Source organism: Oryza sativa, chromosome 4 (genome assembly GCF_034140825.1).
Source record: "Oryza sativa Japonica Group chromosome 4, ASM3414082v1".
NCBI lineage: Eukaryota > Viridiplantae > Streptophyta > Magnoliopsida > Poales > Poaceae > Oryza > Oryza sativa.
Window position 1 is genome coordinate 7,656,873 of NC_089038.1, and position 60,884 is coordinate 7,717,756.

A 60,884-nucleotide genomic window follows, 5' to 3' on the forward strand; every position below is an offset into this window, starting at 1 on the left:
ACTAGTCGAAATGATTAGTAATAATCCCTACCACGAAGTTGGATAGCATATTTTATTTTATTATATACAGACATTGACGGTTAGATATTATGATTTAAGGACCATCAACACCTCGCGCGCATCGGCCTCCGTCTTTCCAGCCACGCCATCGCCTTCCTCACTTTGCACCCAGCTTCTTCTTTGATCTGCACCGCCGTCGCGCCCCGACTTCTTCCCTAGGCCGCATCGCCGCCGCTCCCATTCTGTGTCCTAGCTCATTCCCCAGGCTGCGCCCCCTTGGCCGCCGCCACCCCCACTCCACGCCCCAGCCCCTTCCCCACAGCACCACAACCACCGCCGTCATCATCGTCTCCTCATCCTCCCACTCAGCGCATCCATCTCAGTCTCCAAGCCACACCGATGACGCTGTTTCCTTCTCGTGCTCCTCTGTGACCCGATGATTCCACCATCATGGATGTTTTATTTATTAATATATGACATTATATTTTAGCTATTTCAAATTATGTATTTGTTGTATACAGTGACGAAAGGATGAACAAGAAATTCAAAATAGTTGAGGGCATTATAGATATTAGCATTTCAAACCCAATAATTTGTCCCTCCAATAATACAAAGAAACAAACAACTCATACTGATACTCTGTCAGCTTATAATAATCTGGCTCAATAATTTAGATTACAATAATCTTAAGCTGAAATAAATTATAACTAGTCATCCTGGTCGCGCACAGGGTTTGGTTGGAGAGACTCGTAAATGTCTAGTGCCTTGTTCTTCCGGGGCAGGATGCCCTTCAATGAGGGCCAGTTTCTAGGAACAATCTCCTTAGGTCCTCCAATGATATAGTGGTTGGTTTCCCCAGGGGTCAAGTGAAACAAAAGATAGTCGTTTTCCTTGAAAAGGTAAACGTCTTTCGACACATGCGAGGCAAGGGCAGCTCCAATATCTGTTGCAAACAAGTAGCAGTCGCGGAAGCACTTGAACACATCCACAATGGGTCGTATCTCAATGAGGATTGGCCTGGAATAGTTGATGAGAGCAAACTCTGCGCCTTTGAACAGGTAGGCTTCCCCGGTCACAGTGGATTCAAATGCAGCGTCTATCCCCTTCTCAAAGCTGGTCCCTTTGAAGAAGGGAAACATTTGGCTAATGGTTTTAGGACCTTGTATAATCCGATCCCTAGTTGTCCGCGGTGCAAAGTTTATCCTTGCGCAAAGATTTGCAGAGAAGATCATGGCTTCACTTCGAGCACAGAGAAAACCATGGTTGTCATGGCACGCAAAAGCGGCATCTATCCCGTGCTCCGCGAAAGCAGTGCCCACAAGGGATTGTAGAGTATTGCCTATGTACCTTAGGCCGCTGATTATTTTGTCATCTCTCGTTGCAGGGCCGTAGTTCATGACAACATTCTCTTCCCTGATGAAAATATAGGCCTTGTTCTTCCGTGTAGAGCGAAATGCTGAGTCGATGTAATTGTCAACATCAGTGACTCCCTCTGTATAATACTCATTCACCTCATCATCTGCATCGTCCGGTGACAACTGCCGCTCTGGGACGTCCTGAATTACTAGTTTCTTCCTCTGATTGTTTTCATCCATGTAATGGCACACTGGGCTCTGGATTCTGAGCCTCCTCGATGGATGCGATTGAGGATTGAAATTCCTGTTTCTGTACAGAATGGTATTCACCCGTCTCCGTCTTGTATATTTTCTGCAGCAGGAGATGTATGCTTACTTGTTACAAATGACAGCCGGTAAGATATCCTCAAGAAAACAGGTTCAGGCAATATGATTGCATATGGAGCATCAGAGCAAAATTGGATTGGTATAATGACCGGTTGCTGTTTTTGGAGATTCTATTTCCTAGTATGACGAAGACAAGAACCACATACAACTTTGTAAGAAGTTGGGATAAACAACGGCTATGCAAATTCTCGACAACTATACATAGATGGCCTGGGTGTTTTATCTCCGTCTTTAGGCTGGTAGTCTAAGTATTTTTTTTTTGTTTCAACGTGATTTTGTAATTCGCAGTCACTTGACCTGCAATCTTTGTAATAACTAGGAAGATAACCCGCACACCTGCGCGGGCATTCTTCATTGTTGAAATATAATATTATAATTTGCTTTAATGTTGTTGCTTAATAAATGAATGCTTAGTTGTTGTCATTCTTCATAACAATTCACTAAAACCATTCATATTAATTCATACTATCATTTTAACGCGCGCCACATAAGATGTATATGTAAGCAAAATCTATTATATACTAAAAGTCCATTGATCTTTCTAAAAACGCTCTCAAACCACCACATGGCCTCCTACACATGGCCTCCTACAAACGCTCCTAAGTCGTCATGTGTCATTTTATAATCTCACTGTTGATTTTCTTTTAAATTGGTAGACCCATTAATTTTAATCGTTAGATCTCCATTAAAAAAATAAATCTGGTATCTCCACTTTTTTTTTCGAGAAAAATTGCCGTATTTGCTTTAACTAATAGATAGAAAAAAAATAGGAGAATACCATAACAGGACAAGAGGTGAGGATCGGGCAGGATACATACATTCTATTTTTTTTTTGCTGGTGGCATATGTTCTTTTTCTTTTCTTTTGGCGTACATACGTAGTAGTATTTTTTCGCCTTTTTTTGGGCAAACAGTACTTTTCCTTTACACATTCGGCAAACAATACTATTATTAAAAATCTCATGCTGCTGATCTCTATCCGAGAAAAAAAAACATAACGTGCTTATGTCGTACGGGAGTTTAGGATAAAGTGTGAATAGATATAAAATCACATGTTACTGATTGAAGTGAAAATCGACGGTTAGATATTTTTTCTCATAATTTTTAATATTTCTTTAATTTTAGAGATATGACATGTGGTGACCTGCGAGCATTTATACGAGAGCTACGTGGTGGCTTAAGAGTGTTCGTTGGAAGTTCAACGGACTTATATATATACTAAAAGCCTTCCTATAAAAGCTCTCAGGTCGCCACATGGCCTCCTATAAACTCTTTGATCGTCACATAGTATTTTATAATCACACCGTCAATTTTATTTTAAATTGGTGGACCCATTAGTTTTATCCATTAGATCTCCATCTCAAAGAAAATAAATCTGGTATCCCCACCTCTAACACCTTACGTACATGAGGTAAAAAAAATGCAGTACGTACTCCTTCCACCTCCAAATCTCCCCTCCTCTCCTATTTTCTAGCTAACTTATCCTATTTTCTAATTAACACTCAATACATCAATAAATAAAATAATTCAGACATCTAAATGATCATGACTCTCAAGTTATAATTTTATTCTTCTCAGTTTTGTCAATTGATGTGTTACTTATAATTAAATATAAAATTCAAAATCCATATTGCTCATATTTCGTTATCTAAAAATTAGATCATGCAACCATTCTAACTACAAATGTCTAGGCCTAATGGTATGCCCATAAACGCTTCTAAGTTGATCGCCCCGTAACACTCTAATAAATTAAAAAGAATCTATAAGTGTGACAAATGAAAACAGAACATCTAACCATCAGTTTCCACTTAAATCAATGTATCCACTATCTTATATGGTTAGATCTATCTTTAAAAGAAAATTCCAAAACTCTCTCCCTCCCATTTGTCCGGTTCCTCTCTTCCTACCATGCATTAATTCTCTGTTCTTTTTACCTCCATAGCAACTAAATCCAAAATTATCTTTATGGGAGAAAAAACACCCACAAATGGACTCCGCCTAACAAGTCTAGACAGCTTTTCCTCTATCATGTGCTTCTCTTCTCTTTCTCCTTAAGCTAGCACTTATAGAAACAACATAAAATTAGACATTAAAATAATCATAAATTTTTAAATCTTATATTCAATTTATGATATTTCTAAACTATTGTAATTTTCAATTAAATCAATAATTTAATACATTGTGGACAACATCCATCCACCTGGAAGCCTCCAATAAATAAAATAAAATACTAAAATTTCTCATTAAAAATTAAAATATCCCACTTATGTTTATAATAAACGGTCAACCCATTATTTATACCACGCTAGATATCTAATGACCTTCTTCCAACTCCTTCCGTTTCAGATTACAAGTTATTTTAAATTTTGTTTATGTCAAATTACTTGAATTAGATTATGAAAAACATAGTAACATTTTCAACACAAAACAATTATATTATAAAAAAACATATTCAATTTTGAATTCAATAAAAATAATTTGGTGATGTAAATATTCATATATTAAGAAATGTTTAAGGCATCTCTTAAATGTTTTGATATTTGCAATTTGGTATTGAAATATAAGTGGGTTACGGCCATACAACTTGGCATGGGATAAAGGTATCCCTTAATTGTTTCCAATCTATTGTCTATAACAAATAGATCCTAGACGGGGTACACGTTATGACATGAAAAAAAATAATGGAAGACAAAAAAATAATGGAAATCTAGAAAAAAAATAACATGATAAAAATAATGGAAGACTGAACTTTTTTTTTCTAAATTAAACATTTTTTTTGAATTTGAAACCCATTCTAAATAGCAATGTTCAAATATTTTAGGAGTATTGATAAAATGAAAACAAGTAAAATTTTAAATAAAATATAATAGAAAATTTGACTTTTTCGGAATTATGTTGCAAACAAAATCTAACAAAATTTCAATTCAAGGTATTCAACCCTAAACTACAACTTGAGAGCGATAAAAGTCTAAATTTTCTAATATATTTTATGATTTAGAAAAACTTTTCCGCTACACCATAGTTTCATACTGCAATACTATATACGTAGAATTAAATCAATATTTCAACATATTCAGCTCATTTAATTAGATGATGTAGTCGTATTAGCCATATTTTTAATACAAAATATCTTCAATTAATATATCCTAAAATTCATAAAAAAATATATAGTATACAAAAGAAAAATTGTTACTCATAGTTTAGAAGTTTAGAAAGTGCAACAATAAGATATGCTAAGTATTAAAAAAAGAAATGCATTATGTAGAAGTGATATATAGTTTCATATATATATTTTCTTATATATAATTTATATATCGGCGAATGATTACTAGCATTTAGAGAAACACCACACAAATTATTGAAAAATTAAACATGTTTAAATAGAGTTCCTAATCAAATTTCTAACACAGTTAAAGAAGATGCCCGCGCATATGCGCGGGCTACCTTCCTAGTTAATCAAAATAGTCTCATGCAAGCACATGATGCAATGACTAAGAAATTAAGGACCAATTAAAACTTATATGCTGTTGCCTTTATTTTAAGAATTCTCTATTATTTTTTTCATTTTCATCCTCTAATTAAAAGTCCTTTTATGGACTTTCGGTGTATTTATATAATATATATGTAAGTAAATAAATAGTCCACATAACTGTGTGGCTAGCAACGTGCAAGCTATAGTATATAGGGATTTTTTTTTCTGTTTTTCATCTTCTTACTTATTTTCTTAGAAAGTGAATTTAATTTGTAATAATGCTGCAACTATATAATGTAATTACTATGTGTAGATGACTTATAACTGCTGAAGTGTCATAGACTGGAGTTTAGTTTTGTTGATTAAATTAGTCATGTTTTGTTGAGTGAAGTCTAACAAAAGAGAGTATATTTCTATCTTATGAATTATAATATATTGGTTTAGTATGGTTTGTATTCCTTAATTAACCAAACATAGAAACAAATCAACTATCACGAGAATTTGATAGACATACTCATATTTTGGTTTGCATAGTTTTGTCGTTTGATCATCCAAATTACATCATATCCTCCTTCTCAGGGGAGGACTCACCCCTCTGCTTATAATCAAAATCAATCAATCAATCATTCATTCACTCACTCTCTCTATCTCACGCACACAACATAAATCATGCTGCCACTACCAAATACAGTACCTCCGCTTATGGATCCCATTGTCAACTACCAAAATACACACCCCTATAGTAACCCAGTACTATATATGTCATCTCCCCTATCCTTTCGTCCTCTTCGAACTTCTAATATTAAAGGTAATTTTAGTCCTATTGTTTTTTCCGTGATCGATGGTTTGATGGTGAGCACCCTTTAGCCACAATGTACAACGATGGTTCTGCTCCTGCTGCCAATGCCATAGGGTGCTTCACAAGGACGTCGCTAAGCAATAAATCGTCGTGGAGCTTTTGCATGGTGGGCAACTTTATCTTTCTCGGGCCACATGCATGTTGTTGGTTGCTAGCTTGCACTTCACTTAGTGCATTTTCAAGGTGTTGGTTTGTCCTTCTGCTCTATTAATATATAAGGCAAAAGTCTTTTGCCTTTCCTTCCAAAAAAAAAGTTGTTGGTTTGATTCTCAAGTGATTTATTTGAAAGTCGGAACCCTACAGAATGATAGCCTTAGATTATTTCCAAGAGTTAGAATATGATCGAAAATAGTAGTTCTTTTCTAAAATTTAAAGAAGGTCAACTGGTCTACTGGGGTTGAACTGTTAATTTGATCATAAAGAACACAATGGCACACGCTTTATTTTTTATACTGTATGTTTTATTTGGCTTGGAATATGCGCAAAGTGATATATGATGGCATAATCTTTATTGTCACTTTCTTTCAGTACATTTGATGGATATCTGTTTGGATGACATGCAAATGGTCCAAATACATCTAGTATTTTTTTCTCTACATCTTTTTAAGGCCATATCTTCTACAAGGTAAAATTATACATGTGTAAAATTTATCTTCATTTTTTGACATTGTAGATCTATTTTATTTATGAATGATAGTGAAGTGGTATAAGATGAAATAATATATAGTGTCACTTTTTTCCTATAATTTTTATATATATTTGAATGACATGCAGACCATCTCAATAAAACTTAAAAGAACGTGTGTCTTAAATTCTAATTGTGATTTTAATCATAAATAACACAATGGTGCAAACAGATAAAAAGACTTAAATGTTATGATTATTTAAAATTTATTTTAAAAAATATATAATTTAAGAGTTATAATTATTTAAAATTTATTGTTATAAATATTTCGGTAAAGAGAAATGGGAGAAAAATAAACGGAGAGGAGAGGTTCGTATGTGCGCGTGCATGACGGGATCCTCTCGCACGGGGCGTCTTCTTTCTATTCTTTTCTTAAAAAATATCAATCTAACCTAACGGATTTTATTATAAATTTGTTGTTACAAATATTTCGGTAAAGAAAAAAGGGAAAAAATAAATTGAAACGAGGTTTGTACGTGGGCGTGCATTCGTACGTGATCCTTATTGTGAATAGAATTGATTGAGCGAGAGAGATTGAGCGAGAGAGAATTGAACACAAGAAAATGAGCGGATAACTTTATTGATCAAAGCGGTACAATTTATAGATGGGGAAGGGGTGGCAACCGGAGATGCGATGGTTGGGAACCCTAAACCCCTAGGGAAGAGGCGCGGTTGCCTCCGGTTGCGATCCATCCTTTTATATGGATGAGATCACACTGTTATTTCATAACACCCCCCTTGATCGAATCCATCTTTGATCATTGCTCTTTCATTGTTCCAGATATCTGTAAAGATAATATTAGAAATAATTATAGTTATTATATTAAATACATCACGTAAAACTCCTCGAAAACCCAGTGGGAAAAATAAGGAGAGAACCGTGATATATTATTGACTATTCTTAGATCTCTATGAGTAAAGCTCATAGTATGATACAAAATAGTATACTGTCTACAGTTATCATTTAGTAAAAACCCTAGTGGGGAAAAACCAAGTGATAAGACATATAAGCTTATGTTGATATTACCTCATTAAAAACTTTGGATGAGAAAACCTAAAGGTTAAAACTCATACAAAGGAAAAAGAGTATAATATGACGAAAATAGGTTATTTTCCAGAGGAAGATACTCCCCCTGAATCCTGCAAATTTTTAAGTCGTCTCATACCAATTCCTTCGACACATTTAAAGAATGTGGAGTATGGCACAGATTTTGTGAATAAATCAGCAAGATTATCACATGACATAGTTTGCAAGATGTTTATCTCTCCATGTTGCTAAAGCTCATGAGGATAAAATAATTTAGGAGCAATATGCTTTGTGATATTGCTCTTAATATAACCAGTTTCCATCTGAACAACACAAGCGTCATTATCTTCATAGATAATGGTTGGTGATTCCAATTAACCAATACCACAAGATGTTAATATGTGGTTAACCATTCTGCGAAGCCATACACATTCACGTGATGCCTCATATAATGCAATTATTTCAGAATGATTTGTGGAAGTGGCTACCAGAGTCTGTTTAGAAGACTTCCATGAAATAGCAGTTCCACCTTGTAAAAATACGAATCATGTTTGTGATCTAGCATTGTGGGGATCAGATAGATAGCCAGCATCAATATACCCAATTAAAGTCGAATCCTGGTTCTTTTTAAAGAAAAGTCCAAGATCTTTTGTGCCATTAAGATATCGAAAGACATTCTTAACTCTAGTCCAGTGGCGTTTGGTAGGAGCAGTGCTGTATCTTGCAATAGATTTACCGAGAAAGAAATATCTGGCCTCGTACTATTTGCAAGATACATAAGTGCGCCAATAGCACTAAGATATGGAAAATCAGGTCCAAGCACATCCTCACCATCTTCCTTTGGTCTAAATAGATCCTTCTCCACGTCTAGAGATCGAACCACCATAGGGGTTTTGGAAGGATATGACTTGTCCATATTAAATTTCTCCAAAATTTTCTGGGTATATGCATTTTGGTGCACCAGGATTCCAAAAGGTAAATGCTCAAGTTGTAGACTTAAGCAAAATTTGGTTTGACCCAAATCCTTCATCTCAAATTCCATCTTTAAATGATGATGTTCTTCATTAATATCTTGTGTATTGCCAATGATGTTGAGATCATCGACATATACCCGAGATAATACAAAATCCTGTGGGGGACTTTTTGATAAAGACGGACGGGCAATCATCATTTTTAGTGTATCCCTTTAGTGAAAGGAATTCACTTAATCAGTTGTACCACATCCTTCCCGATTGTTTTAAGCCATAAAGTGACTTCTGCAACTTAACACAATACATGTTACGATTTACCTTCTGATTCGGGATGTCGATTCCGTCAGGAACCTTCATGTAAATATCAGAATCAAGTGACCCGTAAAGATATGCTGTCACTACATCCATCATCTGCATAAATAGACGATTTTGTATTCTCAATGATATTAAATATCGGAAAGTTATACCAGTCATAACTGGAGAGTAAGTTTCGTCGAAATCAACGCCAGGTTTTTGCGTAAAACCTTGTGCTACAAGCCTTGCTTTATATCTCACCACCTCGTTGTTTTCATTCTGTTTCCGGACGAAAACCCATTTGTATCCCACATGAAAGATACCACGAGGAGTAGGCATTACAGCCGAGAATACATCTCTTTTGTAAAGCGAGGCTAATTCTGCGTCAATTGTGTTCTTCCATTTGTTCCAGTCAGAGCGCTTTTGGCACTCTTTTATAGACCTAGGTTCTGGATCAACTTGGAGGAAATCAGCAATTTGTTCAGAAAAATTAGTGTCGACAATTGTAGCTCTTCTATCAAAAGATTCTCCAGTTTCAGAGTAGTTGATGGCAATTTCATCAACCCTTATAGACTTATCGTGATCTCCTGAAACAATGTGTCTATGTTCTTCCGAATTCCTAGTCTCGGCATTGTGCACCACCGAGCTAGGTTGCAGACTATCACGATCTGCTTGATATATAGTATCAATTTGGTGTGTACCAACTAAAGGTTGGTTTGCATTTACCGTCTTTCTTTGCTTATTAGCAATTGTTTCTCGCTGAGTAGCCATACTTCTTCCTCTCTTTTTAGTGAGTGGAAGTTGAGTGGTCTTATTTGGTACCTCAACTCTTTCTGGCGCATTCTGAGCGGGAATGAAAGATTTAGTCACACCTTTATAATTAGTAAATACATCTGGCAGGTTATTTGCTAGTCTTTGTAAATATATAATTTTCTGAACTTGAAGTTCAGTTTCAGTAGTACGTGGGTCTGAGGCTGGAATACCCTGGGCATCCCAATCAATTTCCTGGCATTCTTTCTGGTATTTGAAGTCTCCCCCTAATGCCGGGAAATGTTCCTCATCAAAGATAGAGTCAGCGAACCGGGTAGTAAATAGATCACCTGTTAAGGGTTCTAAGTACTTTATGATCGACGGAGATTTGAATCCCGCATAGATCCCTACTTTCCTGTGTGGGCCCATAGTGGAATGCTGTGGTGGTGAGATCGGTATGTATACAGCACAACCGAACTTACGCAAATGGGAAATACTTGGAGGATTTCCACATACTAACTGCATTGGGGAAGTTTCATGATATGCAGTTGGTCGTAGCTGGACAAGGTCAGCAGCGTGCAGAACTGCATGACCCCAACACGATGAAGGTAATTTGCAATTCATCAATAATGGTCGAGCAATCAGCTTAATTCTTTTGATCAATGATTCAGCCAAACCATTTTGTGTGTGGACATATGGAACAGAGTGCTGAACCTGAATTCCCAATGCCATACAATAATCATCAAAAGCATGAGATGTAAATTCGGCAGTGTTGTCCATACGGATTGATTGAATCCTATGTTCAGGGTAATTTGCCTTTAGCCTTATAATTTGAGACATTAGTTTGGCAAAGGCATGGTTTCGTGTCGATAGAAGACACACATGAGACCATCTAGTAGATGCGTCAATCAAAACCATAAAGTACCTGAATGGTCCAGATCTTGACACAATTGGGCTACATATATCCCCTTGAATGCGTTCAAGGAATTTAAGTGGTTCGGCTCTAATTTTGAGATAAGATGGTCTCAAAACCAGTTTCCCAGTAGCACATGCAGTGCATACGAAATCAGAGGAATTGAGAAATTTGTCAGTGATCAAATGATGACCAATAGAGTTGCCAATAATTTTTCTCATCATCCCGATACTGGGGTGCCCAAGTCGATCATGCCAAGTATGGAATGCATCAACATTTTGAAAAATTATTTTGTACGCAACATGTGCAATGGGCTTAATGTATGTATAGTACAATCCCGATGTAAGAGATGGAATTTTCTCGCAAATGCGTTTGCCATATCCGTTTTGTTTGGTTAAGAGAAGAAATTCTTCTCGATTATGCATGTGGGTTTCATTGTGAAACCCATTTTGACAGATATCTCTATAACTTAGTAGAGTACGGATTGAATCAGGATACAATAAAGCATCCTCGATTGTAATTTGTGTACCCATTTGGAGTGTAATAATTGATCGTCTTGAGCCAGCTATCATAGTGTTGCACCCAGCGATAGTCAAAACTTTGCCTTCTCTCTTTATGAGAGTTTGAAAGTATTTGATCTCCCAAAGTATAGAGTTTGTGGTACCACTGTCCACAAGACATAATTCCTCTCCAATCGGAGCGATATCCTTAGACATCTATAATGAAAGAAGAATTGTTTAGTGAAGAATTCTTTATCCACAATATATACATACATACAATAATGAAAACATCAAATACATAGTATGACGTTTACATAGGTTAATAGTACATACTCTAATGACTAGCAAGTCTTATAACCTTATAATATGAGGGAGTTTGTACTTATCTACTTATTACAACCTATTTTGTTTTTACAAACTATAGGATATCAATATAATGTCTCAAACACACTGAGATTAAAGTAGCTTTATCTCTAAGTGGGACGCACTGAGATTACAGTAAATCTCTAAGTGGGTCCGTTGAGCAGTATTCGATGAGCATGTCATCCATTGCAGAAAGTGCAGCGGTATCCTCTGGGAGAAGAACGAGGGTGTTCTCTGGTTCAATAGGAGCCTGGTGAGAACTTTCAACGTCAGGTCTTTCTTTTGTAAGATTGAAGTGAGCTTCAAATCATAGTTCCTCAGACTTTTTCTTCCTTTAGGGATTTCTGATACAGGAGAACAAGATGTTTTTGGGATGCAACAATCTTTAGCGACATGATAGTCAGATCCACACTTGTTGCAATGCTTGTTGCTATTGCCACTAGGTTGTGGTGCCTTACCCTTCCCTTTTCCTTTCTGTCGACCATTGGATTTGTGCCTTGTTGTTGCATTTGTGTTTTCTAGTCAGATTCTTAGGGTTATTCGAGGAATTTCCCTTGAATCCTTTTAGTGTGATACTGTTGATTCAATATCTTATCCTCTGGAAACATAGTTGATAGAGTTTTCTCTATCTTCTCTGCTTCCGTTGGCACTTTTCGCAAAACATCAACTTGGAGCAAATGTTATGAACAGCATAATTGTTTTCTGCCACAGTTTTAAAATCCTGTAGGCATAAATGAACCCACTTATAATTAGCCTCAGGCCAAATGAGTTCCTTTCGCTGATCATAACGCTCTTTTAGAGCTTTCCATAGGTTGAGAGGGCTCGTCTCCAACATGTACTCATGTTTGAGATCTTTATAGATGTAGAGCCTCAGAAGGAAAGGGCAATATATAGCTTTCTGTTCTCAACTGGTGGATCCCAATCATTGGGTTCCTCAATTGTATTTGAAATCCCGCAAGAAGAAAAAAATACTTTGATATCGGAAGCCCAAATTGGGTAGTTACTCCCATCAAGGGCGAGTTCATTGAACTCTATAGTTGCCATGTCCCTATAATCATGATTACCATTATTAATTTACAGAGGTAAATTAATAAAAAACATGATATTGCAGTTGTAATCTCAATGCGAAATGTAAGACTTCATATTTTGTAATGTTTCGAAAAGATGTAGGTAATAGACCTGACAATTTGATTTAGAATTCGAATTTAGGTGGCACAAAAGTGGATAATCTCCAAGTAATTAAACAGTGGAGTAGATCTCTTAATAGTGGGCAAGTTATACTTGCTGCCTAGAACATGGTCTCCAGGCAAAAATATTTTGGTGAATATACCGCAGCCAATGTTTAGGACTCCACTACCTTGTGCTCAACCAAATTTCAAATAATCTCATTTTTCAAAACATATTCTCGGAAAATAATACATGTGGGTAATCATCGTGAGATGTAGACCTCTATGAGATGGGCGAGATGCTCGCTGCCTAGGTTATGACCAGTGCGGCCAATTTGTATGACTCCATCGGGTAATCATCTCAAAATGTAGACCACTTGATGATGGACGAGATACTCGCTGCCTAGGTTATGGTCGATTATGACCAAAGTATAGGTCTCCATCTACATGTGATTAATTTTCGAGTCAAAATGTGTAGTCGAACAAGCATTAAATCCTCTACATAATTAAGAGAATTTACTAAATCAAAGTACAAAATTTATAGAATTTTGTAAATTAATAAAGCGAGGAAGTAGAGTGTGTCTTGAAATAATATGCAAAAGGCAAGACAACACGAAATTTAGTGAAGCAGGGTATTTAAATAAACACCTATGTTAAGAAACATATAACATCAGTGGTCTACAGGACCATTACATAGTAATTTGTATGACTGATGAACTGATTGTACTAAATTAAATAAAACACAGGGACTTAGATGAAAATTACTGCTCAATTAGAATTAAAAACTTAAACAAAATGATAAAATGGGTGGTGGGCCGAAATTTAAAGGATTCGGCCCACCACCGTGCAGCAATGGGCTGGCCCGATCGGCCGGCAGGCAAGTGGGGGGGGGGGGGCAGACGGGGGATAGGCCGGCCCATCCGGCCCGAAAGGAAAAGAGCAGGGGGAGCGTCGTGAGGGGTTAGGGTTAGAACCCCCTAACCGGCCCCCACGGGTGCGCCGCCGCCGCCGCCGCCGCCCTTTTCGCCGCCATTGTCTCCCCCTGTTGCGCCGCCGATGCCGCCGCTATGGGGTGAGCCGCCGCCGCCGCCGAGGGTCACACCGCCGGCATTTCACCGCCTGCCTCCACCACATCCATCCGCCACATCTGCAACCACACGTCGTCACGGTCTCCCCCCCCATCCACCGGCGGATTGCCGGCCGGGTTAGGCCGATGGCTCCCACTCCTCGTTGAAGTCGGAGGTCGGCCGGACCCGGCTGCCATTTTCCCCCTCCATTCGGGAGCATGTGGCTCTGGGAGCCATGGGGAAACAGTGCGGAAGGTGGCGCAAAGGCCGGGACGGCGAGTAGCGGCTTCACTGGAGTGACGGTCAGACGTGGATGAACGGGGCAAGCGGCGACTCCATCTCCAGCGGGAGGGAGCGGGAGCAATGCTTGATGTTTCACAGGGGGTGGTGGCGACTCCTCATCTAGCAAGAGAGGAGTTGGGCGAAGGTGATGAGAGCGGTCTTGGCGAGGAAGGCCGAGAACGGCATCGAGGATGGAATCAAGGTAAGCATACCTTCTTCGATTTCCTTAGGATCTTCTGTTCTTCACTTCTTCTTGAGAGCGGAAAAAGTTTCTGTCGCTTTTCCTGTAGATCAAAAAGCGATGTTCTTCCTTCTTTCACTTCGCGATCTCCTTCGCGAGAGCGAAAGTGCTGATAACGTATTGTGAATAGAATTGATTGAGCGAGAGAGAGAATTGAACACAAGAAAATGAGCGGATAAATTTATTGATCAATGCGGTACAATTTGTAGATGGGGAAGGGGTGGCAACCGGAGACGCGATGGTTAGGAACCATTGCATCCGTTGCCAAGGAGTGCCTAGGGAATAGGCACGGTTGCCTCTGGTTGCGATCCATCCTTTTATATGGATGAGATCACCCTGTTATTTCATAACAATCCTCTCGCATGGCGGAAAAGCTAATGGACGATCGATCGCCCATAGCGATCAGGGCGATCGACCCCTCCTCCTCCACGTGGTTTTCTTTTTTGGCACCGCATTACTTTCCTATTTTAGTAAATTTATGCATCTAAAGTTTGTACACCTCAAGTTTACACATCTAAAGTTTATACACCTAAAGTTTATAGACCCAAAGTTTATAAGTCAAAAGTTTATATACCTGATTCAAATTTGAATTTGAACTCAATTTTTTTTATATATTTAGTATTTCTATACACCTAAAGTTTAGAGTCCCAAAGTTTATAAGTCAAAAGTTTTTATATCCGATTCAAATTTGAATTTGAATTCAAATATTTTTTATATATAGTATTTTCTATACATCTAAAGTTTATAGACCCAAAGTTTATAAGTCAAAAGTTTATATACCCGATTCAAATTTGAATTTGAATTCAAATATTTTTTTATATATAGTATTTTCTATACATCTAAAGTTTATAGACCCAAAGTTTATAAGTCAAAAGTTTATATACCCGATTCAAATTTAAATTTGAATTCAAATATTCGATTCAAATTTAAATTTAAATTCAAATATTTTTTATATATAGTATTTCTATACATAAATTTTTCTAGCTGTTTTTTTTTTAAAAAAATTGATGGTGTAGTAGGAAGAGAAAAAGGGAAAGTGAAAGGGGTAGAGGAGGGGGATGGGGGTCGATCGCCTGTAGCGATTGATCGCCCATTTGCTTCCCCCTCCTACGGGCCGTGTTTTCTTTAAAAAAATCAATCTAATCTCTAACGGTTAGGAAGGTTGGGCCCATTAATTTTAATGAAAATTAATGGTTCAATTTTTTTCGTTAAATTTCCACGTGGCGATCTATAAGCGTTTTAAGGAATACTACGTGGCATCAATTTTTTTTTGTTAAATTTCCACGTGGTGATCTATAAGCGTTTTAAGGAATAAATACTACGTGGCATCTTGATAGTGTTTTAAGGGAGTTTAATGGACTTTTAGTATATATTAATTTTGATGAAAATCAATGGTTGAAATTTTTTCTTTAAATTGCAACGTGGCAGTATAGGAGCATTTTAAGAAATGCTACGTGACAGCTTGAGAGCGTTTTCTGAGTGTGTAATGGAATTTTAGTATGTAATAGATTGACCGCACCTTCTTACACTTAAAAAAAAAGTCAAGAGAGAAGCCAAGCATGCATCATAGTCAAACTGAAATGAAGGAAAGAGCAAATTGAAGTCTACTGGGATATTTTATATGATATATATATATATATGTATATACATATACATATATATACACATATATATATATATACATACATATATATGAAATACTCCATCCGTTCTAAAATATAGTTACTATGGATCTGGAGTACCAATAAGGGATTCAGTATGGTCCTTAGTCTTTTTAGGGAAACAAAACAAAAAAGGTCTTCCCACACATGAGTCTAATTTGACAGTAGGATTTACCAGGCAAAAATTGTGTTCTACCATCAAATCATTAAGTCACAGCACATGCATATACGAGCTCCAGATGCTCTCAATAAATTTCATAAATTATTAAGACTACCATCAAACCACTAAATGTTGCAATATCATAAATTATTACGGCTGCAATATCATAAGGTGGTTTGAAATGTATATACCTGTCATTTGTGAGTTCGAAAATTTGCGCAGATCGAATATACTGAGGAGCAATTCCGACAGGAAAAACGACCTCATCTTGAGCACTGTAGCTATATCTGTCGCCTAATGTTTGAGAAATCCATATTCCTCCAGGAGCATATATCTCATAACGGTATAAGAGAACACTTCCAGGGTTGACACTGGGATACCAGGAACTGCTTATGGTAGTGCTAACATACGCATGAGTTGTGTCTCTTCGAGTGTCAAGAGGCCTCCCAAGGCCTCTAGTCACATAATGCTCCAAATTGAAGTACATTTCATCTGGAGAGGCAGGAGAGGCACGCCTGGCTTCGAATCCATTTTGAAACACGAATTCATATGGGGCTCTATCCCATCGGAACACATGGCGCGTGATATCTTTTTCTCCATCAGAACTTCTGTACTCAATGGCAGGTAGAGTTGAAGAAATCGAGCACCTGAGATGAGCAGGAACCCCAGAAACAAAAATGACAAACGATAATATCATTATTACTGGCTTGGCAATGTTGGACCAAATTTAAACACAAATAGAGCATAAATTTAAAATTTTAAAAAATGAATGAACAAATGTAATTGAGCTGAGAAAGGTCGATCAAGATGTCAGCTGGGAATAATAAAGTATGTGTGAATTGTTTGTCGAACTACTAGAAAACCATTTGTTGCCATGAAAAAAATCGTGGCATCAATACTAAAATTGTGGCAATAGATACATATTGCTACAATTTTAAAATCGTTGCTAGCCGTTGTAATAAATATGGTGGTAATAGGTTATTACAACAATTTTTATTTAATGGTAATAAATTTTGGTGTTGCCACAGAATGGACGTGGTAAAAAATCATATTGCAACACTTCACATCGTTGTAATAAAAATTATTGCCACCATATGTGGCATTAGTTCTACGTACCAAATTAAAAGTTCAAAGATTAATCTATCATCCTATCCGTATCTTGGCTAGGATTCAAACCCAAGACCTATCATTCACGTGCTCTCTCCTTTACCAACTCACCTGCGCATCAATTCTGTTGGAAAATGCATATCGTTCCATTTGAGCCAACCCAACTGAGATTTGAATCATAGATTTGAATATCTAAAAGATTTCAAATGAAAAATTTATCACCTATAAAATTAAATTGTAGATCTCGTTGGGAGCTATAATTTCCATATAAAATTTGTCTCAATCAATGTTCATATGAAAAAAATTAAGTTAAATTATGAGACGATATTTATTTAGTGCAACGAATTTGTTGATCGCGGCAACAAAAAATAATGAAAAGTAATTAACTTCACAGCCATGTACTACGTAATTTGCCACAAAAATTAAAATTGTGGTGATATAACATGTTTTTTTGCCACAGTATGATCTTTTTGGCGATATCTCATTTTCTATTGCAACGAAAGTACTAAATTACAATCGTTGCAATAAAATATAGTTATTTGCCACAGAAAAATTATCATCATAATAGTACAATATATTGCTACGAATTATTTTTTGTTCTAATAATTTGATAGGAATAGCTCAATTACGTACGTCTTCCACAGTATCAGAAAAATAAGCACCAAAATAAAAAGAAAAAAAACTCCATCCTTCTTTTTTTTATGGAACCCATCCTATTATTTGTCCAATACCCTCATTGAAGATCATTTACATAGTTGAACAACAAGCTGTTCGTCAAAATCAAGGCCAGAGTTCTACTAGAAAAAATGGCCACCCGTTGTAACGGGTAAAGGCTATTTTAATCTTATTTTTGTTATACGGTTTATTTAAGTAAAATTCACTATGGGAAGTCGCTTGGATATATATTTTTTTAGAAAATCATGAGCTGCAATTAGGAGTCCAATCGTGTCAAGTTAACATGCAAGTTTTTTTAAAGAGATTTCTTATACAACTCCTTTTGTATTTCTAAAAATGAACAAACATAAAAACCGACTTAAATACGGATATGTATTTTCAAAAGTGAACGAACTTACAAATGTACTCATACACGGATGATGTATCAAAGTATCGGCAAAAACATCTTCAACTTTTATAATATTAGAGAAGAGATGTCATGCTAATTTTGCTGTGGGGAAGAAGTGTCCCATATATAAAACAATATTGTGTAATATATGTGTTCTGTTCAACGAATTTTCAGCAGTTGATTTTTTTTGATATAGTACAACTTCTACATTAACCTAAATTTTATTAGGCCAATAAGTGTTATAGATATGATGAGTACCTGGCGTTGTAATTGTAGATTGCTTCTACAAGGGACTGAGCTGCGAGTTCATCTGTTTTTTTCACAGGTTGACGAAAGGATGCAGCAGCACCTCGCCATGGCGAATCTGCTGATATCGACATTAATAATAAGTCTGAGCTCCTGATTAAATACCTGCAACTGCAAATATGTACAGTAAAACATCTTTTCATGGCACATTTTGCGTGCTAGACGAAATAAACAATTACAAGCAAGACCTACAACTCATAATTGAGGCTGTCTTTAGTTCAAGCCAAAGTTTGGACTTTGGTTGAAATTGGAGATGATGTGACTGAAAAGTTATGTGTGTATGACAGGTTGATGTGATAGGAAAAGTAGGAAGTTTGGATGCAAACTTTGGATCTAAACACACCCTGAGTAAGGACACTCGTAAAGAAAGAATGTTTAACACTCTACGATAGTGTTTCTTTTTATTACAAGGCAGGTATACATCGAAACTCCTAATGGACGATTGATCGTCAGGAGCGATCGGGTCTCCCCTCTCTCCTCCACGTAGTTTCTTTTTTGGCACCGCATTACTTTCCTATTTTAGTAAATTTATGCACTTAAAGTGTACACATCTAAAGTTTACAGACTCAAAATTTACAAATCAAAAGTTTATATACTCGATTCAAATTTAAATTTGAATTCAAATATTTTTTATATATAGTATTTCTATACATCTAAAGTTTATAGACCTAAAGTTTATGTCAAAAGTTTACATATCCGATTCAAATTTGAATTTGAATTTGAATTATATCTGATTCAAATTTGAATTTGAATTCGAATTTAAATATTTTTTATGTATAGTACTTCTATACATCTAAAGTTTATATACCTAAAGTTTATAGACCCAAAGTTTATAAGTCAAAACTTTACATATCCGATTCAATTTTGAATTTAAATTCTAATATTAGTTTATAGACCAAAAGTTTATAAGTCAAAAGTTTACATACCCGTTTCAAATTTAAATTTGAATTCAAATATTTTTTATATATAGTATTTCTATAAAAAAAAATTTCCAACTTTGTTTTTATATATATTTTTTAAATTTATAGTGTAGTAGTAAGAGAAGAAGGGGAGGAGGAAGGGAGGAGAGGTGTGTACAAGGCGCATGGGGATCGATCGCGATCGATAGCCCATTAGCCACACCCGGTATACATGCCCAATAATATCACGCATATATACATCACAGTAATGCGGTATCCACCAACAAAATGATCGGTAAAGTAAAAGACAGTAACCAAACCTAATTATATGGACAGCATGGAAGACAAAATGAATTTAAACCACTATACATATTATTTAAGAAAAACAAATCCGAATACATGCTGGAGAATGATATATACTTGTTGCAAATTTCTTAAATAAGTCTTGGTAATTATGCTTGGTTGGGATAGTTTCTGATATCTGGACGTATTTTTGAAAATGGATAGTGTTGGGCAGATAATTTTCAGATAGTATAAAAAAAACAAATACAGAGAGTTTAAATGGAAGTGAATAAGGTAATATCAATATCCAGCGGATATTGGAAATGATTGGAAACTATCTAGAGTTTTTCCTAAATATTTGAGATAGAGAGGAATTTTTAGAAAACACAAGTATATAAAGTCGGATGAATATAAAAACTCTATATCAAAATTGTAGAGCTTGACGAGATCTACAACTTTGTTGTTGATAACTTTATCATCTAAGATCATTTAGGGGCTCTAAATATTCGTTACAAAATCACATTCTATTTCTACAAAATCTTATATAGATGATTCCAATGACTTCCGAAAGAGACATACTCTATATCAAATCAAAGTTGCAGAGCTCGATGGGATTTACTACTTTATAGCTTATGTCCTCATTTTAAATTATTTGAAGTGCATAGCAAACAGTATAAGTTTCGGAGTGGTGAGATAAAATCAATAACATCCTCAATCTGGACAACAAGACCTCGTTAGGTAAGTCGGTAAGTATGCTATGTATATGGAAGAAGAATTCTTGTGTTCAATTAAGGGACCGGAAAGTAGAAAGTCATTTTCACGTGTGTATTTCTTAGGGGTCCGAGTATAAAAATCGGTGGTCACAAACGGTTGCGGAAGCACAATTTAAGAGGGTCTTTTTTTTTATTTTGGTAAATATTCGTTACCATATTTATTTTGTTTCGTATTCGCTCCTTATATGTATTTAATATTATTTTCGATTCTGATTGAAAAAATATATGAGAACAAACATAATAACGCTAGTTTGGTCTATTTCTGATCCGTTCTCATACCTAATTAAACCCATACATGAGTATGTACGTGACCAATGCTTGAACCACGCACGCGGGGTGCTCTTTATTACTTCCTTGGTCTAAAATATAAGAATTTAGTTCTGGACAAGACATATTCTAGTACTAAATCCATCTCAAAATATAATCCCTTATATTTTAGGATGGAGGGAGTACTACGAATCCGAATATGCACCCATCTTCACATTCATATTATAAGGATATATCTCGTTTAATAATATATATGTTCTATTATTTTAGACGAAGAAGCATATAATTTTAATTTAGTTATAATCATGAGGCGATACTATGACCAGAGAGAATTAGAATGTTGTGTTTGGACCAAAGAAACAAATTACAATGTGATCATAGCTTGTGTCTACTATATTTCATAAATTATGAATTGGTTGAACTAAAGTTCTTTGTTTATGTAAACTGGAATCACTCTAAATAAAATACAACCGTACCGCATTTAAAAGCCGGGACGCGCACTTGCACGCCCTTGCTTTTGTGACTGACGCGCAAGCGCATGCGTTCAGACTGGCTACTAATTGACCTAAGTGTAAAATAATAACCACTTTGTATTTTGTATTTTTCAATAAAGAATATAATATAACTTTGGGCCTACGCAATTAGAGTCATACAACAAAACTTCACGGTTACACCAAAGGTGTGATAAACAATCTGCAACTCGAATATGACAGGTGGGAACTAAATAAAATTTGGACTATAATTCGGCTTGGCTTTAAAAATTTAGACTTATAATTTCCGGTTCACCACTCTCTCTCACGATCATCAGCTAGCTCATCGCCTTACATCTCTTCCCTGACCAATTGTCGTCCCCACATTCGACCGCTCGATCGACTACTGCTTTCTTCTTCTTCTAGCTTCATTAACACCATATCGGATCCTCTACCATATACTGAATCTCATCCAACCCCAATTCTTTCCACCTCTATAGCCAAATCAAACAGAAGTCCACTTTGCTTGTATGTTAATTTGTTCCTCACCAGAATCAGTTTTAATCATCCCTGTTGATAAATGTGTGATTATTGATAGTACGATACTGTGATTTTGTGATTCCTATTTGTGAATCTACTATTTTTCTTTTTCGAACTAAACAGAAGATGCACATGCAAAACACACCTACACAAATATACTGATAATCATAAATCTACGAGTACGGTATATATCTAATACAAGCTTAAAGAGACAGAGATTAACAGTAGATCCCTAGCCTTACTAAATTGTAGGAAATAACGGGAAGTGATTAGAACCTTACTTGTGTGATGCCTCTGCTTCTTGTTTCTTCAGCTTTGCTTTACTTCTGCCTTTCTCTCTGCTGACCTTCCTCCACTTCTCTCAACTTTGCCAACCAGGAAGCTACGTCGTTTTGAGCTTGATGGATGCAACGGAGAAGATGGAGTCCTTTAGTTTTGGGAACTCGGGCATGAACCGTAAGGTTCTTGTGGTGGTGGTGGTCGTGGAGGACGTGCTTTTAAAATTTAGGAAAAAAAATTAAAAATATTCTGTTGCTCTTCTTTTTGGTGGCGTCTTGCCTAAACTATTTCTATTGGCCGCTGTTAATTACTTCCCATATAATATAGCAACCTAAAATCGGATGAGACATTTCGTAGTAAAACGAATTTAGATAAAAGAGTATCCAGATTTATTATTCTATGAAATATCACATATGATCCTAGGTTAGAACGGAGGGAGTAATATTCTTCTCACCTAGGTGGCCTGTAAGGTTCATATCAATATCCCCTCTCTAGTGGAACTATAGCTGTCCTGTCAGGTTCAGTGGTTATTGATTGATGGTTATGGTTTTTAATGTGGGTTATTTTACGAGGCCTCGTAACAAAAATATAGAGTTATTGAAATAATCAGATCATTTGGATGTACGTAAAATATACCATACGAAAAGGTAAAACCAAAGAAAAAACAAAAATAAAATAACAAGCTGAACATGAGGCCAACCTGGCTGAGTTCATTCCTCTATTTTCCCAACTAATCTCTGTCTTTTTTCACGCTCACGCTTTTCAAACTGTTAAACGGTGAGTTTTTTTAAAAAAAACTTCTATACGAAAGTTGTTTTAAAAATCATATTTATCCATTTTTTAAAAAAATTAATACTTAATTAATTAATCACGCGATAATGGATAGCTTTGTTATACGTACAGCAGATTAGTTGGGAACCACCAGAAACTAAGAAAAAAATAACTAGTTTTTGTTATGGTATGATGCAATAATGTATTTGTTAGTATCATGTATCATGACCCCACTACAAAATAAAAGCATGAGATGGTCGTCAGATAGTGGGGAGATAGACAAAGCAAAGGAAAGAGAAATATTTGTTTATTTACTGTAGGTAGTTATAAGTTTGAGGTGCAAACATAATAAATTTTTTCATATTGCTAATTTCCATAATATATATAAGATGCAATATATTTACTTCTTAAGGTTACCTTTTCAGCACGTTATGTTGCCGTAATTATTTTCCCGTTCCCCTCGCAAGCTCCCACTTGATGCAGTAGTATATTCTAGAGCTGCACTCTGGTCCTGGATCGAAAGCCCCTTACTGCTTCCCATTAGGATTTAGATTATATTTCTCACAAATATTACGTATGTAAGTAGGCTTATAAGAATTTAAGTCCAAGGACGTGTGTTGGTTTCGGTCTTTAAAACCTTGTGATAGGAGCGTATTCATGATCTTGTAAGTATGATGTTGCGCGTGTGTACACTAGAACGGATACCATCATCGTCTCAATCTGGCGGTAAACCCCCTCTCAATCGGGCACGACGTCCGTCACAGGCTAGAAGTCACACATGTGAACAGTTATCTCAATCGGACAAACGACCATCACGGATGAACCTATCTCAATCAGGCCCTAATTAAAGCCCGTCACCGATAGCATTGATCCAGACTACCGGTCAAACTATAGCCCGTTACGGATGATCTATCTCAATCGGGCCACAGATAGCGTCCGTTACAGATGACTACTAACCTCAATCGGGTACTAAGTTATGACCCGTCACAAATGAGTATAATCCACAAAAAATATTAATTTTGTTTTATGGCTAGCTTCAGGCCTTTGCTAGCCATACCCGCTGTAAAAATGACAGAAACACATGCATATACAATATCCCCAGCATCACCCATTCATATACATGCATTCACATACGCAACCATCAATATGTTTCACACAACAACATTCACAGAACATCCATTTTGATCTCATATTTCACATCCATTCACATATTTTACATCGATTCACATATTTAACATATTTCACCTGCAAAACCGAGTTAATTGGATGAAATATATATTTAGCAAGTATTAACATAAACATAAGAAATATATACATAAATATAAACATCACAGTTACATAATCAAGGTCTTAATCAACGTTCATCATTGCCTAAATATAAAAGTTCAATAATGTTCATCATTTTAATTTAAGCCTAAACATTCCTTTGGGGTTAATTATTTCACGGAGGATGAAGCTGGCTATCTCCTCGCGAACCTCCTCGAAGCTGGTAGGCAGAGACTTGGTAATATTGCCCTACATTGTCATAATTCGAGATTAGTTGATCGACATATATATGTACTTCGATGTAGTTAGTATATCACAATTAAGACCACCGACCTCAAATTCAGCCAAAGTCTTCACCTTTTCTCTGTATAGAAGGCGCATGTTGTGGCACACATGAAATTCGCACTGGTCACCTATTTGTTGCTTCACCGGGAAGTCTTTTTTGTGGATGAGGGTGTCATGTCCTGTCTTCCTGAGGCCTCCTCTTTGCACGTATTGGCCTCACGCTTCATCTATCGCTAGTTGAATAGGGGTCCAATCATATACTTGCTTATCAATTCTGGAGTTCAGGTAGTGGCATGTACTCCACTTAGGTGTTATGACCAGAAGGATCCAATGGGCACTGCGGCATTAATATAGTGAAAGTTAAATACTAAAGCTATATGTGTCATGCTGTTGTATATATTTAGGGAACTCACTTACTATTGATTATAGGCGCACATAATGTACTCCTTGTCTCGGCGGGACCACAAGGTGTCGTAGATGTAGTTGACCATTCCTTGACGATCATTCTCGAGATTTGTGACAGTGGCCACTTGTGGATCAAGGAAGGCAATTTTCGGTGCATTCATCTGACACCACTGCCAACTTAACCTACACGCAAGATAAACGATCTTGTAAGCGAGTTAAATGGATTGTTATTACCAAATTGAGATGGGCGACAATACTTACAAGGAGTAGCACTTAAGGAGGCTTGTGTCCACTGCTCGGAGCCTGTAGTGGTCGAATAGATCCTTAAAGTCGACCACGATATAATTTGTTGGACCAAGGAATGGCTTTCCATCGTGCTCTCCAAGGATATCGGTAGCTCTATTCTGCCTCCTAGCGTTAGATTTCTCCATGTAGTATACGTGAAGGTCCTTGCAAGCGGTGCCCATTGTGGATAGCACGTCATCTCCAACCAATGGCATGCCTAGTTGGAACTCCTGTGGAGCGACGTATTTCTTCTTGACCTCCTTCCCCTGAGTCTCTTCATGCCCCTTGTCTAGATCTAGCTTCTTTGGAGCCAGAAGCGAGGCGTTCACCTTTCCTCCTCTTCCTCTCCCATTTGCATCGGGTTTAATTTATTGAGAATAATTCTCTGAGGGGAAGAGTGTGCCTTCCTACTCTTCTTCATCGGTGGGGGTTCATGAATCGCCTTGCTGTCGGCCTCCGTACGGTCCTCCCCAAAATCCATGTCATACTGCGACTGCACATTGTAAGATTGTGCATGACGATCTTGAGCTGGAGGGGCTAAAGGAGCAGAGTCGGGTCTCTTTGGCGGACGACCGCTTGGTGCAGTGGTTGGCCTCGCTCTATCCCTTATCTCAATGAGGTCCTTGGGCCATTGGATGAAGGTACCACTGGCATTTCCTAGTGATAGGACCTCGTCGTTCGGTGGATACTTCAGTGGGAACAGCTCATATTCAGGCTTCACCAAGTCAAGTTGAACTTTTGCACAATCGGCCCTAAGTTGCGCTCCATGCACTCTTGTCTCTGGGGTCGGCTTGTACGCAAGTCCCTCGGCTGCTGGAACTGTGAAGGTAGGCATCACCCTAACTGTGAGGGTGCAGCTCGTTGGTTCCTTTGTTAGATTTATCAATTTTTTTAGAATATTATATAACATATGGATTCGTTAAGCCTTTCATGCATTGTGCACGAAACTTTTACCGTTATGTGGTCGACGGCGCTGTCGACCGATGTTGGATTTTCTGCGAACTCGATTGATGCGCAACTGCTGCGCTTTTAGGGCCCGATTGAGATATTGAACTATCATCTCAATCAGGCCTAAACTATGGCCTGTCACAGGTAAGTGTCATCCGTGACGGGCTCTAGTTTTATGCCGATCTAGCATGTATGTGCGACCATATCTCAATCAGGCGTTTTTTCGGCTCGATTGAGATTACTTCCTTGTGATGGCCCACTAATTCCAGTCATGTTAGGGGCCGTCACAGATGGAAGAATCTGTACTAGTGGTATGTGTGTCAGGCTTGTAATGAAAAGAAAAACTACTACACTTAGCCCATTGATTCAAATATCCATTCTGCTAGAACTAGTTCATCCGTCCTAAAATATAAGTATTGTTGGACTCTGACACGGTCTCCGAGATGCTAATTTGACCAACAATATCTATAAAAATAAGATGTTTTAAATAAAAAGAGTTGCATACTATAATAGTTTATTTAATGATAAATCTAGTAACATTAATTTTATATGATTGATTTTTTTTATTAATGATCAAAGCTAAAAATGTTTGACTTATCACGTGCTAAAAATGATTATATTTTGGGACAGAGGGAGTATAATAATAGTCGAATACAACCCACTTTGGAAAAAAAAAAGTTGATGGTGTGTGTGCATGTGGCTTAGCCCCATGTTTTAAATATCCACTTTGCCAAACCTAATCTAGTCGAATCCGATACACTCCGAAGAAAAGAGTTCCTGTTTTGAAATAAGCAAAATATTCATTTGAAAAATGATGGTTCTGACAACGACGTGAATCTGATTTCTAAAGAACGTGGATGAACTAACGCTTAGCACGTTTGTTTAAATATCCACTGCGTCAGAAGTAATCTAGTGGTCCAAATCCAGTCCACCGTGAAGTATATAAAGAAAGAAGGCGCTTGTTTTGCAATAAACATCATCATTTCAAAACAATTGTTCTGACGACCACGCTATATATTACTGGACTAGGCTAATATATATATTTTTCGTTGCTCCCGTGAGCCACTTACATAAAAATATATTTTTGACGGGTTTGTCTATACTCACAGGAAGACTACTTCGCCTTCGCCTTGGCTTTCCCTTCACCGCGCCTATACGGGTGGTCCACACATTTCATAGCTATCCCTCTTATTACGGGGTGTTTACCTAGTCAACACTTTGATCCGGCTCTACCTAAATTTTTTTTTTCACCCGAACACATTACCAACTTGTATAACTATTGCCAAGCAGTTTCAGGATACCAAACGGATCTTCCTAGGTGGTATTCAAGTGGCCGATTTACCTTCTTTTGCAATCAGTTTCGCTAAAGCAACTGCTGCTCTAGCTAATTGCCTACCCTTTCCATGTGTGATTTCTATGTTATGTATGGCCGTGCCTAAAGGCATATCGGTTGAAGTAGATTATTCTTTTCTCTGAAAAAAAACCTTCCCAAACTGTCCAAGCTTGCTATGAGATTTGCTAGTTTTATCATCAAATAAAATAGATATGTTTTAAATATATGATAATGTAGCATTATATATAGCCTCTGTTATTATGATGCACTGGGTCACCAGGCCATATCTGGATTGTGCCGTCCCAGTTATGTTGCGGCATGGGCCAAGCCTGGGCGACACGGGGCTGGCCAGCGACTTGGTTGTTCGCAGGCTGGGATGCCTGGTTGCCACCACCTTGGTTTGCCTGAGAGCCGCGCCATAACCCGTGGCGTGCATTGGGTTCATGCCGCCAGTGCTGCCACGGTTTCCGCCGCTGGTGGCAACAAGCAATGCTGTGGGGGAGTTGGTGGAGCAGTTGGATCCCTTGTTGAACTCAGCGAGGATGAGCTGACTACGGGCTTCACTGACATGTGCAGTGAATAGGAAGGGGCGCTGCAGCGGGAGAGTAGTCTGAAGATTCTCATACATTGCGTTCAAACCTTGCAACTTGGCGAGGACGAGTTGCCGGTCAGTGACAGGATCAGTGAGATCACTGCGCATGTCCGCCATCATGTTCAGGTGTCCGCAGTAGTCGTTTGTGGTGAGATCTCCTTGCACGAACGTGTGGAATTTTGCCGACAGGTTCTTGGTGCGCTTCTCTCAATGGCTGAGGAACTATAGCTCGAGACAGAGCCGGACTTGGTGAGTGGTGACATTAAGTTGCATGATGCACTCCAGGAGATCAGCCGCAAAGGTGCCGTAGAGTCAGGTGAGCACCACGCATTCCATACATGCCCATAACGTGTGTCAGCCAACGAGGCATCGGAGAGGTCATGGTTGGAGAGAGCGTATTTGCCTAGCATGATGAGGAACAAGCTGTGCCATTTGGAGTAGTTCGTAGCACTGAGGTCGAGGACGAAGGGGACGAGGGCCTTGATGTAGAGAACCGACACCACTTAAGTGTGAATAGCTGGCTGTTGGATCACAAGTTGACCCACAGAAGACATCTCTTTCTAACCACAGCCAAAAATGCAACATGCTCACTCTCAGTTACAGGCCCTGTTCCTCTGTGTTCTGCCATATATCTTCTCCACCCTCCAGCAATTTTGATTTCGAGGACATGATCACATTTGATGTCTAAGTGGAAAGGATCGATGGAAGTAGTGATGTCTAGACCTGTCAGCATCTTTATATCCAACAATGTGTTAGCCCAAAGACTCACTTGCACACACACAGCTCTCTCTCTCTCTCTTTCACTCGATGAAACACACACACAGAGGAGGCAATGACAGAGGAAGAAGATGAACAGCACGCAATGAAACAAAGAGACGCAAGGAAATTTCTTGTCACTGCACACCAGTGAACCACCACACACTTCACTTTCTATTTTCCACACTTTAATCACACACTGATTACATGCTTAAATAGCACACACGCGCAGCAGCACACTAGCCACGTTTTTTTGCCGCACTAACCGGCCACCACTCACATGACATAGCCACTAATTAACCACTAATCACGTCTCTATGCATGCAGGCCATATCTCTTGGATGCAAATGCACTAACACACATGCAACACAGCTAACTGATCCACAATCCATGCCACTACTCCAGCTACTTGACTCGGCCACTACTCCCAGCCGATATCCACCTATAGCTTCCTACATGCAAGCACTTACATGCAGACCATGGATTTTCTTGATCAAGCTAACTCATGCACGCACTAATCACAACTCACACAATAAACAACAAGATTAAGTCTAACACAATGTTGGGGTCATGGGGCCTTGCCTAAACAGGAAGCAATTGAGGGTGTCTGACCAAAAGTATGTAGCTGCCGATAACATTGGTTCATTTTTCTTCATATTGGCCAAAGACAGAGATAAGCATTGAGCTATTCCCATTTCTTCCCAATGTTGTTGCTTGGAAGCTGCTATCCTTTTGTACCAAGTTCTATATCCCTTCAGGGAAGATGGCCATGACCTGAAAGTTGATTTCCATTTGACTAAATATGGGTTGGTTTGTCTGAAGGGAACCCTATTAGTTTCGGCGTTGATGAATTCTACAGGGTCAGGGTTGCCCATCGCCCCAAGAAAGAAATTGCTTGGTTCTTGACAAGATGGGATCAAGATTTGGTTCTTAAGATGCGGATATGGTTGATAAACAGAATAAGAGCAAGTTAAACATTGCATGAGCTAGAAAAGTGCAAGAGATTGGATCTTGGAATATAAAGTAATGCCGATAGAGAGGGTACTGATGAGCTCACCTCGGGAATTTCTGATGTGTGCGCCATCACTATAAGTCAATGTGAAGATCACTTGAAGCAGGGGTTTCGCCGCTGGGAGCCGAGTTGGCAGAAAGGTAGCCGGAGACAAAGTGGATTTTTCGCAAAAGGAGTGCTAGTGGAGGACTTAGCCAGAAAAAGAGTTGCAAATAGTGGACTTCTACTTATAAGCTGAACGGTTGAAAACAGAAAACCATAGAATTTCTCGGGTTTGACAAGAGCAAATTCCACTGCATTATATAATTCAACGGAATTGGGGGGCATGTGTTAACAATGAAATTTTTCATCAGATTTACTCGAAGAGGAAGGAACAAGATCAAAGCGGATTTGGTGCAAGATCAAGTTAGATTCACAGTTAGACTGCGCATCGGCTGGCATCATATCGTCTAGAAACAGAACACAGACTAGCCGATATGGCGTGTGGCGGATACGATATGACTTGGGCCCGGTTTGGGCTTGGTTTGGAATAACCGTCATTGCCAATTAGAGATAGAGCTCGATTAAGGCATTTGTATCTACTAATTAGGATATTTAAGTCGGTTTGTTAAAGATATGGCAAGAGTCCGCCAATATGGACTTATTTGTATTTTATCTTTAGGAAAGTTTGAGTCGTGTCTCTAATGGACTAAGTTTGTACTCGGGGTTACCTTTGTGGTAGCTCTTTGTGAGTGAGATTTGAGAAGAGTATAGGGTTGATTTGAAAGATAGAGAGTTGCATGGTTGAGACCATGAGAGATCCACTCGATCCATCCTTTGAGCACTTGAGTTCATAGTAAGCAAATCGTTGATTTAAGCATCCGAGACGGTTAGGTGTCTCCCGGCCGGTGAGCTTCCAAACTTGTGGTGAGTTGCGGGATGTTAGTGAGGGAGCTATTCCATCTCCGATAGGAAATGAAATACCCGGTGAGTGGATATAGCTCGTTGCTAGGAGGTTGCTTTGGTAGAGCAAGCTTCAACTATAGTGTAAACTCAGTGTCCAAGTTGGAAATCTTTATGATCACTTGAAATCGAAGAAAATCTAGGGGTATTGGCTTGGTGGCTAAAGGTTTCTTCCTGGACTCTTGCTTGGTGAGACAAGGGGTTAACTGAGACACAACCCTCTAGAGCTCTCCGTAATGGAGAGTATGATCCTTGTGATCTGAACTTCCGGAAAAAAAAAATTCCTTGTGTCCCCTTGTCTTGTCATTTGTTCCCTCTTGCTATTTTGCTTATTATACCTGTGTGGTGCTATTGCTTGCTACCTGCTATATTGATATATGTTCTTGGTTTCCAGGGAATTGCTTTACTCGCTATGAGGTGCTTGGAAGAGCAACTCATAGGTACCCAAAAGTTCATGGGGAAGAACTTCGGATGTTCCAGCCAGCTTTCTCTGCTCGGTTGTGAAAGCTACCAGGAATTCCGGGCATTTTGATATGAAGTTTTTTGTGCCCTTAATTTAACCGTTATAAATTTAAAGTGATTTTCATGAACACATATTTTCCTCTCCTCTAGATGACAGCACAATCCGTTCGGATCTATTTGGCTTGACTTGGTCTCTATAAGGTAGCTAGTCTTAGAGCAGGTACAATAGCAGGTTATAAGCCGGCTGTAACCATATATTGAGAAGAAAAGAGAAGAGAGAGAAGAAAGCGGGCTACAGATTTGTAGCCGGCTGCAACACGGACTCCAATATGCTATGTGTGTATGAGAGGTGGGACCGTGTATTAATGGTGTAGTATATTTTTACAGTTAACTATTGTATGAATGGGCTATTAGATTGGCTATAAATGTTTTGGAGCCAGTAGTTGGCTATACAATTAACCTTGCTCTTAAAAGAATAGTTTCTGTTTCCAAGACAAGAAGTGTTTGTAGGTGAGCTGGCAAAGTGACTTTGTGTGAAGAAAGAGGTAAGCCCTTTAGAACCAGCACCTATGAGCTTTTAAGTAGTAGCCAGTGAGTCAAAGCAGCAAAAATGAAGCGTCATCTATTTGGTTTTATGTCTATTAATGCTATAAAATAAATAGAATTGATTCCATTTGTCTGAGGTCATCTCTAAATGGCATCCCGCCTTTAGATTTGTAGTCCTATCTCGAATGAACATATGCTGGTCTATGGTCTCCGCCCACATCTTAATGGAGAATACTCTAGTACCGAAGCATTCAACATTGCCGCCAGATCAGCCATCGAGTGGCTCAGTGGACATGGATGAGGAAGTGTAAAGCAGCCCGTCCATGTCCGGATCCAATTCCATGTCCTGGTCCAGGGGCAGGCACATCAAGCTGAACCATCAAATGGTCCTCTCATTGATCTGGCTCAGTACTCCCTCCATACTCACAAGGAAATTATTTAGGACAATATTTAAGACAAACATTAGGAATATAAATCATAAATAACTCTTAAGTAGTTGAGTTTGAAAATATAAAAATTATATGAATAGATTTGTCTTGAAAAATACTTTCATAAAAGTATATATACATATATCAATTTTCAATAAAAAGAAGTCAAAGTTTTATTTTGGAGACCGTGTCGCTGTCCTAAACGAGTTCCTTTCCGAGTATGGAGGGAGTATTTCACAGTGATTGTTAGAAAAAGTAGGCAAAAGCAGAAGACATCGTATTGGAAGACCCACTTTAATTTGTTCTATTCCTACACGTTAAATAGTCCTTATATTGCTATCACCATTAGCCTTAAATTAGTATCGTTGTCACTCATGTCAGCATCACTCATGTCAGCATCTTTGTCGCACTCATGTCAGCATCATTCACGTTAAAAGCCCATTAAGACTCCCTCCGTCCTAAAATATAGCAACATATATTAGATGTGACATATGTTAGTACAATAAATTTAGACATACCTTTGTTTACATATGTTGTACTATGATGTATTCCATCCAACAAACAGTTGCTATATTTTAGGATGAAGGGAGTAGTATCTTTGTCACTTATGTCAGCATCACCGAAATTAATCGAGAAACACTACGGTGCTCATACTATCTATACAAATGATCTGAGCAGTTCATTTCTAAGGATGGATTAGTACTTTACTAACAAAGTGATTAGAAGTAACATTGAAATTAATGTTTTGTCCCTCGATCGGTCTGTGCTCATCTCCTCATATGTCGAGCTTGCTCGCTCAGATTACATGTAAAAAAGGAAAACAACTAAAGTAAAGATTTATCCCTCCGCTCCTAATTTTTTTCTTGACAATTAATACTCTTCTATATTTCTACTAGCGTCAAATAATGTGATAGTATAAATAGATCTAAATCTTTGGATAAGATTAGATTAACGGTTTAGATTCTTTTCTACTATCAATATCAATAGATAACACCATAGCGGAACTCTAATATATTACTCCCTTCGTTTCCAAGTAGTTTGATTTTTTTTCCTAGTCAATTTATATAAAAAATACTATAGTAGTGTTCTCAATATAAAACAACTTAACCATATTATCAAAATATGTTCGATGTTAGATTTAATGAAACTAATTTGTTATTTTATATGTTACTAAATTTTTTTATATACTTGGTCAAACTTTATAGAGTTCAACTATGAAAAGAGTTAACTTCTAATATGAAACGGAGGAAGTATGATAGTAATCATCGTCATTGTCTTCATTTGTTCCACCTGCCTTGACGACCCAAACAAACAATGGAGCATCCAACCCACTACAGACCATCACATCTATATATCAACAAACCCTCGGGTTTTTTTTATCTCGGTCAGCAAAGCAGGCGGCGCCGCTCAGAGTTGCGTCTTCGTTTGAGCAATTGCAACATGAGGAGGGTGCTAAGGGATCGTCTGGGCTACTCTCTCCCCGCTCAACACAGGTAACAGTTAAAGCCGTTAATTTTTAACGGTGGTACATTTTCTCCTTTTTTTTTCCTTTGAAAATTGCTTGTTCGTTCAAAGTTACCCTAAACCATCGATGAAAATTTTCCCTTATTTGCCACTCGATGAAATTTTGCTACCTGATATGCCATTGCCATCAGGTAGCAATTTCAGCTCTTTTTTTCGTTCGAGCCGTTAATTTCAGCTCTTTCCCTTTAGCTCACTGCTCACCTATAGTGCCGGATCATTCATTTCTTTGTAGAAATGCCAATCCTATCCGGCTATCCCAATAGTCTTATCAGGTTCTTCCTTTGTATCTGTTCTTCCGTACTCCCTTCGTTCCCTTGGATTCTTCTCGGCAGCAAATGTGGTGTTGTGGTAGCGTTCTCTGCTTAAATGCCTGATGCGTCAAGCAGAATACAAATCCTCACCAGAATACAAATCGAGCAACACCTGCAACAGGATAGGGTGGCAAAAGCGGCAGCTAGCACGGGATATCTATGGCCCGGTGTGAGTTCCCAACTCCCCCTAGGCTTTAGCGGCTACGCTGCATCCGCTCCTTCGTCCCGGGCAGCTGGAGCCGGATGCGAGGGTGCCCGTTCAAGCTGCTGTGCAGCATCCTTTCGTTCCTGGGCGGCTTGAGCTGCGATGCCGTAGGTGCGCCATTTCTCAGCAGTCCAACCAGCAGCATGGAGCAAGAAACCAATTTTTCATCCATGCGTATTCTAGTAGGATTACATAGATTACATGTAGGCTATAATAGTATAAACAAAAAATTCTACCACATAAACCAGAATGCCAATCGATCAGGATATTATGTATTGTTAGTTAGTTACCATTCTACAGGCCAAGCAACGCAGAAAAAGAGTAGAGTATCCTGGTCAGAAAAAACATGTTGATACAGAGCAAATAGTCGATCTCAGCAATCCCAATCCGGCCATCACCATCTCATGCGATGGGGGACGCAGATCCGCACGACCAGTCCGGCCCATCTAGTTTCTGCGTACACATTTTACTATAAAAAACCCTCATAGCATTAGGCTTATAGGTGCTGGTTCATTTAAAACTAACACATATAGTGTTTTGCCACCTACACAAGCTGAAAATTAAAAAAAGGGCACCTTTAAGTGACAATAGGTGTCGGTTGTAGAGAAAAACCGACACATATATTATATGTGCCGGTTTTTTTAGAAAAAAGTTATCTTTAATATATCATAAGTGTCGTTTTTTTAAAAAAATCGGCACCCTATCAAGCGAGCCGAGCCGAGCTGAGAGAGCCGTTTTTTTAATCGCACGGGCCGCCTGCATAAAGATGTCGTGGGAGGTGAGGAGAGCGTGTCGTCTTTATCCACTCGCCCCCTCCTCTTGCCCTCTCACTCCCTCACTCCCTCTACTCCCTTCTCTCATCCCCGCCGCCTCCCCTCTCGTCTAGCTCGCTAGCAGTAGAGGATGTGGCGGCGATGGCATCAGCAGTTCTTGCAGGCAGAATCCGGTGGTCTTCAACCCCCTCCCCTTCCCCCTCCTCATCCGGCCCCAAGCTTCTCCGCAGATCCAGCGGTGGCGGTGGTGTCGGCAGCTCCTGCTTGCGGATCCGGAGGAGGCGGCGGCAGTGGCGTTTCCAGCGGGCGGCCCTTCCGCCCCCAAGCTTTTCCCATTGTGGTGAGACGATGGCATCGAAGCTCCCGCGGGCGGATCCGGTGTAGGCGGTGGCGAAGGTGTTTATGCTGGCGGATCCGGTGGTCCTCTAACCCCCCTCCTCCCGCTCCGCACCCAAGCTTCTCCTGCGGCCGCGGCGGTGGCATTGGCGCTCCCGCGGGCAGATCCGGCGGAGGTGGCGACGGTGGTGTTTCCGACGGGCGGATCGAGCGGTCCTCTAACCCCTCCCCCTCCGTCCTGAGCTTCTGCAGCAGCGGATCCGACTGCGGCGGCTTTTCCTGCGGATCCGGCGGTGGTAACGACGACATCGGCGGCTCCTGTGGGCAGATCCAGCGGAGGGGATGATGTTGTTGTTTGTGTTGTGTAGTTGATGTTGTTGTGATAATGACTGGATTGATTTTGGTGGCGAAGTTGAGGGAATGTGCTTGATACATCGAGACGACCCTTTTTGTTATTATGTGAACCTCAAAGGAGTCAGTTCTTAAACCAACACATTTGAGAGAACCTCAAAGGTGCCGGTTGAGAAAACCGGCACCCAAGGCCGGTTCCAAACCCGCACCTATCGGCTATTCTACAGTAGTGATTTTGATATAATATGTATATATACGATAAAATATAAAATATAAAATATATATACACGTATACAAAATACACAAACATTGCATATGTGCATATTGTTGGTATTGTTGGGTATCACCCATGAGTATTTCCAAGGATATCTTATTTATATTTCCGTAAGGAAGGCGACGGTATGGAGATATGTTTTATATTTCTTTAGTCAACCTATAATTTATTCACCATAGTTTAAACAGGGGTTAAGATAAAATTGGATAAGATAGTGGACACATAGCAGATTCACCTCTAAAAGAATATCTAGTATGAAACAGCCCTAGGAAACTTTTTTTTTTTGAGAAACACAGTACAAACGCAGGCGCTCACAACGTGCACACACTCACCCCGATGAACGTACACACGCACACCCTACCCCTATGAGCACCTCCGAAAGACTGGGCCAGCATTTCTTGAGATTGACGAAGTCACCACAGGCGCCTCGCTGTCGACGGGTACGTCGTCTACCACTGGAAGAATAATTAGCCGTAAATGCGAGCACCCGTGTCAAATCTAGGATTTGAACCTGGGTGGGCTGGTTCCACCACTGTCACGCCCAGAAATTCTCAAACCAGAATTTCTAAGCTGAATGTGCATTAAATCCCTGTCCAGGACCAGCCAGGGTACACAAACGACAATTGTTGACATACAAATCCACGTCTTACAAAAATAGAAAAGATTACAAATGCAGCGGAAAAGATAAAAGCGAGCTAAACCGGGAAGCTTGACTTCAGCAGCGAGCGACTCCACTCCACAGGCAATCCTTGACGGCAGCGACGAAACCAACTTTGACAAAACAGCTCCAACTAGGAAGATCTTCAGCTCTGGTGTGGGGGAAAAAGAGAGCAAGACTGAGTACTACCCACTGTACTCAGCAAGTCATACCGGAAGGGGAGGTATGATGCAGGATATAACCAAAGGAGGCTAGAGGTTCTTTTGCATAAAACTAGCATTTAAAAGCAGTAGTTGAAAGCAGTAAAACAGTTGTAGTAATTAATCAATATTAACCAAACACTGTCCAACGCTACACCACGTTGCAACAGGCCCAACCAACCACCTGAACTACACCAGTTCATTAAGCTAAACTAGGGGTGAGACTAATCACGGTGAATCTAGTTGATCGCCCATAACCGCGGGCACGGCTATTCGAATAGTTTTACTTTGGCCAGAGGTGTACAACTGTACCCACAAGACACGATTCCACACATGTCGCCATGCCCCGAAGTATCACCATGATACTGCAAAGGGGGAAATCGTGACAAGACCCTCCACATAACCCTCCCCTAACCATCCACACCACGCTAAGGTTTCACCCCCACCCCTCAAAAGGCAGTGGGCGGTCCCCTCTTGCGCCGCGGTGAATCCGGCAGCTGGACAACCGGACACCCCGGCCGACCCAACTCCATCACGCCCACCCTCGCCACCGGTGCCTAGGAAAGGGTCGAGCTATACTTCAGATCAAGCAGTTACCCACTCCCGCTTGTGGTAAGCACGGTAAGTCTCCCAGGGTTTCCCGTGAACCGGTCCTTAATTGCCATGGGTGCGACCAGCAAAACCATGCACCCACAGCCCACCATTCAGTGTATTTTAATTACCTAACACCATTGCGGTGGCACCAATCCAAAGCTATGCTCATAGTCAAAGTCTATGTAAAAATGTGATCCCCATGTGTGTGCTAGTTGAACTAAGCATGGCTAAGCATTTCCTAAACCAACATCTAGTCATTTTGATACCCAGGTTATCAATGGCATATGGTAAACAATAAATGGCTGAGTAATAGGACCCATCCCACATGACATTGTAAAAGAATGCAACATTTAATAGAAATGTAGGGTGTTTGTAAATTGGGTACAATATGATCAAACGTAAAGCATGACTTGCCTTGCTCTCGCACTGATGAGACCTCAGCAACGTCTTCGAAAAACCGCGGATCGACGAAACGGCCGAAATCTACGCGACAAACAAAGCACACAAGCAAAACATGCTATAAGACTACTGAAACAGGAAACAAAAGCATTTTTAATGGATTCTTTGCATTTTTCTTGATTTACTGAGAATTGAATGGACTTAAACGGAGCTCGGATGAATTACTTATGAATTTTAGAAGATAAACTGTGTTTTTACTAATAAAGAAAAGTCCTTAATTAATTATTGCGCAATATTGCCCCAGGGCTGACGTCAGCAAGGGGTGGGGCGGCGCCGACATGCGGGCCCCACTGGTCAGTGGCACTAAGAGAGGGAGAGGGGGCGGCTGGCAAGCGGGCCCACTGGGCAGTGTCACAAAGGGGGGGAAAGGCGGCCTGGCTCGGCTCGGCTTCAAGCCGGCCGGCCGGTTATGGCGAGGGCGGCGGCGGCGGCACGCGCGGTCACCGGCGGTGACCGGCGGCGCGGGAGACGGCGGCGGCCGGCGCGAAGGCGGCGGCGGCGGCCGAAGACGACGGCGCACGCGCGGAGGGCGGCGGCGCTCATGGGAGAGAGAGGAAAGGAAGGAGGAGAGGGGATTCCTCACCTTCGAGCACGGCGGCCGGCGCGAAGGAAGAAAGCGGCAGCGACGACCGGTGATGCGGAGGCACGGACGGGCGGCGGCGACACCCTAGGAGAAGATGGAGAGGCGTTAGGGATGGAGAAAGCGACCGCGACGACCAAAATGGCCGGCCGGAGATGGAAACAATGGCGAGCACACCGGCGACGCGGGGAAATCGGAGCTCCGGCGGTGATTCGCGGCAACGAAGCGGCGGCCGAGGTAGCTCTCGCGGCGGCGAAGCTAACGGCGGTGGCGGGTTGGCGCGGCGGCGACCCTAGCGGCAGTGGCGCGCGGCCGAAGGCGACGGCAAGCGGCGGCGCTAGCAACAAGCGGCGCGAGCGCGATAGGAGGCACGGGAGAGCGCGGCGAATGAGGGAAAACGAAAGAGGGGGCTCGGGAGAGTGCTTTTATGGGCGAGGGAGGGGAGGACGTGGCCGGGAACCCTCCCGATTTGGCCGGCGACGTGGGGAGGAGAGAGAGAGAGGGGTGGGATTCGAAATTGTGACATGTGGAACCCAAGAAAAAATCCCACAATGCCAATTCCAATTATTAATTGCATTTATTAATTATGGAATTAGCTCTAGGTTAATTAAGATAATTTCTTCGGACAATTTATTTAACCAATTTTTTTAAAGCAAGCAAAAGGGGAAACTTCCGGGCGTGACAACCACAAGGAACCTAACCAGTTGAGCTATGCTCACAGCCCTAGGAAACTATGATTCATCTGTACTTTTGTACTAATCATGTCTAGTATACACTTAGCATATACATGCTTACAACATAGAACTTAGTTCCATGCAACCATGTACTACTGAGAGACCACTTCCAGCTAGTCTGCCAGCCTCGTTATGGTATTTACGCACTCTTACGTCATACCCGAACGTGGAGAAACATATACAACGGATGGACATTGCTATCTCCACATGCCGCCAACCTCAATTTCTGTGGTGCACACCCGCATCTAACGATATTTATCTAGCCTAAGCACCATGTCTATGCAAATAAACAATATCACTAACTCACACAGGAGTCTCACCCTACGGATGAACAAGTTGGACCTAAAAGTCATTGGACCGTTATCGTAGCAAGGATCAACTAGCCTAGGATGAAGCAGATATACTATGTATATACCACTCATAGAAAATATATTCAATAAAGAAATATATAAACCATGAGCATAAATAAATAAAGAAGGTGATTATATTAATTCAACTATAGTTGTACACAAATAAGAGAGTACTATAGACATACCCAGAACTCCAAGAAGATTATTGGACTGAAGCTCCTATGCTTTATTTCTACTAGAAACTATAGAGACCACAAGGTGGTTGAGGGAATTTGCTCCTTAAAAGTGTGTGTTGTGAAGTGAAGTGGAGAGCTCTATTTATAGCCTCCAATGATGGTTGTAGGCTACCGACCTCCCATAACTGCCATTTGGGGCCAATGAAGGACCAGCACGTGGAGGGCCAGGATGAGTGGAACTGATGACGGTTCGACTGAACCTCTGGCCCCACCTCCTCGCAACCACCTTTCTTCAGTGACTGTCTTGTGGCCCCTAAGGCGGTTCCTGGGAGGTTGGCCTCACTCTAAGTCGGTTTGAGGTGACTTATGGACTCCTCAATCCGTATGCTCGCACGTGATTCGCTGGAAGTATGTTTTCTTGCTTGCCGGCTTCATTTATCCTTCACTTTAGTGTATAATTCCTGCATTCATGTTAATTCTCCAATCCTAATACGACTAAATTATTTATTATTGGTATACGTGTAAGAAATGCAAAATTTCCCTTTATTTATTCTGCTCGTTGACGGTGGAAATTGGTACTTAACGACCGTCAATACGTTTACAAAAGATATATATGTATAAAAAAAATACACGTATATAAAGTTTGTAGACGTACGTATAAAAAACCGAATAGAAAAACCGAAAAAGACTAACAGAAACACCGAAAAAAATAGAAAAAAAGAAAAACAACCGTGCACATGTCCCCTCTCCTGCACGCCATGTGGTTGGTCGTGCGGGAGGGGCGCGCGCGACTAGGTGCAAATTAGCTGTATGGTCATGCGATTGCCTTCTTTCGACCCTGCACTAAGAGCAAGTACTATGAGGTTATAAGCACAAACTACAAAGTGCCATGTATGGTTAAATGATGATTTGGAAGAGAGAAGAGAAGTGAGAGGAGATGCCACTCCTCATGCAAAAGACAACCTCCAAACAAACTTAAAGAAACAAGAGAAAATGAGAGGGGTTGATTGGTGACAAGTACTGTATCAGGACTAGTGAATAAAATTGGAGGTGACCACTACATCTGTTTTAAACTTAGCCCTAATTAATCAACACCCCAATGAAGCAGCGCGTTTACTGGGTTGTGCAAGCGCCCGCACGTGGCCAGGCTTGTGTGAGAGGTGCTGGTGTTGCGATGACAAAGGAAGGGTCGTTGGAGAGAAGGCAGATGCGGAGGCATCCCATGAGTGATGCCTGCTATCGCCACTGCAGATCCCGCCGTTGCAGCTGCTGGCGCTGTCCCTCGCTTGATCGCCGCTACTATACTATACGTATCATGTTGCTGGTGTCGGCCCTCACCTCGTTGCTACTGTTGTGGATGGATCCCAACTCAATCCCTCGCTGGTAGCCACCACAGAAATGTTGCGTCTGCTGCAGTGGGCAAAACGTCGTGGTCACTGATGAGCTACAACGACACTGGAAGGAGGACGAAGAGGCGTTGGAAGGAGGAAGAAGCAGCCCAATGGTAAGATGGTCCAGGACGGTATTGCAATGAAGATGCTTCGGTTGAGAGTGGTATTTTATTGAATCCTATTAAACTGATGGCATTCCAGCAAACCACTTTTTTTGACGACATATATGCAGATTTCTCAATCAGATCCAATGGTCCAACATTTGATTGATATGATAGCTAGATCAGTAAATAAATTGACTGATGTTTAGCTATTTCCCTATCTGAATAACAAAATAAAACATTTTTTTCCCAAAATCATATACTGAAACCCCTTTCTTTTCCTGAAACGATCACTAGCTAATTCTCTTTGGCTCTTTTCAATTCTCCGGTGTGTATATATATAACAGGGCAATTGCGCGAGTCCAACAACTGTGGAACGAGTGGGAGATACAATGCCTGGTGATAGTGAGCTTCTTGCTGCAGGCGTTCCTCCTCTTCGCCACGGGCTTCCGGAAGCGCCACAGGTCGCGCGTGCTACGTGGGCTGCTGTGGCTCGCCTACCTCTCGGCAGACTCCGTTGCTGTCTTCGTTCTCGGCCGGCTCACCCTCCAGACGGGTGACCCACGCCACCAGCTGACGATCTTCTGGGCGCCATTTCTGCTGCTCCATCTTGGCGGGCAGGAGACTATCTCGGCTTTCTCCATGGAGGACAGCGCGCTGTGGAAGCGACATGTGCTGAACCTGCTGACGCAGTCGACGCTGGCCATCTACGTCGTGGCCAAGCAGTGGCGAGGCGACCGGCGTCTCCTGCCCCCCATGCTGCTTATCTTCGTCTGCGGGATCGGCAAGTACGCCGAGAGGGCGTGGTATCTCAGGAGAGCAGGCTCACGGGCACCTGGAAGCAGATCCATCGCCGGCCATGTTACCGGCGCCAGGCGGGAATTCGAACGTGAAGTGTTCTGGTACTACGACAAGCTGAATTGTATTTTTGTGGAGAATCTTCAGCTACATTTCGAGCTAGTCTTGGAGCTGGCCACCCGGGGCTTCCAGCTAAGCTTAGATTTCCTCATGGACGTGATCCCTGCGAAATCCTTGCGCCCTGAAACCGATTGGAACGAAGGCCTCGTGGCAAGGATCAAATCTTCGGAGAAACGAGCTGATCTGGTATACAAGTTGGCTGAGGTCCATCTTTCCCTGATCTATGACTACTTGTACACCAAGTTTGGAGGCTTCTCGGGTATGGTCCTGCTGCATTGTGTGCTGCTACTGCTTCGGCCAGCCATGTTTGTCCTAACCTCTATAGCTGTATCCTTGTTTGTCGTTGCTCAGGTTGACCAAGAGGCACTACACTGGTCAAGGTCACCTGTGACGGGCCCAAACCCTCACCTTTGACGGTTTTGGGCTTGGTCAGTGATCAGTGGTCACTGGTAAGTCCAGTCACCTTTGACGGGTGGCCGGCCGTCAGTGGTGACATCCACCTCTGACGGGCAAGTTAATAGAAGGCCGTCAGAGGTGTTGGTCTAAGCTAGACTAGGGCTTGTTAGGACCCGTCACAGGTGTCTCATCTCTGACGAGCCCCTAAATAAAGGCCCGTCAGAGGTGATGATCTCCGGTATATAGTAGCCGTCACAGGGTGACCCACCTGTGACGGGCCCGAAAGTAAAAGCCCGTCACAGGTGGGTCACCTGTGACGGTCCGACGTTTGCGAGTCCGTCACAGGTGAGGTTACCTGTGACGGATGTTTCTTCCGAACCGTCACTGATGAGTTAATTCCAGAAAAAAAATAAATGCTAAATATTGGCTAGCCTCAGGAATTGCTAGCCATGCCCTCTGAAAAACAGAAACATCACAGGTGCCAGTCACCCCCCCTCCATATGTATCACATATCCCCAACTGCCCAACATCACAGATGCATCACATATCACACATCCATCACAAAGCAACAATTTACAACATCACATATGCAACAATTTAATTTATTATAGCACACAATTCATACCCCATGAAAGTCCTCAAATGATTACCAAAATTTCTTGTATTCTGTTCGTTGTGAACCTCCACAACCTGTCAATAAGGGAAAAAAAAGGAGAAAACAGATGAATAGTACAACATAAATCGTAGTTGATCAAATGTGATGACAATTTAGTAAAGTACCATAAATATTGCACATATGAAAGTAAATTACATTGCACTCTATAAAAACATAATTTTTTACATCGCCAGAAATTATAAAAACATCTTTTTTACATCACAATAAATTATCTAGCCAAGTTCATGAGTCTATTTGGCATGAAAACGTCCTTTCTTGTTCATTATTTCTGCAAGAATAAAGGCGCACAATTCGCCTCTGATAGCGGGGGGGTTGATGGGTGAGATCTTGAAGCCAGCTCTACCTTTCTGTTTAATAAATAAGAGGTTAATTAGCACGTTTTGAATAGCAATGTAGATATTGAAATGAGCTTATTCGCCATTAGCAACAACCTCAGGGTCGAAATCTTTCACCTCTCTTAGAAGTGTTGACATGTTGTGGCACACGTGGAAACCACATTGGTCTCCGATCTGTTGTGCGCATGCAAACTTGGTGTCATGATAAAGTTCATTCTTGCCCTCCTTGTGCCTACCACCCTTTTCCACATATGGGCCCCAAGCCATATTTAAGGCCTTGGTGATTTCACTGAAATCATAATCTTTGGACTTATTGGAGTTAAGGTAGGTAACCCTACTCCACTTAGGTACGATGACTAGGAGAATCCAATGTCGCCTGCGCAGTGGTTATGTAGCGTTAGTACTAAGAACCTTAACTTAAAAAACAATATACACGAAGGGTATTGTCCTCTTACTCTTGGTTGTGTACGCACATGATGTACTCCTTGTCTTGATGGGCCCATAAACACCGGTTGACATAGTCAACCACCTCAGTGAAGCTCTGTTGTAAATTAACCTCATTCACCATGGATGGATCAAGGAACCCAACCTGATTACCATGGCGACGACTCTCGATCCAACACAACCTTAAAATATTTACGTATTAGAACTAATTTAATTAGGAGATATAGTCCAGTCATATCACAAGTATAGAAGGTATGCACTTACAAGGAGTAGCATTTTAGAAGACCAGTGTCCAACTTCCGGATCCTGAAAAGGTCGAAGAGGTCATCAAAGCCTATAGTTATATAGGCAGGCGACGATAGGAACGGCTGGTGGTCGTGATGTCCAACTATGGATGACTCCCTCATTTTCCGCTTGGCGTTGCTTAGCTCCATGTATTGCTTATGTAGCTCTCGGCAAGCAATACCCATCACAGCTAACACATTGTCCTCCACCAATGGCATGCCTAGCTCAAATTGGGCTGGCGCCCTCACGACCTTCCCCGATTTGCTCACCGGCATCGACGTCGCAGCCTTGCCCCTTTTTGGCTCCGGCGCCAACTCCCCGACCTTCCCCTTGCCTCGTTCACGCTTCTGGCCCTTGACAAGTGGTGGGGAGCTATCGGCCTTTCTTGTGGTCTTTATTGGAGCCAAGCTTTGAGCTATATCTGCCAAGTCCATATCAGCTCCACCGGGAGAATGAGGTACTGACAATGCCGGTCCACGGGGAGCCTCAATTGATAGCTTAGACTTGGGAGGTGTAAGCTCCGTCGGTCGACTTGGACGAGGAGTCATCTTCACAACTATGTCTTCTTTAGGCCATTGTATGAACGTCTTGCGCGCATCGCCCAAAGTCATGATTTCATCATTTGGGGGCACGGGCAGCGGATAGCCTGACCAGGTGTCCTTTACTGTATCGATGGACACCTTGGCATACCCAGCTAGCAGGTCTGCGCCGTGGACCTTGTCTGTAACCGAGGGCTTGAAAGCCATGCCCTCAGCGACTTCAGGAGCGAAAGTTGGGTGGACTCTCGCTAGTAGGACACACTGTGCTGCGCCCTGCATAAGGTGAAAGTTTGAATTTAATATTGGAATGTGTAAATGTCTTTTATTAGATATGGATCGGATAACAACAATTACCTCGATGTGGTCCACTGCAGCTAGTGGTGCGATCGGGAGACCAGGGGCCGGCACCTCTGTGGATGCACAACTACTCCTATGCTGTGACGGACTCGCGTCGTGTTGTACACGAGGAGTTGGTTGCACAGCAGGTGTTGTGACTCGGGGTATATTCATGTCGGCGAGCACCTTGTTAACCCTTTCTTCCACCCTTGCATTCATGCTAGCTTCTAGTTCTTGAATGACCTCAACCTTAAGTTCGGCCTTCAAACGAGCGTCCCTCTCTTCCTTGGAGACTTTCCGTTTCCTGTATTGGGAGCTGTACTGAGGGAGTCCATGCTTCCAGGGCACATCGCTACCAATTCCCCGAGTTCGGCCAGGATGTTCTTTGGTTCCGAGCGCCTTTGTGAGGATGTCATCTTCGCGCCTCTTCGGCGCGGACTCAACCTCGCTTTGTGAAGCTTGTTCAGCAACCAAGCCCAACTGGAAAAGAAGATAGTCGTTTATACGAACTTGTACTTTATACGAACGGAAATTAGTTAGGTTAAGTAGTGAACTCACCAGTTCCTGATAGACGACGGCATCACTTTTGTTCTCAAATGTGACAGAGCCGTCCGGGTTGACCTTACCCCTTGCCCGCGCCCAGTTGCGAGCTCTTTGTTCAGGGATGTCTGAAAACGGGGCAGGGACATTCGCTGCTGCAGCGGCTGCATCTTCTTGGGCCCATATTGCCTCCTTGCCGATGTACCCTGCGGTGCCCAGCCGATGCGGGTGCTCATTCCGCTGTTGCAGTACGCGATGTGCCTCGCTGGATTCCCTAAACTCTTGGGTGGTCTTGAGAGAGCAGAATTCCTCCCACACCGCTTCGGTTATTTGAGGGTATTCATCGAACGGCGTATGATTGCCGGGCGGGTTGACATACTCGGTGAAGAGCTTCGACTTCCAATTCTTCCAAGCTTTGCCCATCTTTTGGAATGCCTTCCGCTTGAGCCTATCCTTTGCTTCGGCTGGAAATGTGAACCATTTCTCCATTGCCGTCCAAGCTCGCTCTTTCTCGGCTTCTGTGACCTTCCCGATATCTTTATGGAGGATCCCGAAGTTCTCACGTGCCGCTATCCCGCAGCAGTTAGACCATCTTCCAATGACAGTCCTGGGCGCCGTGGGCCTACCACTAGCGTCAACCTCTCTTATAACTTGCACTGTGGTCGGCCATATATTTTGTGACCGCGGATTTCTACTAGACCTACTTGCACTTGTCTCGCTCGACATCGACGTATGTTGTTCCTGCGGCAATTCTGCAGCACAAACAGAAGGCAATATTTGCTAAGGGGTGCTAGCTAAAATTTATGTGGTTATGTGGTGAAAATTTATCCTATAAATTACCATGAATTTCGGGTTGTTGGACCGCCGTTGTCGCGGGATGACCTTCGGCAACTGCCTTTGTGGCTGGGTTTGCTTCTTCCTGGATCCTCGCAGGTGTTGGGGAGGGCGGGTTTGCGCCGGGCGTTGACATGGTTTAACTTTCGCGAAAAAGATTATAAATTTACTACCGTTAGACTAAATAGCATTAGATCCAATGTAATACGGGGTATACTATGAAAGATATGGCCTCAGTTTTGCTGAGAAATATGCATCAATTACAATCATTTGCATGAAGGGATAAAAAGAGGAAATCAGCTACTAGGAGAAAAAAGCAACCCAAAGAACATAGAACAAGTGTAGTTCATCTGTTCTTATCAATAAAATAGAACAAGTGTAGTTCATCTGTTCTTATCCATAAGGAAAAGAGCAAGTGCAGGAAATTAGAGTAGTAGCAACAGCATGGCCATATAATAGCAGCAATAAGAGCAGTAGCAGGGCCATATAACAGCAGTAGGGGTATATATGCCACAGGGGCAGCAACAGCAAGGGGAGATTCACATAAACAGCAACAGCAGGGTGGAAATTCACATAAACAGCAACAGCAGAGGGAAATTCACATAGACAGCAAGGGTATATAAATCAACAAGTGTAGATAATCTGTTCTTATCCATAAAGAAAAGAACAGGTATATATAGAATGTTATTAAGCAATTCATCCTTGGCCATTTAACAAGAAGTACAGGGGCAACAACAGCAGTGGTATATAAATCATGCATATATTATTGTAGATAAAAAAATGAACAAGTGCAGAAAATCTGTTCTTATGCATAAAAAAAGAACAAGTGTAGAGGTATATAACCACTGAATCAATCATGCAAATTTAAAAAACAGCCCACAATAAGGGTACAGATAAACTATTCTTATTGAGCAATTCATTACTTATTGAGCCACAACAGGGGCAAAAAGAAGAATAGATAAAAAAATGAACAAGTGTAGATAATCTGTTGCACTTAACTAACAGTTGCAACCATAGGCAGCAGCATGGGCAAACATAGACAGCAAGGGCAAACATAGACAGCAGCAGTTGCACTTAAATCCACATTCAAGATTCACTGCACCAAAATCATGTAATACGGGGTATACTATGAAAGATATGGCCTCAGTTTTGCTCAGAAATATGCATCAATTATATTCATTTGCATGAAGGGATAAAAAGAGGAAATCATAACATCAAAAGAACAAGTGTAGAGGTATATAACCACTGAGTCAATCATGCAAATTTAAAAAACAGCCCACAATAAGGGTACAGATAAACTATTCTTATTGAGCAATTCATTACTTATTGAGCCACAACAGGGGCAAAAAGAAGAATAGATAAAAAAATGAACAAGTGTAGATAATCTGTTCTTATTGAGCAATTCATCACTGGCCATTTATCAATCCAGAAGAAAAGAGCAAGTGCAGAAAATCTGTTCTTATGCATAAAAAAAGAGCAAGTGCACAAAATCTGTTCTTATGCATAAAAAAAGAACAAGTGTAGAGGTATATAACCACTCTACACTGGCCATTTAATAAGGAACAAGTGAACAAGTGTAGGGGCAGTAGCAGGGGTGTAGATAAAAATGGAGACAGTACTACTAACTTCATGTAAACAGCAATTCATCCATTCAATTCAAGCAAGTCTAGATAATAAAACAGCCCACAATCATTGTGGCAGCAGCAGCAAGGGTATATAAATCATGTATATAAACAACAATTCATACAATTGACCTATTCATAGACAAAAAGGGTATATAAATCAACAAGTTTAGATAATCTGCAAAGCCTCCTTAATCATCAAATTATGACAGAAAACAAAATGCATGGAGAATTTTGGTGTCTAGGTCGGTTCCGTCCATGGACTACACTGGCCTATCCACCAAAATTCCCCATGCACTTTGTATTCTGTGATGGTTTGATAACCTCGGAACTACATTAAATCTGCGGCCAATCTATCAATTCTTCCCTTGTAACTAGATTTCAAACCCTACACCTAATAAAGGTCCTTAATTATCAAAGAATTATAGAAAACAAAATGCATTATACTATTCATGCTAAGATCCTCTATTGATGCTAAGATTCACTGCACCAAAATCATGTATATAAAATCTAGCCCCTACATTCATCCAAAACATCCACAGACAACAAATCACATTTAATTCATCTATACAGCAGCACCAATAATCGAAACAACAAATCACATTTCATTCATCTAAACAATGCAATTCATCCATCGGAAAAAAGGAGGAATGGGGGAGGGTGGCGGCATACTTGGAGAAGCGGCGTACTTGGAGACGGCGGCGCAGGCCGTAGTCGTCCTGGATCCTGGTGGCGGCGGCGGAGAGGCAGTGGCGAAGAGGTCGAGGCGGTCGGCGGTGGTCGGGGATCCCGGCGTCGGGGAGGTCAGGGTCGGGGAGGTCGGGGAAGTCGATGGACGGACGGCGGAGAGGACGACCGGCGGCGAGGGCGGCGGTGGAGGCGGCGGCGGAGAGGGCGGTGGAGAGGACGGCAGAGATGGCGGCAGAGAGGGCAGCGGAGATGGCGGCGGAGAGGGCGGAGGAGAGGTTGAGGCGGCGACGGTGGAGATGTCGGTGGAGAGGACGGCGGCGGTCGAGAGAGTGAGTGAGGAGGCGGCGGTGGAGAAGGAGGCGGCGAGGGCGGCGGAGAGGGCGGAGATGGCGGCAGAGAGGGCGGCGGCGAGGAGGGTCTGGATGGCGGCGGAGATGGCGGCGGAGAGGTCGAGACGGCGACGGTGGAGATGGCGGTGGAGATGGATGGCGGCGGTCGAGAGAGTGAGTGCGGCGGCGGTGGTGCAGGCCGGCGTCGGTGGAGAGGTCGAGGCGGCGGTGGAGAGGAGGGCGTAGAGGGCGGCAGAGAGGTCGAGAGAGGCGAGGCGGCGGTCGAGAGAGTGAGTGAGTGAGAGTGGGCGCCGGATCTGGATCGATCTAGAAGATGTCCAACCCTAGGTCAACCCTAGTCAAACTCACCTGTGACGGGCTCCAACTATGTGGCCGTCACAGGTGAGGTCACCTGTGACGGGCGCCAACCGTGGAGCCGTCACAGGTAAGACCACCTGTGACGGGCCCAGCACTCTGGGCCGTCACAGGTGAGGTCACCTGTGACGGCCCTACAGATAGAGCCCGTCACAGGTGAGTTTGCCTAGAGCAATTTTATTTTATTTTATTTCACTTAGTTCTTTTATTTTCCTTAACATATTTTCACATACACTACATATTTTTTTATACTTAATTATTTTATTTCACTAACAGTAGTAATTGCACTTCATTATTATACTACTTTAATTATATTATTTCCAATGCTAATACTTGCTTAATTATTTTATTTCACTTCTAGTGGGTGTTTCACTTAATTATTTTATTTGACTATTTCATAAGCAATATACTATTGATCATTGCGAACATATTAGAGTCATACAGATAACAGACATGTAGACATAAACTACGTACATAAATTACAAAAATAATCCTTCCTCATGGTCGACACGTGCATATTGAACTTCATCTTCTTCCTCCTCCTCTTCTAGAGGTATTTCTTGACCTATGCCGTGGACGTGCTGGTTGTAATCATCCTCGTCTGCAATATTGTCCAATCCAACAATTCTCCTTTTCCCTTCACGAACAACATGTAGTTTCTTGTTACACGGGTCAACTATGTAGAACACTTGAACAACTTGTTTGGCGAGAACGAACGGTTCATCCTTGTACGCGTCGTTAGCCAAGTTGACAGTGGTGAAAGCTTCATTGTCAACTTTTACATTGCGAAGATCGACCCATCGACAACGAAACAACGGGACTTTGAACTTCAAGTAATCTAGCTCCAATATTTGCTCAACTCTACCATAGTATTGATCACGACGTCCACCGTCACTAGCAGCCTCGATGCGTAACCCACTGTTCTGCACTGTGCATTTGCTGTCTTGCTTGACCGTGTGAAAGGTGTATCCATTTATGTCATATCCTTGCCAGGTGGTGGCACTCCATTCAGGACCCTGTGACAACCACTGAAGTGTTTCACTAGGCAAGTTCTGCAACCTGGCAATTCGGTTCTTCAGCCACTCGTTGAAAGAAGACATGTGCTTATTCCTGACCCAACTCTCTGATCGGCCTGGGTTCTCTTGTCGGATAACTGCAAGGTGTTCGTCAACGTACGGCACCACCTCAGTCATATGCTGTAGTACCGTGAAATGAGCTTTATCGTACACCTTACGATCCAACCTAATAGTCTTTCTTCCAACAGTACCAACACCGTCAAGCCTCCCTTCGTGATGAGATCGTGGTAATCCAATTGAAGATGTTTCTGACATGTAGTCCACACAAAATTCGATGGCCTCTTCGGTGGTGTAACTCTCGATGATACTCCCCTCGGGGTGTGAACGGTTCCGTACATAACCCTTAAGGATCCCCAGGTACCTTTCGCAAGGATACATCTGCGTCATGAATGCTGGACCACAGCACTTTGTTTGCCTCACAAGGTGCACCGGAAGATGTTCCATTATGTCAAAGAAAGTTGGAGGAAAGTACATCTCAAGATGACATAGGGTTCTCACAAGTTCTGCCTGTAGTTCATCTAGTCCCTCGGGATCAATGATCTTCTGGCCGATTGCATGGAAGAAGGAACACAACCGCTGGATCGTGTGTCGCACCTTAGGAGGCAAAATATTCCTTATTGCAACGGGCAACAGCTGTGTGATAAGAACGTGGCAATCATGCGACTTCATTCCAACCAACTTAAGATCTTGCAGTGAAACGAGCCTACTGATTCTTGATGAGTAACCAGATGGAACCTTTATACCACTCAAACATGTTAGCAAATCAATCTTCTCTTCTTTCGAGAGAGTGTAGCAGGCTGGAGGAAGGTAAACCCTGCCGGATTCCGTGGTTATGGGATGTAGCTCCGACCGAACACCCATATCTTCCAGATCTCGTCGGGCGTTGAGACCATCCTTTGTAGTACCTGGGTTAAGTAGTAATCCCATTAAACTCTCGCATACATTCTTCTCGACATGCATCAAATCTATGCAGTGGCGAACTTCAAGATCCTTCCAGTATGGTAGTCTCCAGAATATTGACTTCTTTTTCCACATGCTCCTCTCTTTTGTCTTTTGTTTTTCCACATGCTCCTCTGTTTTTTCCTTCGATGTGCTCTTCTCTTTTCGCTTTCCAACTTTCCTCTTTTTTCCAAACTCGTTGGTTATTCCCATCACTAAGTTGTGCACCTCTGTCCCTGTTAGCTCTGTCGGGGGTCCGGCTGTATCTCTGTGTCCATTGAAATTCTTTCTCATATTCCTATACGGGTGATACCTTGGGAGAAATCTCCTGTGACCCATGTAGACCGTCTTGTGTGAATGCTTCAACCATTTGCTTCTTGTTTCCTCCATACACTCCGAACACGCCCATTTCCCTTTCACAGTTTGGCCAGAAAGGTTGCCAAGGGCCGGATAATCGTTGATGGTACAAAACAGCATCGCATGGAGGTTGAAATACTCTTGTGCATATGCGTCCCATGTTCGTGTGCCCTCATTCCATAGCCTTTCGAAGTCATCGATTATCGGTTCAAGGAACACATCGATATCGTTGCCAGGTTGTCTCGGTCCTTGAATGAGCATGGCAAGCATAATGTACTTTCTTTTGAAACACAACCAGGGAGGAAGGTTATAGTTAACAAGCAGAACTGGCCATGTACTGTGACGACTGCTCAAATCACCAAAAGGATTAATGCCGTCCGTACACATTGCGAAACGCATGTTTCTTGGGTCATTTGAGAATTCCTGGTAAATCCTATCGATTGTCCTCCACTGTACTGAATCTGCTGGGTGCCTCAGCATAGTATCGACTTTCCGTTCTTCGGCATGCCAGCGCACAAGCTTAGCTTGTTCCTTGTTCGCAAACATTCTCTTCATGCGCTCCGCAATTGGGAGATACCACACCACCTTTGCTGGGCCTCCCCTCTTTGACTTACTTCCTTCACCTTCACTCTTTGCTCGTTTGTATCTTGATGCCCCACAGATAGGGCAGACATCCAAGTCAGCGTATTCCTTGTAATACAAAATGCAGTCGTTCGGACATGCATGAATTCTTCTGACCTCCAGGCCCAACGGACATAATACTTGCTTCGCTTCATATGTCGTCTGAGGTAAATTGTTCCCCTCTGGCAACAGATCCTTTAACAGCTCAAGGAGTTCTGTAAAACTCTTGTCTGACCAGCCATTACTAGCCTTAAGCTTCATGAGTTCCAACACGCATGACAACTTGCTGTGCTTCGACTTGCATCCATCGTACAACGGCATCTGGCAATCTTCCACCAACTTACTAAACTTCTCATAATCTCTGTCGTTGTCCTCTGCGTCTTCAATGTCATGCAACATTGTAGATAGACATTGAGTGTCCAAATCTATGGTCTCTCCACCTAAAGGAGAAGGTACGAACATGCCTTCTCGAGCTGCGGCGGTGTTCTCTACATCCTGATCCAACACTTCTTCAGCTGCGACATCAGGCGCCTCTTGCTCTCCATGCTTGGTCCAGCAGGTATATTTCTTCATGAATCCATTCATTATCAAATGAGCATGCACTTCATCCTTGTCTTCGATCATCTGTTCATTCTTACAGTCCCTACATGGGCACAACATGTGCATGCTCATCCTACTTTTTCTGTCATTATCCGCAAATGTGACAAATTCAGTGACCCCCTCTCTATACTCGGTAGACGAACGATGCGCATAGTACATCCATCTACGATCCATCTGAAATCAACAACATACGAAGAAAAATAAATGATGATCGATATGTTGAGAATGAATGGAGAATAATGTGTTTTTTACCTTGAATTTTAGCAAAAAATCGCCCCCCTTGCCCTCCCAACCGATTTGTGAACAGTACAATGGTCGGGATGGAAAGCAGTTGGCAGTTTGGGGGTATTTATAGAGCCAACACACCTCAAACGGGTTAGATAAAAAAAGCCCGTCAAAGGTATTGCTCATACCTTTGACGGGCTTCTATTCAACGGCCCGTCACTGGTATCCGCTCACCTGTGACGGGCCAGAAATGAAAGCCGTCACAGGTGGCGGCCCATCACCTCTGACGGCTTCTAATGTATCGGCCCGTCACAGGTGAGGGGATACCAGTGACGGGTTGGAAGAAAAACTCGTCACTGGTATACCTCTGACGGGTTTTCCTTTCGGCCCGTCACAGGTGAGGGGATACCTGTGACGGGCCGCGGCCAGATGCCTCACCGGTGACGGCATCCCGTATAACCCGTCAAAGGTAATGGTCACTACTGACCAATTCGTTTGCCCGTCACAGGTATCCCGTCAGAGGTGTGAGGATCTGGCGTAGTGAGGGGACGCCAACCCACAACTATTATGGAACTGATGTTACCATATCATACATATTGCTCGCTGGCGCCGTTGCGCTGGAGATGTCCTCCATCTTCATGTGGTTCAAGTCATCATACTGGCCGTACATGACCATTTCGTATCTAAAGCATAGGGATCGGTTTAGAACCCTCCGAACACTGTTGCTCTTCACTGTCAGGCTCCTAGGTCGACAGAACATAATGGAATGGTCGGGGATGCTGGCTCAGTACAACATGATCAATACATGCAACCGGGAGAACCAAGCTGGCTCCCTGGAGAAGATGGCGCGCTCAATCGGCATTGACAGGGATTACACCACACATGTTCTCGTCTCCCCCGAGGTGAAGAATGTGCTGCTTGACCAACTGCTTGACATAGCCACCACCTCAGGTACCCCACAGGATTTGGACTTTGCCAATTTTCATGGCCAGTGGGCTCGTAACGGATTCGATTTGTCAAGTGAAGATGAAGCTGCAGGTCAGCCTCGTTCCTCTGGAGGAAGTGCAGCTCAAGACGCACTTCGGATTAGTGCAATCCAACATTTGGATTTTGTGTCAAGTGCCATCCTGTGGCACTTCGTTACGGAGATATGCTTACTGGCCGGCGACGAAGAGGTTGCCAGTGGAATCTCCATGCTGAGAACACTGGTGGAGAAACCATCTTTCGTCGGTCGGCCGATTTCCACAGTAGTCCCGGATGCAATAAAAACCGGGGCTAAAGATGTTCTTTAGTCCCGGTTCAAAAGGGCAACGGGCATATTTGATCTTTAGTCCCGGTTTGTGTTACCAACCGGGACTAAAGATGATCTTTAGTCCCGGTTCGAATGCTGTCAGGGTCTGTCAGGCCCTCCCGGTATCTTTAGTCCCGGTTGATAACACCAACCGGGACTAAAGATGGTAACTTTAGTCCCGGTTGGTAATACCAACCGGGACTAAAGATCCCGGTGATCTTTAGCCCCGGTTGGTGCTACCAACCGGGACTAAAGTCCCACCCCTATATATATGTCTTCTTCCTCCTCCAGCTGCCCGAGCAAGCTTCAAAATTTCTTCAAAAAAGAGGGGAGGTCATGCCAAAATTTCTATTGAATTTATTTTGGTGATTACATACAAATCGGAGGTGCCTAAAAGGTTTGCAACTTCATCCTCCAATGTTTTTTTTGTCATACTACATTTGCACCTATGTTTTGCACACTTTTTTTGTCTCCAAAATGTAGTTGTAAGTTGATGAGAGAGAAAATGTGTGTGGGGAAGAAAGAATATATAGAAATTTAGTTCATTTGCTAAACAAGGTTTTATAAAATAGTTGAGAAGGAAAACTCTAGTGAAAGTTAATCTTAAATAATAGAAAACAAACTAAAATGAAAATTAAAAGAAGTAAAACACATTAAAATTAGTTTATTACTTAACAAATAGTTTTTAAGAATTATTTGGTGTAATATTTTATGATTTTTGTATGAATAAAGATATCTTATAATTATTGTATGACTGTCATTATTGTAAGAATAATTATTTGTGTACGGTTTTTTTGACTCATGTAGATGGATCGGCAATGGATGTACGCTGACCGGCGGTCCAAAGAGTTTATTGACGGCGTGCACTATTTTTTGAGAGTGGCCGAAGCTAACAGGAAAAGGGGTTTTATTTGTTGTCCATGCAATAAGTGTAAGAATCAGAAGGAGTATTCTGCATCCAGGACTATTCATTTCCACTTGTTTGAGTCGGGGTTCATGCCAAGCTATAATTGTTGGACATCCCACGGAGAGCAAGGTGTTGAAATGGAAGAAGATGAAGTGGAAGACGACAATATTCCGGACTTTGCTCAATTTGTTGGATTTGAAGGAAATCAAACGGGCGAGGAGGAAATAGCTGCTGATGGTAACGACGTTGCGGATGATCTTGGTCAAATGTTGCAGGACGCCAGGGAGGACTGCGAAAGTGAAAAGGAGGCCCATAAATTGGACAAGATGTTGGAGGACCACAGAACTTCGTTGTACCCAGGTTGCGAGCAGGGGCACAAAAAGTTGGATACCACTCTGGAGTTGTTGCAATGGAAGGCAAAAAATGGGGTTAGTGACAAGGCATTTGGCGATTTATTGAAACTCGTCAAGAACATTCTTCCGGGGGGAAACAAATTGCCCGAGACAACGTACGAGGCTAAGAAGATAGTCTGCCCGTTAGGACTGGAAGTTCATAAGATTCACGCATGTCCGAACGATTGTATCCTATATCGCGGTGAGGAGTACGAGAACCTAGAAGCATGCCCTGTTTGCAAAGCACTACGATACAAGATTAGACGGGACGATCCAGGAGAAGTTGACGGGCAGCTAACAAAGAAGAGAATTCCTGCTAAGGTGATGTGGTATTTCCCTATAATACCACGGCTAAGGCGTTTGTTCAGGAACAAGGGGAATGCTAGAATGTTGCGATGGCACGCTGAAGAGCGTCAACAGGACGGGATGCTGAGACACCCCGCCGATGGTTCGCAGTGGCGAAACATCGACAGAAAATTTAAAGAATTTGGAAAGGACGCACGAAACATACGGTTTGGTTTGAGTACGGATGGCATGAATCCTTTTGGAGAGATGAGCAGCGGCCATAGCACTTGGCCCGTTACGATGTGTATCTACAACCTCCCCCCCTGGCTATGCATGAAGAGGAAGTACATAATGATGCCGATTATTATTCAAGGCCCCAAGCAACCTGGTAACGACATCGACGTGTACCTAAGACCACTGGTCGAGGATCTTAAACAGTTGTGGAAGAAGGAAGGTGTCCCCGTGTGGGACGAGGACAAACAGGAGGAGTTTAACCTACGAGCGCTGCTGTTCGTAACCATCAACGATTGGCCTGCACTTAGCAACCTATCCGGACAGTCCAACAAGGGGTACAAGGCTTGCACTCACTGTATGGATGAAACAGAAAGTACGTATCTTAAGCACTGTAGGAAGGTTGTATACATGGGTCATCGTCGATTCCTTGCAGCAAACCACCCGGTACGGAAGAAAGGCAAGCACTTCGAACATAAGGCCGACCACCGTACGAAGTCTAAACATCGCAGCGGGAAAACAGTGTTTGCTATGGTTAAAGATCTTAAAGTAGTGTTCGGAAAGGGGCCTGGAAGCCAGCATATAGAGAGCGAAGATGGTCACGCGGCGATGTGGAAAAAGAACTCTATATTTTGGGAGTTACCATATTGGGAATTCTTGGACGTACGCCACGCAATCGACGTGATGCACCTCACTAAGAACCTTTGCGTAAACCTTCTTGGCTTCCTAGGTGTATACGGAAAGTCGAAAGATACACTGGAAGCACGTAATGATCTGAAGCATATGGAACAACGCGGCGACCTTCACCCGGAACCAAAGGAGAAAGGAAGCCATTACTTGAGTCCAGCCAGCTACACTCTTAGCAAGGCAGAGAAGGAAAGTATGTTTGAATGCTTGGAGAGCATAAAGGTACCGTCTGGATACTCCACGAATATCAAGCGAATAATAAGCACGAAGGAGAAGAAGTTCACAAACCTAAAGTCTCATGACTGTCACGTGTTGATGACACAACTGCTACCAGTTGTAATAAGGGGTATCCTTCCAGACAATGTCCGGGCAACAATAACAAAGCTATGTGCATTCATGAACGCAATTTCGCAGAAGGTCATCGATCCGGATAGATTAGATGCCCTTCAGAATGAAGTGGTGCAATGTCTCGTCAGTTTTGAGTTGATATTTCCACCTTCATTTTTCAATATAATGACACATCTGCTTTGTCACCTTGTGAAAGAGATCCGTATTCTCGGGCCTATGTACCTACACAACATGTTTCCTTTCGAGAGGTACATGGGCGTTCTGAAGAAGTATGTTCGTAACCGTGCTCGTCCAGAGGCAAGCATCGCCAAGGGTTATGGAACAGAGGAGGTCATCGAATTTTGCGTAGAATTTATCGAAGACCTTCGCCCAATCGGGGTACCGGAATCACGCCATGAAGGGAGACTACGGGGAAAGGGAACTCTCGGAAGGAAAGCAATTATGACGGTAGACAACAATTTATTCCGTAAAGCCCATTTCACTGTTCTGCAACACTCTTCATTGGTAGCTCCTTACATCGAGGAGCACTTGGCTCTAGTTCGCGCCAGGAACATCGGTAAGTCCGATGTATGGATTACACGGCATCACATTGATACTTTCCCCGCGTGGCTACGACAACATCTCATGGGTAACGAGTCGATCAACCAACAACTTGCCTTCCTGGCGAGGGGACCGTCTGGGTCGATCGCGACATTCCAGGGATATGAGATCAATGGGTACACATTCTACACGAGAGCCCAAGACATGAAGAGCACGAACCAAAACAGCGCTGTTCGTGTCGATGCCATGGGACACGATGGAACAACTGCCACGTATTACGGTGCCATCGAGGACATATGGGAACTTGACTATGGTCCTCTCAAGGTTCCTCTGTTCCGGTGCCAATGGGTTAGGTTGACTGGTGGAGGCGTAATGATTGATGACAGTGGGATGACAACTGTTGACCTTAACAAGGTTGGATACTCGGACGAACCTTTTGTCCTTGCCAATGATGTAACGCAAGTCTTTTTCGTGAAGGACATGTCTAGCAAAGGAAAGAAGGGCAGAGGGCCTGATGAGCCTAAGCGTCAAGTGGTTCTCCCAGGCAAAAGAAAAATCGTCGGAGTTGAGGACAAGACTGACGAGGATTACGATCAGTTGGATGGGCAACCCCCTTTCACGGTGACGATTGACCCTAGCATCCTCCTATCAAATGAAGACACCCCTTACTCACGCAGCGATCACAAGGAGGGAACAATAGTGAGGAGAAAGTACGTGCGGTCAACCGTCACCGCCGATGTAATGCCGTAATTATTGTGTACACGATGTAAACTATTTTGGATGTATTGATTATCCATATAAATCAATTGATGTATGGCATATGTTAATTACGCACGATTATTAGAGGTTTCAACAAGTTCAAATCATGTATATGCTAGTTATATGTGATACTTACAATTTTTAAAAGTTTTAAATCACACAGGTGGCAATTTCATATGTACGTTAATTAGAGTTTTTAACATTTAATTTACTAGCATTCATATGCTAATTATAATTGACTAGAGGATTTTTAAAAGTTTTAAATCACGCAAGTGGCAATTTTATATGTTAATTAGAGTTTTTAACATTTAATTTACTATCATTCATATGCTAATTATAATTGACTGGAGAATTTTTAAAAGTATTAAATTTAATATATTTTTAAAACTATCATTCATATATTAGAGTTTTTCACAATTTAATTTACTATCTTTCATATGCTACTTATATATGACTATTCGAATTTTTAAAAGGTTTAAATCATGCATGTGGCATTTACATATGTTAATTAGAGTTTTTAGCATTTAATTTAATATAATTCCTACGCTAAGTATATATGATGATTACAATTTTTATTAATTTTAAATCATGCAGTATGTACATACATATCTTAATTAGAGTTTTTACCAATATAATAATATCATTCATATATATGCTAAGTATATATATATATATTGGAATTTTTATTAATTATAAGTCATATATTTGCTTATTACGATTTATCCACTTAATTTATTACAGACAAAAATAATTTTTCGAAGTAATTGTCATTAATCTTTAGTACTTTAAATAATGTTAATGCATTAACTTCTATTTTATAAACACATATGTAAGCGAAAATCATATGCAGTGCTATAATCTTTAGTCCCGGTTCTTAACCCTAACCGGGTTTAAAAAGAATTTCGAAATAGCGGGAAAAGATATTTACTCCCGGTTGTTGAGAACAACCGGGACTAAAGATATCTTTACTCCCGGTTGTTCTCAACAACCAGGAGTAAATATCTTTTCTTTACTCCCGGTTGTTCTCAACAACCGGGACTAAAGATATCTTTAGTCCCGGTTGTTGAGAACAACCGGGAGTAAAGATCCGGGGGTATATATATTCCCGGTGCGCCCTCGTCTTCTTCACCAACACTTAAACGTTTTCGGCCGATCGATCTCTCTCGGCCTCTCTCCTTCGCCGCCACTGCCTAGGGCAAATCCCCGCGCCGACGCCGCCGTATCTCGCCGTCGTCTCGAGCTCGTCGTCCTCGCCGCCGCCTCCGCCTCCTCCGCTGCCGCCGCATCTCTGGGGTGAGAGCCGCCGCCGCCAGATCTCCCTTTATCTCTCGATCTCTCCGATCTCAGCTCGATCTCTCTCCGTCTCTCTCCGTCGCCGCCGCCACGCCACGCCGCCGCCGCCACGGCCCCGCAACGCCACGCCGCCGCCGCCGCCGTCGCCACGCCACCGTCGCCACGCCGTCACCACGCCGCCGCCGTCGCCACGCCGCCGTCGCCACGCCGTCGCCACGCCGCCGCCGTCGCCACGCCGGCAACCGCCGCCCCGATGCCGCCACACCGCCATTAACGAACGAGAACGAGAACGATCGAACGAACGAGAAGCGAGAACGAACACGTCAACGTACGTTGCCGTGAGAACGTGAACGAGAACGAGAACGATCGAACGAACGAGAGCGAGAACGAACACGTCAATGTATGTTGCCGCGAGAACGTGAACGAGAACGAGAACGATCGAACGAACGAGAGCGATAACGAGAACGATCGAACGAAGACAAGTGAGAACGAGGGAACGAACGTGAACGAGCTAGGGAACGTGAACGAGCGAACGAACGAGGACGAACGTTAACGTGAAATGCAATATATATATATATATATATGTATATATATATATATGTATATATATATATATGTATATATATATATATGTATATGTTACTTCGCAATTGACTATATACATCTTTTTGTATCTTGCAGAAAAGACGTGTTGTCGGAGTCGTCCGTCAAGCCTGAGTGGAAGAGCTAGCCCTAGAAGGAATTGGAGCAGGCAAGTGACGTAATAATATAAATGATTGTTATATTTGTAATGCAATTAATTAAGATTATTAGACCTGTAATTAGACT

At 41.8% G+C, this 60,884-nt stretch overlaps 3 protein-coding genes across 8 annotated transcripts; 1 reads left to right on the top strand and 2 right to left on the bottom strand.

The window, feature by feature from the left end:
- Positions 1 to 551: 551 nt before the first annotated feature.
- Positions 552 to 22,327, bottom strand: LOC107277933 (uncharacterized). Of its 3 annotated transcripts, none has more exons than XM_066309624.1 (4): positions 22,141 to 22,327; positions 18,581 to 18,739; positions 16,344 to 16,799; positions 552 to 1,707 (listed from the first exon to the last, which is right to left on the bottom strand). In XM_066309624.1, the coding sequence occupies exons 2-4, from the start codon at positions 18,700 to 18,702 to the stop codon at positions 708 to 710; spliced, it is 1,578 nt and encodes a 525-aa protein (XP_066165721.1). In that variant the 5' UTR covers positions 18,703 to 18,739; positions 22,141 to 22,327; the 3' UTR covers positions 552 to 707. The 3 variants fall into 3 exon arrangements, 1 of the variants encoding a protein (XP_066165721.1); XR_010740808.1 differs by lacking the exon at positions 552 to 1,707 and adding an exon at positions 7,322 to 7,542; XR_010740809.1 differs by lacking the exon at positions 552 to 1,707 and adding an exon at positions 11,464 to 11,825.
- An 11,132-nt stretch (positions 22,328 to 33,459) lies between these two features.
- Positions 33,460 to 42,964, top strand: LOC107280566 (uncharacterized). Of its 2 annotated transcripts, XM_026024602.2 has the most exons (3): positions 33,460 to 33,662; positions 41,534 to 42,363; positions 42,456 to 42,964. In XM_026024602.2, exons 1-3 carry the CDS (start codon positions 33,484 to 33,486, stop codon positions 42,458 to 42,460), a joined length of 1,014 nt encoding a protein of 337 aa, XP_025880387.1. In that variant the 5' UTR covers positions 33,460 to 33,483; the 3' UTR covers positions 42,461 to 42,964. The 2 variants fall into 2 exon arrangements, with proteins under 2 accessions (XP_025880387.1, XP_015634494.2); XM_015779008.3 differs by having other exon boundaries at positions 41,534 to 42,964.
- A 324-nt stretch (positions 42,965 to 43,288) lies between these two features.
- Positions 43,289 to 46,392, bottom strand: LOC136355919 (uncharacterized). Of its 3 annotated transcripts, XM_066309217.1 has the most exons (6): positions 45,674 to 46,391; positions 45,134 to 45,595; positions 44,220 to 45,052; positions 43,967 to 44,137; positions 43,608 to 43,887; positions 43,289 to 43,523 (listed from the first exon to the last, which is right to left on the bottom strand). In XM_066309217.1, exons 1-6 carry the CDS (start codon positions 46,379 to 46,381, stop codon positions 43,407 to 43,409), a joined length of 2,571 nt encoding a protein of 856 aa, XP_066165314.1. In that variant the 5' UTR covers positions 46,382 to 46,391; the 3' UTR covers positions 43,289 to 43,406. The 3 variants fall into 3 exon arrangements, with proteins under 3 accessions (XP_066165314.1, XP_066165313.1, XP_066165312.1); XM_066309216.1 differs by having other exon boundaries at positions 43,629 to 43,887; positions 44,220 to 45,595; positions 45,674 to 46,392; XM_066309215.1 differs by having other exon boundaries at positions 44,220 to 45,595.
- Between the last annotated feature and the right edge of the window lie 14,492 nt (positions 46,393 to 60,884).

Excerpts from the sequence above, each read along its gene's own strand:
- LOC107277933 (XM_066309624.1), bottom strand. The coding sequence starts at position 18,702 with ATGTCGATATCAGCAGATTCGCCATGGCGAGGTGCTGCTGCATCCTTT. Across the intron at positions 16,800-18,580 it reads ATCTACAATTACAACGCCAG|GTGCTCGATTTCTTCAACTC; the intron begins GTACTCATCATA and ends TGCTCATCTCAG. Across the intron at positions 1,708-16,343 it reads TTCGAACTCACAAATGACAG|AAAATATACAAGACGGAGAC; the intron begins GTATATACATTT and ends CTCCTGCTGCAG.
- LOC107280566 (XM_015779008.3), top strand. The coding sequence starts at position 33,484 with ATGGAGCATCCAACCCACTACAGACCATCACATCTATATATCAACAAA. Across the intron at positions 33,663-41,533 it reads TCTCTCCCCGCTCAACACAG|GGCAATTGCGCGAGTCCAAC; the intron begins GTAACAGTTAAA and ends TATATATAACAG.
- LOC136355919 (XM_066309215.1), bottom strand. The coding sequence starts at position 46,381 with ATGTCGAGCGAGACAAGTGCAAGTAGGTCTAGTAGAAATCCGCGGTCA. Across the intron at positions 45,596-45,673 it reads CCGTCGTCTATCAGGAACTG|TTGGGCTTGGTTGCTGAACA; the intron begins GTGAGTTCACTA and ends CTTCTTTTCCAG. Across the intron at positions 44,138-44,219 it reads CTTCTAAAATGCTACTCCTT|GTTGTGTTGGATCGAGAGTC; the intron begins GTAAGTGCATAC and ends AAATATTTTAAG.